The sequence below is a fragment of the Zea mays genome, chromosome 3, assembly GCF_902167145.1.
Source record: "Zea mays cultivar B73 chromosome 3, Zm-B73-REFERENCE-NAM-5.0, whole genome shotgun sequence".
Classification (NCBI taxonomy): Eukaryota; Viridiplantae; Streptophyta; class Magnoliopsida; order Poales; family Poaceae; genus Zea; species Zea mays.
This window is the reverse complement of record NC_050098.1, coordinates 119,542,609-119,614,697: the sequence shown is the minus strand read 5'-3', so window position 1 is coordinate 119,614,697 and position 72,089 is coordinate 119,542,609. Positions and strand designations below refer to the sequence as shown.

The 72,089-nt window shown below is 45.6% G+C and overlaps 2 protein-coding genes across 9 annotated transcripts; one reads left to right on the top strand and one right to left on the bottom strand.

Moving 5' to 3' along the window:
- Positions 1–42,678: 42,678 nt before the first annotated feature.
- Positions 42,679–43,707, bottom strand: LOC103652143 (bifunctional nuclease 2). The gene is made up of 2 exons (XM_020550874.2): positions 43,332–43,707; positions 42,679–42,857 (listed from the first exon to the last, which is right to left on the bottom strand). Exons 1-2 carry the CDS (start codon positions 43,621–43,623, stop codon positions 42,679–42,681), a joined length of 471 nt encoding a protein of 156 aa, XP_020406463.1. The 5' UTR covers positions 43,624–43,707.
- A 2,194-nt stretch (positions 43,708–45,901) lies between these two features.
- LOC103650470 (pyrophosphate-energized membrane proton pump 3) lies at positions 45,902–56,350 on the top strand. 8 transcript variants are annotated; one of them, XM_035966289.1, is made up of 17 exons: positions 45,973–46,357; positions 47,132–47,435; positions 48,726–48,929; positions 50,326–50,520; positions 50,673–50,710; positions 50,792–51,522; positions 51,620–51,767; positions 51,849–51,981; positions 52,145–52,317; positions 52,724–52,844; positions 53,215–53,402; positions 54,008–54,445; positions 54,718–54,882; positions 54,963–55,118; positions 55,197–55,308; positions 55,383–55,602; positions 55,825–56,350. In XM_035966289.1, exons 6-17 carry the CDS (start codon positions 51,437–51,439, stop codon positions 55,922–55,924), a joined length of 2,040 nt encoding a protein of 679 aa, XP_035822182.1. In that variant the 5' UTR covers positions 45,973–46,357; positions 47,132–47,435; positions 48,726–48,929; positions 50,326–50,520; positions 50,673–50,710; positions 50,792–51,436; the 3' UTR covers positions 55,925–56,350. The 8 variants fall into 8 exon arrangements, with proteins under 8 accessions (XP_008674280.1, XP_008674281.1, XP_020405870.1 ...); XM_035966288.1 differs by having other exon boundaries at positions 45,932–46,357; positions 50,326–50,710; positions 50,819–51,522; XM_035966287.1 differs by having other exon boundaries at positions 45,932–46,357; positions 50,326–50,710.
- Positions 56,351–72,089: the final 15,739 nt, after the last annotated feature.

Here is a 72,089-nt window from a genome sequence, read left to right as displayed (position 1 = left end):
CGGGTTGGCTTCGATGCCCCGCTCGGAGACGATGAACCCCAAGAGCATGCCTCGGGGCACCCCGAAGACACACTTTTCGGGATTGAGCTTGACGCCTTTCGCCTTGAGACATTGGAATGTCACTTCAAGGTCGGAAAGGAGGTCGGAGGCTTTCCTCGTCTTGACTACGATGTCATCGACGTAGGCCTCGATCGTCCGGCCAATGTGTTGGCCGAACACATGGTTCATGCACCGCTGGTACGTCGCACCCGCATTCTTCAAGCCGAACGGCATGGTGACATAGCAGTACATGCCGAAGGGCGTGATGAAAGAAGTCGCGAGCTGGTCGGACTCCTTCATCCTGATTTGGTGATACCCTGAGTAGGCATCGAGGAAAGATAGGGTTTCGCACCCAGCAGTGGAATCCACGATTTGATCGATGCGAGGCAGAGGGTAGGGAACCTTCGGACATGCTTTGTTCAGACCAGTGTAGTCTACACACATCCGCCATTTCCCCCTTTCTTTCTCACAAGCACAGGGTTGGCAAGCCATTCGGGATGGAATACCTCTTTGATGAACCCTGCCGCCATTAGCTTGTGGATCTCCTCGCCTATGGCTCTGCGCTTTTCTTTGTCGAATCGGCGCAGAGGCTGCTTGACGGGTTGGGCTCCGGCTCGGATGTCCAGCGAGTGCTCGGCGACATCCCTCGGTATGCCGGGCATGTCCGAGGGACTCCACGCGAAGACGTCGGCGTTCGCGCGGAGAAAGTCGACGAGCACTGCTTCCTATTTGGGACCGAGCTCGGAGCCGATCCGGATCTGCTTGGAGGTGTCGCCGTTGGGGTCGAGGGGGACGGACTTAACCGTCTCCGCGGGCTCGAAGTTGCCGGCATGACATTTTACGTCTGGCACCTCCTTAGAGAGGCTCTCCAGGTCGGCGATGAGGGCCTCGGACTCGGCGAGGGCCTCGGCGTACTCCACGCACTCCACGTCGCATTCGAACGCGTGTTTGTACGTGGGGCCGACGGTGATGACCCCGTTGGGTCCCGGCATCTTGAGCTTCAGGTAGGTGTAGTTGGGGACGGCCATGAACTTCGCGTAGCATGGCCTCCCCAGTACCGCGTGGTAGGTTCCTCGGAACCCGACCACCTCGAACGTCAGGGTCTCCCTTCGGAAGTTGGAGGGTGTTCCGAAGTAGACGGGAAGGTCGAGTTGTCCGAGGGGCTGGACGCACTTTCCGGGGATGATCCCATGGAAAGGCGCAGCGCCTGCCCGGACCGAGGACAGATCGACACGCAGGAGCCCGAGGGTTCCGGCGTAGATGATGTTGAGGCTGCTGCCTCCATCCATGAGGACCTTGGTGAGCCTGACGTCGCCGATGATGGGGTCGACGACGAGCGGGTATTTCCCCGGGCTCGGCACATGGTCGGGGTGGTCGGCTTGGTCGAAGGTGATGGGCTTGTCGGACCAGTCTAGGTAGACTGGCGCCGCCACCTTCACCGAACAGACCTCCCGGCGCTCTTGCTTGCGGTGCCGAGCCGAGGCATTTGCCGCTTGCCCACCGTAGATCATGAAGCAGTCGCGGACCTCGGGGAACTCTCCTGCCTGGTGATCTTCCTTCTTGTCGTTGTCGCGGGCCCTGCCACCCTCCGCGGGTGGCCCGGCCCTGTGGAAGTGGCGCCGAAGCATGACACACTCCTCAAGGGTGTGCTTGACGGGCCCCTGGTGATAGGGGCACGGCTCCTTGAGCATCTTGTCGAAGAGGTTGGCACCTCCGGGGGGTTTCCGAGGGTTCTTGTACTCAGCGGCGGCGACAAGGTCCGCGTCGGCGGCGTCGCGTTTCGCTTGCGACTTCTTCTTGCCCTTCTTCTTGGCGCCGCGCTGAGCTGATGCCTCGGGGGCATCTTCCGATGGGCGGCCCTGGGGCTGCTTGTCCTTCCGGAAGATAGCCTCGACTGCCTCCTGGCCGGAGGCGAACTTGGTGGCGATGTCCATCAGCTCGCTCGCCCTGGTGGGGGTCTTGCGACCCAGCTTGCTCACCAGGTCACGGCAGGTGGTGCCAGCGAGGAACGTGCCGATGACATCCGAGTCGGTGATGTTGGGCAGCTCGGTGCGCTGCTTCGAGAATCGCCGGATGTAGTCCCGGAGAGACTCTCCCGGTTGCTGTCGGCAGCTTCGGAGGTCCCAGGAATTCCCGGGGCGCACGTACGTGCCCTGGAAATTGCCGGTGAAAGCTTGGACTAGGTCGTCCCAGTTGGAAATCTGCCCCGGAGGCAGGTGCTCCAACCAGGCGCGGGCGGTGTCGGAGAGAAACAGGGGGAGGTTGCGGATGATGAGGTTGTCATCGTCCGTTCCACCCAGTTGGCAGGCCAGACAGTAGTCCGCGAGCCACAGTTCTGGTCTCGTCTCCCCCGAGTACTTTGTGATAGTAGTCGGGGGTCGGAACCGGGTCGGGAACGGCGCCCGTCGTATGGCCCGGCTGAAGGCCTGCGGACCGGGTGGTTCGGGCGAGGGACTCCGATCCTCCCCGCTGTCGTAGCGTCCCCCACGCCTGGGGTGGTAGCCTCGATGCACCCTCTCGTCGAGGTGGGCCCGACGGTCGCGGTGATGGTGCTCGTTGCCGAGGCGACCCGGGCCGTTGCGCGTGCGCCCGGTGTAGACCGAGGCTTCACGCATGAATCGGGAAGTCGGGGCATGAGGTTCCGAGGGGTACCCCTGCCTTCGGGAGGCGGAGCTCTCGGCCCGTCGGACCGTGGCGCCTTCCAGGAGATTCTTGAGCTCTCCCTGGATTCGCCGCCCCTCGGTGGTTGATGGCTCCGGCATCGCGCGGAGGAGCATTGCTGCTGCTGCCAGGTTCTGGCCAACCCCACTGGATGCGGGTGGCGGCCTGACCCTGACATCGTCGGCGATGCGGTGCTGGAAGCCCTAGGGTAGATGACGTATTTCTTCGGCCGGAGGTTGGCCCGCCCATGCCTACCCGATGTCCCGGCGGATTGGCTCAAGCGCTCCTGCTCCCTCGTCGAGCCTGGCCTGCACCCCGTGGATTTGCTCGAGCTGTGGGTCATGGCCCCCCGCCTGAACGGGGACCACAGCTAGCTCCCGTGGGATGTCAACGCAAGGCACCGGCCTAGGGAGGTCACCATCCTCCGGCATGCCGAGATGGTTGCCTTCGGAGGGACCCCCTAGATCGACGTGGAAACATTCGCGGCTTGGGCCGCAGTCCTCGTCGCCGAGGCTACGGCTGCCGTCGGAACAGTCGGAAAGGCAGTAGTCGCATGCGGTTATGAAGTCCCGCATGGCACTGGGGTTGCCAAGTCCAGAGAAATCCCAATAGAAGCCGGGCTCGTCGTCTTCCTCGGACCCAGAGGGCCCGTAGGTCGAGACGTCCGTCAGCCGGTCCCAAGGTGACCGCATACGAAACCCCATAGGGTTAGGACTCGCCTCTATGAGAGCGTCCGCCAAAGCGAGGCCGCTTGGCGGGTTGAGGCTGAATCCGAGGGGCGTGAGATGGGAATTGGTCGGTACCTCTTGGTCGATGGGCGGTGATGAAGTCACGTCGGGGACTGACTGCACCGTCGTCTCAGGTACGAGGGTGACGTCCAGCAAGCCTTTCGCGAGCGTGCCGGCGTCGTCCGTTTGCTCGGAATTGGCGCGTCGCGGGGAGACGGCGCTCGCCTTTGTCTCAGACGCGAGGTCGATGCCCGACGCGCCCCCCGTTGGGGCGCTGGGGTCGTCGACTCGCTCGATAGCCGACGAGGCGCTGCCTCCCGCTTGGCCTTGGTTGCCCCGCCTCCTCCTCCGTTGGTGGGGGAGAGGACGGGGCGAGCTCGAATGTTGTTCTTCCACCACGCGGGGAAGACGTCGTCGATTCCGCCGCCGGCGGGCGGGCTGTCGGCCGCCATTGTCGCGGTCGTCCGGCGGTGGAAGGAGTATCATGTCGTAGCCGCCGTTGAGGGACATGAACTCAAGGCTCCCGAAACGGAGCATCGTCCCGGGCCAGAGAGGTTGCTAGAGGCTGCCCATCTAGAGCTTGACGGGAAGCTGTTCGTCAACACGCAGCAGGCCCCTACCTGGCGCGCCAACTGTCGGCTTTTCGAGACCGGGGGGTCCCTAAGCCGACGAGTGAAATGTCGCCGCGTGCCCCAGCCCAGATGGGTCGGCGCGAGGCCGAGCGCGAAGGGGGGAAGTGAGGTGGCCGGAGATGGGCGTGAGAGAGGTGGAAATCTTGCGGCCTTCGTGTTCGTCCCGCGCCCAGGTCGGGTGCGCTTGCAGTAGGGGGTTACAAGCGTCCACGCGGGAGAGGGAGCGAGCGGTCTCACGCGAGCGCCTGTCTCGTCCTCGTCCCCGCGCGGCCAACCCTCTCTAAGAGGGCCCTGGTCCTTCCTTTTATAGGCGTAAGGAGAGGATCCAGGTGTACAATGGGGGGTGTAGCAGAGTGCTACGTGTCTAGCAGAGGAGAGCTAGCGCCCTAAGTACATGCCGTTGTGGCAGCCGGAGAGATTTTGGCACCCAGCTGGTGTGATGTCGTGGCCGTCGGAGGAGCGCTGGAGCCTAGCGGAGGGACAGCTGTCGGAGCTGTTGAGTCCTTGCTGACGTCCTCTTGCTTCTGAAAGGGGGCTGAGAGCCGCCGTTGTCACAGGGTATGCGGGGCGCCATCATTGCCTATCTGGCGGAGCGAGCCAGATGGGACGCCGGTCTTGTTCCCCGTGGCCCGAGTCAGCTTGGGGTAGGGTGATGATGGCGCCTCCTGTTGATGTGGCTGGTCTGCACCTTAGGCTGGGCGATGTGGAAGCTCCTCCGAAGCCGAGGTCGAGTCTGTCTTCCATGGCCGAAGTTGAGTCCGAGCCCCTGGGTCGGGCGAGGCGGAGGCCGTCGGCTGAGGCCAGGGCGGAGTCCGAGCCCTGGGGTCGGGCGAAGCGGAGTTTGTCGTCTTCTGGGGCTGAGCCCGAGTCCGAGCCCTGGGTCGGGCGGAGCGGAGTTCGCCGTCTTCCGGGACTTAGCCCGAGTCCAAGCCCTAGGTCGGGCGGAGCGGAGTTCGCCGTCTTCCGGGACTTAGCCCGAGTTCAAGCCCTGGGTCGGGCAGAGCGGAGTTCGCCGTCTTCCGGGACTTAGCCCGAGTCCGAGCCCTGGGTCTGGCGGAGCGGAGTTCGCCGTCTTCCGGGACTTAGCCCGAGTCCGAGCCCTGGGTCGGGCGGAGCGGAGTTCGCCGTCTTCCAGGACTTAGCCCGAGTCCGAGCCCTGGGTCGGGCGGAGCGGAGTTTCCTATGGTGCCTGCGGCCGGGCCTGACTGCCTGTCAGCCTCGCTCTGTCAAGTGGCACCGCAGTCGGAGCGGCGCAGGCGGCGCTGTCTTTCTATCAGGCCGGTCAGTGGAGCGGCGAAGTGACGGCGGTCACTTCGGCTCTGTCGGTAGAAGGGCGCGCGTCAGGATAAAGGCGTCAGGCCACCTTTGCATTAAATGCTCCTGCGATTTGGTCGGTCGGCGCGGCGATTTGGTCAGGGTTGCTTCTTGGCGAAGACAGGGCCTCGGGTGAGCCGGAAATACGTTAGCCGCTGGAGGGGGGCCTCGGGCGAGGCGGAGATCCTCCGGGGTCGGCTGCCCTTGTCCGAGGCTAGGCTCGGGCGAGGCGTGATCGTGTCCCTCGAACGGACCGATCCCTGACTTAATCGCGCCCATCAGGCCTTTGTAGCTTTATGCTGATGGGGGTTACCAGCTGAGAATTAGGAGCCTTGAGGGTACCCCTAATTATGGTCCCCGACAGGAATATTCCCATAAAGCAGGGTTACAGACCGTAATTACAGGGAGACCTTTACAAATTAGGCCCGTAATGCGCAGCGGCCACGCAGGGCCTGTTACAATGGGTCGGATCACACGTGGGCCTCCATGTTGGATGAGGTCGCAAGATGAGACGACCTCGTCACATGTCTTCGTCCGGCGACGTGTGGGACGAAGGGTGAGTCTGCCTGTCGTCTTGCCTCCGTTGGTGCAGCGAGGTCGGCGAAGGCATCGAGCGAAGGGTGGCGTCTTCGCCTTCGCCCCAACATTTGCCCTCCGAGGGACCAGTTCGACTAAGTCATCTGGTGCCGAAGACGTCGCTAGATGGTGGAGACGCTGCCCTCGCTCGAAGTGGTTCCGCGGGGGTTTTTGACATGACCGTTGATTGACGCCGTACTGTTGGATTGCGGGTTTCCCGAAGCGCCGCACTCTGTGTATAAAAGGGGGCGGGGGCGGCGCGTTTTGAACTTTATCTTTCCGCGCTCCGCGAAAACCCTAACCGCCTTTTCAAACCGCTCGCTGCTCGTCTGCCCTCCTTGCTCTTGCTCGTTGGAGATCTGGCCCGTGTGAAGCAGACCGCCCGCCGCCGCCGACGGTACGCAGCGATGTCGTCCTCTTCCTCTTCTGCTGCCGCTACATCGCCGGCTGGCGCGTCGTCCAAGGAGACGCTGAGCAATGTGGCAGCGGAGGAGTTGCGCGCTGGTGACACAGTGGAGTTCGGCGTGTCGCGGATGTCCTCGGTCCGCGTGCAAGACATGCAACAGCTTGGTTATTTCGGCGGCGGAGTGGCACGTGTCCCGGGGACGGAGGAGGTCCCCGAGCCAGAAGGCGAGTTGGTTGTGTTCGAGGCTTTTTTCGCTGCTGGCCTTCGTCTGCCCGCACATCGATTTGTGGGAGAAGTCCTGCGTAGGTTCAACGTCCAGGTCCACCAGCTGACACCAAATGCTGTGGTGGCTCTGGCGAAATATGTCTGAGCAACGACTTCGTACGGCGGGCAGCCCTCGGTCGAAGTCTTCGCGAAGTATTATTGTCTGCACTGGCAGAAAAGGAAAATCGGGAATAAGATTGCTCAATTTGGATCTTGCACATTTACGCCGAAGATGGGCAAGACTTCGATGGAAGTCGTTGAGTTGGTTCCCTGTGCCCGCAATAAATGGGGCAACTGGTGAGAATTTTGGTTCTACGTTGCTGAAGGCACAGTCGAAGACCATCCGGGGCTCCCCGTGGCCGAGATGTGTTCACATTATTACTCAGCATACCCGCAGTTTGAAGTGGCAGAGGAGGATGTAGACGAAGGGGCCCTGCGGTGCGCGGCCGGCCTGAGTAGCGGGCGCGATCTGGTTGAGGAGTTTGTCGCGTATGGGGTGTGGCCCTTGGCGCGTGGCTGGGCGCTGGGCGAAGTATGCCCTCGCCAGATGCCTTCCTGTGGCGGGATGCTGGTGCGAAGTCCCGCCTTCGCACTGGATTTGCATAGCCGAGATCCCGCCGCATTCGTGCGTGAGGCGGAGGATGGGGCGGTGCGGATTGTTGGTCGCTACGTGCCAAAGACGGAGGGCCAGCGTAGTTGGGATATACGCGGATCCAACGATCGCTTGAATAGGGTCTTCGAGTTGAACCGTCTGTCGTACAGCGGTTATCCCGGGCAATACGATGTCGACCGTCGTGGGAAGAAACCGGCGGCTGAGACTTAAGACGACCCCACGCCGGCGGCCGCCCCATCCACTAAGAAGAGGAAGCTAGGTACTGCGATGGGAGGACTAGGGGTCTCCGATAGTTTTGCTATGGAGTTGATGGGGACATGCACGGCCCCCGGTGGAAGGATGTCTTCGCCCGAGCTCCGAGAGTCTTCGGCGCGGATGCTGAAGGTTACCGGGGGTTGGTGGCCTAAGAACGTTCCTATCCCCCGCGCGGCCGGTGAAGACTTTTTTACATCTCGCATGGTTCGTGACTTGAGAGTGTTTCCTTATGGATGGAATATTGCTGCTGTTGTGTCGGCAGTGATGGACAAGGATCGTCAGGAAGCTGCGCAAAAGCGTCGGGCGGTCATCAGGATGCCCGAGGCTAGGCCGAAGAGGGCGCGAGGGACCGTGAAGGCTGCCGCCCCCGGCGGTAGCCAGCCGACGCTGGCAGCGAAGTCGGCCGCCCCTGGGTCCAGTAAGGTGCCGGATGTCGTGAAGGCAGCCGGCGCCGGTGGAGCCAAGTCTGCCTCGACCGGAGCCGCGAAGGCCCGAGAATTTCCTTCGCCAGGGAAGCGCATTGCCGATTTCGGCACTGATATTAGTGTGGATGATTATCTCACTGGTAAGTCGTTGGCCCGATTTTTTTTATTGTTGATACATCGCAGGATCGGACGAGGGGCAACTTGTTGTTGTTCCGCCTGCGGTGGCGACCACGGTGTCTGCCACAGTGCCTGGGGCGAAGGGTAGCGCTCTCAGCGCTGGCGGTGAGATTTCGGCGCTCACCGCCGTCAAGGACGAAGCGGGCACTATGTCTCGCCGGCTGAGGGAGGCATCGCAGCGGCTAAGTCAGGTAAGTTGGGCTAGACTTCGGTTTGTACCGCTTTCGTTGGGATTGTGGTCTTATGTTTGTCTTTTAGGCGGCTGACTTCGCTGACCGCGTGGCGTCGGGGGCCCTTACGACGGTTGTGTCTGCCGAAGTCGAGAGACTTCGGGCGCAGCATGCTGACGCCGTCCGGGAAAAGTCGGCCGCCGATAGCAAGTGCCGCAAGCTGACGGAGAAGGTGGCCGCGCTGGAGGGTGAGAGGACTGACCTCCGGTGCCAGCTGGCGGAGGAGAGGAGGGAGGCTAATCAGGCCCTCGCCAAGGCGCAGTCGGCGCAGGCGGAGGCCAATCTGGCGCGGGTGGAGGGTAGTCTCGCCAGCCAGCGCACCGAGGAATGGGAGACGTGGTTCAACGCTCTGCAGGCCCGCATGGAGAGGGCTGAGGCTTCGACGCGCTCGGAAGTTGAGCGGACGCGCAAACAGCTCATGGACTCATACCGCGAGCTGGGCGCGCGGACCACTGACTTCGAAGTGCCCGACCGAGAGTCAGGCCTTCGCTGCCTCGAGTGGCTGCAAGAGGAGTTGTTGGCGCTCTCGACCATTATGGAGGGATTTGTGTCCTTTGCTTCCCTGGTCACCTGCGAAGGGGTGATGAACGCGCTGTCCTGCGAAGGGTGCCGTCACTATGAGGTCTTCGACCGATCTGATGAGGATTTCGAGCGCGAGATTTACAAGGTCGAGGACCCTGTGGTGAAGGAATCCGCGGGAGCCCTCTTTGACCGGATGTGGGGCCCCCACGGTCGGGAGGTGGTCAGGGAGCGGTCCGATCGGGCGAGGGATCAGGTAATGTTTATCTTTTGTTTAGTGTTGTTGAATGTGGGTTATACGTGGGCTTGCTGAATCGGTGTGCTGTGTTTCAGGCGGCGCGTGACGAGAAAGTGGAGGACTTCAGAGCTTTGAACAGCGTGTGACCTGAAGCGGAGTCGAACCCGGTGGCGGTCGGGGCCGAAGTCGCCCCGGCGCCGGCCCCGGAAACCGTCGAAGGCTCCCTCGCTGCCCCTGCGGCTACTGTGTCCGGTGGTGACTCGTCGCCAACCGCTGTGCCGAGGGCTGAGGATCCCCCGAAGACGGCGACGGAGCCGGCAGCGGAGGATCCCACGGCGGCTGGGTCTTCGCAGGTGGCTTAGTGGGTGTGGGTAGTTAGGGAATTTTGTATATGTTGCTGAACCTTGGTTGCTGCGTAGGTTCAAGATTTTGGGCCTGCGCACGCAACCGCTACTGCTAATTTTTTGGCGGCTTCGACCGTGGATGCTGGGAATGAATCGGATGAGTCTGCTTCTAAGTTTTCTGATTTTGGTGACTCTGGGAGTTCGGTTGAGTGGACGGAAGAGTCGTCGGATGAGGACTTGGATTACTTTGCGGCCTTGGATGTGGCAGCGGCAGAGGCTTCGCCGCGTGCTGCGGATGCTGAAGTTGTGCCTGGTCCGAGCGCTGGGCGTAGGCGGCGAAGGGCGGTTGCGAAGCGTAGAGTGAGCGAGGTGGATGGCGGTCGGCTTCGTGTGGGCAGGGCTGGCAAGCAGGAATTGTTGTCCTCATCGGCCGTTGCGAGTGTAGGTGAGGGGGAGTTGCGAAGTCTTTTTGAGGTTGAGGAGCTTAGGATAATGCTGTTTAACTATAGGGAGATGGGAATCATTCCGAAGGTTGAACCGATGTAAGGTGTGATGCCCTTGCTGTACATATGTAACTATAATTTGTATGATGAGGCTGTGCGCCTGCGCGTATCCGGCTATGCTTATAAAGGCGTTGCGCGCTTGGTCTAGTACGTTTATTATGTCGGTCCGGCGCGCCTGTAGTCAGTCTTTGCGCGGACAGTTTGGTGTAGGGTTTAGCACGGGTAGTCTTTTGAAGAAGACTTCGATTTTTCGCACTTGTTGTGCTAGTCCGGTTGCACCCTTAGGCGACTTTTGCACGGATAGTCTTTTTGAGGAAGACTTCGATTTTTCGCACTTGTTGTGCTAGTCCGGCTGCACCCTTAGGCGACTTTTGCACGGATAATCTTTTGAAGAAGACTTCGATTTTGCGCACTTGTTGTGCTAGTCCGGCTGCACCCTTAGGCGACTTTTGCACGGATAATCTTTTGAAGAAGACTTCGATTTTGCGCACTTGTTGTGCTAGTCCGGCTGCACCCTTAGGCGACTTTTGCACGGATAGTCTTTTTGAGGAAGACTTTGATTTTTCGCACTTGTTGTGCTAGTCCGGCTGCACCCTTAGGCGACTTTTGCACGGATAATCTTTTGAAGAAGACTTTGATTTTGCGCACTTGTTGTGCTAGTCCGGCTGCACCCTTAGGCGACTTTTGCACGGATAGTCTTTTTGAGGAAGACTTCAATTTTTCGCACTTGTTGTGCTAGTCCGGCTGCACCCTTAGGCGACTTTTCGCGCGGAGTGTCGCACGCGAGGGTGGCTAGCGCTGCCCCTCGCGGTGACTTTGTATTGGTCGAATGTCGAAGGCCGTCGATGTGGTCTTCTTTCGACGTAGATTTTTGCGGGGGATTTTTCGCTTGTATATTACATGGCTCCGCCTCATTAAAAACCTCACCCCCGGGAGGAAAAGAGTGCGGGCCAGAATAAAATTGTTGTGGGAATTACAATGGCGGGCGGGCCCCGAGCAGTCAAACAAAAAATTTGCGGAGATTATCAATGTTCCAGGAATGCTCCAATTCTTCGCCGGATGGCGTCGCGAGCCTGTATGCGCTGGGGGACGCCTTCGTCTTGACGATGAAAGGGCCCTCCCACTTGGGCTCTAGTTTGCCCCGGGACTCTGTCCGAGCGGTCCGGACGAGTACGAGGTCTCCTTCGCTAAATTCCCTTGGGATGACTGCGTGGTCACGCCATGCTTTTGTTTGGTCCTGGTATTTGTTTAGAGCTTGTAGTGCGAAGACCCGGTCTCCGTCGATCAGGTCCTTTGAAGTGGGCTCGTCCACGTCGGGGACAGCTGACGGGACTGTCCGTGGGGACCCATGTTTTATTTCTTGCGGGGTCATAGCCTCCGATCCATACAGAAGGCGGAAAGGGGTGAACCCAGTCGCCCTGCACTCAGTCGTGTTTAATGCCCAGACCGCTTCAGGTAACGAATCGGCCCACTTGCCCTTTTTGTCGTCGAGGAGCATCTTCTTGACAGCTGTGAAAATTTTGCCATTGGCGTGTTCCACAACTCCGTTGGACTGCGGGTGGTATACTGAGGCGAAGGCAAGCTTGGTGCCAATGGAGAAGCAGAAATCCTTGAAGCCTTGGCTGTCAAATTGCTTGTCGTTGTCAACTGTGAGTTCGGACGGGACTCCGAAGCGGCAAACAATGTTTTGCCAGAAGAATTTCTGTGCAGTCTTTGATGTTATTGTGGATACAGCCTTTGCCTCGATCCATTTGGTAAAATACTCGACAGCAACGAAGGTGAATTTGAGGTTCCCCTGAGCCGTGGGCAGGGGCCCGACAATGTCCAGGCCCCAGCGTTGAAGAGGCCATGTGTGGGCGATTAGTTTCGTGAATTGCGAAGGGCTTCCTGATCGAGGAGAGAACTTCTAGCAGGCTTCGCATGACCTTGTGACCCGATTTGTGGCGCAGATTATTGTGGGCCAGTAGAAGCCTTGACGGATCACCTTTGTGGCTAGGGCCCTTGGCCCTGCGTGAGAGCCGCAAGTCCCGCTGTGGACTTCGCGCAGGATTTGGACGCCTTCAGTCTCGGTGACACATTTAAGCATTGGCTGACTGACCCCCTTCTTGTAAAGCTGGCCTTCAATCAGTGCGAAGTCCTGGCTTCGATGTTTGAGGCGCTTGGTCTTGTTGATGTCGTTTGGGTGGTAGTACCCCTAAAGAAACAGGGTTATTGGTGCCCGCCAGTTTTCGGTCATAATAAGGTTGACTATGCGGTGGCCCTCGCTGTCATTGGTTATTTGGAGCCCTTCGGGGCTCCGGACGGCTGGCGTGCCGATAACATGGTAGAACAAGTCGAAGGGCAGGGACTCGCCTCTGGCGGCAGCCTTGGCCAATGCGTCGGCCTCCTCATTCTTGGCCCGGTCCACATGCTGCAAGGTGAAACCCTTGAATTGTCTCTCAAGACTACGGATGGCTACGAGGTATTGCATAAGTGCGGGGTCCTTTGCTGCGTATTCTTTCTCGACTTGGCCGGCGACTACCTTGGAGTCTGTTCTAATAATGCAGGTGGTGACACCAAGGGCCCTTAGTTTGCGGAGGCCGAGGATGACAGCTTCGTATTCTGCTATGTTGTTTGTGCATCTGTCAGATTCCAGAGCGAAGCTGAGGCGTGCCGCGTATCTGTGCTTGACCCGGTGGGTGAGGTAATGACTGCAGCAGCGCCTGCCCCCGCATGGCACCATGCGCCGTTGCAATGGATTGTCCAAACCTTCTCTGTGGATGGGTCCGGCTGTGTTATTGGCCCAGTCCAGTCGACGACGAAGTCTGCCAGAACTTGTGACTTGATGGCTGTCCTGGGCTTGAATGTGATGTGGTAGCCGGAGAGTTCGGCCGCCCATTTGGCGATCCGTACCGATGCCTCCGGGTTCCTGAACAATTCGCTGAGTCCCCTATCTGAGGTGACTCGGACCTTGAATGCTTCAAAAAAGTGGCGCAATTTGCGCGAAGACATAACAACTGCATAGGCAATCTTTTCCAGTTCCGTCATATTACATTTTGATGGTGTGAGCACTTCGGAGACGTAATAAACTGGACACTGCCTGATCACGCCCTCTACTGTCTGCTCCTGGACCAGTGCCGCGCTAACCGCATGCGGCGAAGCCGCAACATAAAGCAACAGGGGTAGCGAAGAGTCGGGGCTTGTAAGAACTGCCAATTCCGATAGGTACTGTTTCAATGAGGCGAAGACCGCCGCCTGCTCTGGTCCCCAAGCGAAGTCTTTTGCGCCGCGGAGAGTTTTGAGGAAGGGGAGACTTCGCTCTGCGGATTTGGAGATGAATCTGTTGAGGGCGACCAATCTGCCTGTCAGGCGCTGGACGTCTCTGGCTGACTGCGGGGGCGTCATGTTGATGATGGCCTGAATTTTGGTTGGGTTGGCCTCGATTCCGCGGTGTGACACCAGGTAGCCCAATATTTTCCCCTGGTGAACACCGAAGACGCACTTTTTCGGGGTTTAGGCGAAGTCGTGCGTCCCGCATGTTCGCAAACGTTTTGGCGAGGTCAGCAAGATGGTCCTCCTTGCTCCTGCTGGCGACGACGATGTCGTCCACATACGTGAATATATTTCTGCCGACTTGCCCCTCGAGCACCGTTTTGGTAAGCCGGGAGAAAGTGGACCCGACGTTTTTGAGTCCCTTCGGCATTCTGATGAAGCAATACGTGTCGAAGGGTGTTATGAAGCTGGTGTTGGCCTTGTCCTCCTCCTTCATGTATATTTGATGGTAACCCGAGAAGCAGTCGAGGAGTGACATGACTTCGCACCCGGCCGCGCTATCGACTATTTTGTCGATCCGAGGCAGCGGGAAGTTGTCCTTTGGGCAGGCCTTGTTGAGACTGGTGAAGTCGATGCACATCCGCCATTTGCCGCTCTTTTTCTGCACCATCACAACGTTGGCGAGCCACGTGGGGTAGGCCACTGGCTCGATAAATTTGGCCTCCAGGAGGCGATGTACCTCGGCCTTGGTGGCTTCTGTCTTCTCATCAGACATTTTGCGGAGCCGCTGTTTTTTCGGTCTCACAGAAGGGTCGATTCCCAAGCTGTGCTCAATGATGGATCGACTGACCCCGACCAGGTCGAGGGCGGACCAGGCGAAGACGTCTTTGTTCTTGGACAAACAGCAGAGGAGTTTCTCCTCGTCATGCAAAGTGAGGTCTTCACTGATGGTGACCGTCTGCTTGGGCGTGGCCTGGTCGAGGGGAACAGTCTTGGTCCCGTCGTTGCTCTGTAGCTGTGCTTTGTCATGTTCTTTGTCAGTTGGGCTGGCGGGCGCGGGTACCTCGCGCTGGGCCGTGAGGCAGTGCGCGTTTCTTTGCCCGGGGACAAAGTCCCGCTCTATGTTTCGCGCAGTCTGCTGGTTGCCGTAGACCGTGATGGCGCCTAGCGGACCTGGTATCTTCATGCACAGGTAAAGTCCATGAATGGCTGCCTCAAACTTGTTGATGGAGCCCCGGCCCATAATGGCGTTGTACGGATACACCATATCGACGATATCGAAGGTCACTTGCTCACTTCAGGCATTGGGTGCTACACCGAAGGAGAGAGGCAACTCTATTTTACCGACGGGAAACGTGCCCTTGCCGCCGAAGCCATACAGTGGGTTGTCCGAAGGCTTGAGCAGGCTGTGGCTTATGCCCATGCGGTCGAAGGCATGGAGGAAAATGATGTCTGCTTGGCTGCCATTGTCGACTAGGATTTTGTGCAGGTCCCAGCCTGCCACGCTGCAGTTGATAACCATGGCGTCGATGTGGGGGGCGCTGCGCAGATCGACGTCTCGGGCGTCGAAGGTTAGCGGCACATGGGACCACTTCGTCTGCACGACCGGACCGGTGATGGCGACGTGGTTGATGTTGCGGTAGTGGTCCCGCTTCTGCCGCTTCATGTCGAAGTCGGCGCTGGACCCCCTAGTGATCATATGAATGACTCCGCGATACGGCTGATCGGCGAAGTCCTCTTGCTTTGGGGCATGAGGTGGTGGATGTTTTGTTGTTGCTGGTGTGGAGGTGGGGGTGGGGGAGGTATGATTTGTACTTCCTGGTGGTGTTGGTATGCGTGGTGCGGTGGATGCGGAGCGGGGGCGTGGATATATGGCGGAAGGGGTTGCTGATATGTGTGCGCGACAACTCTAGGGTTGTCGGCTGGTTGTGCCCGTGCCATCCTGTCTCTGGTGGCCTTCGTCTCTGGGCAGTCTCTGGTTTGGTGGGCGCAGTCTTCGCCGTGGAACAGGCAGTAAAATCGGTGCGGCTGCTGCGCACGTCCCCGGCCCCGACCGCGAGTTCCGTTCCCGCGGCCCTGGGGGGATATTCCTGGAGGCGAGGGGCCTCGCCAGCGGGGTGCTGGTTGGCGATGTTGTGCACTTGCTGCTGATTGCGGCCGTCCCGACCGGAGTCTGGCTGCGAAGGCCTCGTCCACGTGCGGCTGGACTGTGGAGTGTCTTTGGGTTTCCTTTTAGACTCGAGTTTGCGCTGGTGGAGCTCTTCGGATCTGGCATATTTTTCAAATAGTTGATACAACTCCTGGAGGTTCTTGGGCGGATCCCTGATGCAGTGGTTGTAAAGGACGCCGACCCGAAGGCCACTGATGGCGTAGTGGATGGCGATTTGGTCATCGACCGAAGGCAGCTGTGACTTGAGGGTCAGAAACTTGCGGTAGTACTCCCGCAGAGTCTCTTTTTCCAGCTGCCTGCAGAGTGAAAGTTCAGCCAAGGCGTCGGTGTCTGGGTGGTACCCTTGGAAGTTGAGCAGGAATTTGTCCCGGAGGCTTCGCCAGGAGTCGATGGACAACGGGGGCAACCTAGAGTACCAGGTGAGAGCTGGGCCTTTGAGGGCGATGATGAAGGACTTGGCCATCGTGGTGTCGTCCCCTCCGGAAGATGCAATGGCGACCTGATAACTCATGATGTATTGTGCTGGGTCAGTGCTGCCGTTGTACTTGGGATAGGTTCCTGCCCGGAAGTTGGCAGGCCAAGGTGTCACTTGCAGGTGTGGTGCCAGGGGACTTCGCTCGTCGAGGTAGTTGACACCTTGGAATGCCGCGGCGTGTGGGATGGTGTGGTCGCGCTGGGGGAAGTGTAGGTCTTCGACTTGTGGGCGCTGTTGCAGGGGTGGTCCGTGTTGCAGGCCGAGGTGGCCTTCGCGCTGCATTAGCGCGATCTCTTGTTCGAGCTCCTGGGCCTTCTGCTCTTCGTCGTGTATCATTTGCCGCACCTTGGCTTGTGCAGACACACGTTGGCGCTTGGCCTCAAGTATCTCTTTTTGCTTCTGGAGATTGCGGTTCTTGATGCGCAAGGCGCACAACTGTAGCTGTTCTTCCGCTGAGACACCGATGACTTCGCCGTCCTCGGTGACGTCTGTGCCCTCCGATGGAGCGAAGCCTGGGGGAGGTTGCGGCTGTCCTTTAGAGCCACAGGTGCAGAGAGCGTCGTCTTCAGTGGCCTCTTGGTGGGTGGTGTGGGCGAGGGCGAGGGCCTTGCCCTTTTTTGCAGCCAGCAGTGCTGCCTTCGCAGCCTCGTCAGCCTTCGAGCTAGCTTTCTTGGGTGCCATCGCGGGTGGTTTTTTCGTAGCACGAACGGTGGGCGCCAAATGTTGGAACTTGCTCTCCGGTGCAAGTTGGTCCAACGGGGGAGTGTAGCAACGCAAACAGGGTTTTTGCACGAGATGGCAATAGCTCTGTTAATCTAGCCTCTCAAGGGCACTGTGCGGGGGTATTTATAGGTATCTGAGTGCCCAGCGTCCAGTGTTAAGGACGCATGTGCCCTCAGGCACCTAGGTTATCCCCGGAATATTCCCATAAAGCAGGGTTACAGACCGTAATTACAGGGAGACCTTTACAAATTAGGCCCGTAATGCATAGCGGCCACACAAGGCCTGTTACAATAGGCCGGATCACACGTGGGCCTCCATGTTGGACGAGGTCGCAAGATGAGACGACCTCGTCACAGGTATTCGTCCGGCGACGTGTGGGACGAAGGGTGAGTCTGCCCGTCCTCTTGCCTCCGTTGGTGCAGCGAGGTCAGCGAAGGCATCGAGCGAAGGGTGGCGTCTTCGCCTTCGCCCCAACAACAGCCTTCTTGTCTTGGGACATTTTCCCTTCAACAATGACGAAAACGCGTCTTTTTAACCGAAGCTCAGGAAGCTTGAAAAACTAGCAAGCGTTAGTGAGCAAGAGCTATAAAATTGAGCAAATAAAGCAAGTGGCACAAACAGCGTACCAAATGTGGTCGGGGTGAGTTCTTATTTATACACTCAGCGCGCTCCAAATTGGAGGGTCCCGTCTGTCATTGACTGTTGCTATTCTAGCAAAGGGAAGGTGTTTTTTCGGACCTTCGACTTAAGGCCTTTGTCCATGTCGTAGTCTGAATTTGTTATCCTAAACAAATTAATACTACGAGGGGCTACTGTTGGGGGCCTTCGTCCTCCGAAGGTCCTCAAAAACATAATTTAACAATATCTTCCAAGTATGGCTTATGGGCAGGTACCTTCAGACTCAGTATAAAAGTATATACGACGGGAAAAGCATGATCGTGATGAAGGTTGCTGTTGCTCCGAAGCTGTGCGCAAGGGAGCTTCGGCTAAATCGCAGAAAAAGGGAACCGACTTAAAAGGGAAAAGGCTATCCAGTCCTCATAGATTTTTCTATAAGCCAATAGTAAATGTAAAGGGCATGACTGTAATTTCTCATAGGTTGTGTCCTATGCCTATAAATAGGTGAACAGTACCCCCATACTGTTCACACTGACTTGTATCTGCTTTTGCGTCACGCTTGTACTTTTTTGCCTTCTAACAAGCCGAAGGTACTTTTGTAATTCAATATTGTTCCTGCTTTTCCATGATTATATAATAAGAATGAATTAATAATGTTATATGATCATTTATGTTGTTTCTTATATGTCATATGCTTCTTCTTTTATTTAACACATATTGCGATGATGAAGGTATGTCCTTCGTGACCTTCGTCTGAAGATCATTATATCCTAAGGGAAATAATGCTTCGTTGGATGAAGGGCATTAACATTTAACATCTTGTGTTGCCTTGTTCTTAATTCATAGTATTTGAGAACAAGTCCCCAACAGCAGCTATACATCAACATCAATGTCTTAAAACAACACTCTTTATGAAGGGGTAATATGCACTAAGCACAACCCTTACCAGCTTCAACAATTCATTTTAATTCAATAGTGAAATATCCACACAAGATGAATGTATAAGAAGATCAAACACCTCACCTCAAAACACCACCAAAACAAGTAGTTCTATTGAAACAAAACTTCTAATCTTCCTAAACCTTGTTCTTGCCATCATGAAAAGATAATCATGTAATCTCACATTCTTTGCACCCCACAAAAGGGAAAAAGTCTACAAAACTAATGGAGCAATAAAGCCGACAAGAAGCCAATAACATTCTGCGCAGCACAGTTCATTGAAGAAATGCCAAAAACTCCACAAAGAGCACTGACAACACAACAACACAATACTTGCTTAACCAATGTCACTATACTTCATCCAACAACTTAACTAAGAAAAATATCCAAACTAGTAAGGTTAACCTACACATAATATAAGTCTTCATCTACTGTAGTTCAGAAACTTACATTTCATTCTATCATACGATGCACTCAAAGTACCAGACATACATGGTCAATAATAACCACGTAATCCTTCACACATTTGACAAACATCTCAAGCTGATGTAAAAACCACATCATTTAGGAATAGGTGACTAACCACACACAACCAACTCTTGGCTAGGCAATGACTTCATTCAAACCAATAGATAAGTGGTCCAACAATGGCTCCACAAGCATGCATCGGGGAGAGAACCATCAGATCCTCAATGTATTAATACATAATCAATGGATCAAGAAAATCAAAGATTTATTCTACAATTAGCATGACTAACAGGCAACCACTTTAAACCACATCTAGGCTTTGTGGCTACTAAAACACGCAATAGAAGTGAGACATGTAAGTCATTCTAGCTATGTAAAGACTTCCCTCAAAAAATCCATATAAAGTACCAATATTCATTTCTTTTAGAACTGATTTCTCGACATAAACAATCATTCTTTGCAAAGATAGTTGGAACTAACCACCAACCGCTCAACAACTTAAATTCAAATTGGTGGTTACTTTGTAACCCAAAACACGCAATTCACACTCCTCTTAGAAACATCCTCAATCAAGCATATATAACAATATTATTGTAATAAAACTCAACCATGAAAAACATGGTGAAAACAACATAGGCATACTTGTATATCACAAGCATAATAACAACTTCAATCTCACAAAAGACCAGCGATATCAAACACATTAATAAGACAATATAAAGATTTAGAGATAAATTATATCAGCCATTAAGTCATAAACAACTTACCACATCACCATAAAGGAATAGGGAGGGGTGAAATTATTGTCATCTGCACTTCAAAGACATTAATATATATCAAAGATATTTGAACCCATACCCTTCCTATATGTGCAAGTGTGTCAAATTTATCTTTAAATTGCCAAGAATCTAAAGGCTATGCTTTGATACCAACTGTAACACCCCGGGATCCAAAAACACCATAAAATGATACTAAGCTACACATCTAACATTCATATATAAAATTTCGACAGCATCTCCTTTGAAAATTGCATAAATGGGGAAGTAACAAAGTATAAATAGATATCATGATAAGAAAACATAATAGACATTAATAATCTGCTAGTTATGGGAACACAACCATAACGACATGAACTGAATTAACCAGTGTGCACGACTAGTTAAAAACAAACATCCTTTGACAAGAAGTTTCTAATTAAATCATGACTGCGCCTAGGCAGCGTTATTATGAGAGTGAAGGTGGATGTGCTGCTACTTCCCACTCCCCTTGATGAGTAACAAACACCTGCATTGAGTAATGCAAGTGTGAGATGAAACATCTTAGCAAGCAAATTGTTTTGACGAGATATTTAAACCACAAATTGAATTAATCAACATTCTAAAAGAATCACAAATAAGATCATAAATACTTGTAGATATAGAACTCAGTAGTCCCAATATAACCAATATCGTCTCATTTCCTCGAACAACCACTAAAGGTTGTATAACACTTCCCTGCGTCAATAATACCTGCAAATATCACTCAATGTATGCACAGGAATGCAATGTGTAGGTCCTCTGTCTTCATACCTCTGAGGGTATAAAACCACATCATCTGCAAATATCACTTCAATGAATTCATATGAATGCAATGCATATGTCCTCTGCCTTCATACCTCTAAGGGTATGAAGCCGCATCGTACCCCTCCTCGAGCAACGTACGATGCTAAGTTGTACCGGTACGGTCGGACCATAGGTCACGACAAAACTTCAGATGCAAATGAGTCATGCAATGTATATGGCATGCTGCATTTATCAATAAACTACACTTCCTTCAGTTACAATACAAACCTCAATTAATACTTCATCTGCCTTCAGATACAATACAAACATCAAATAATACTTCACCTGCCTTCAGATACAATACCAACCTCAAATAATGCTTCATCTGCCTTTAGACACAATACCAACCTCAAATAATGCTTCATCTACCTTCAGGGGTGTGAATTAATCTCATGGGTCATACTCGAACCATAATCATCATCAATATATGATAGAGCATCAATATAATACAATCAAGTAAAACATCATCATATAGTTCAATTATGAAAGAACTCAATAATCATCATAAAAAAAATAAAAAGTCTATCTATGAGTCATAGATAATTTGTAGATCTTTCCGTGGCCGTGAAGAACACCCCTGAATTATTGAGTTCTTTCATAATTGAACTATATGATGATGTTTTACTTGATTGTAATATATTGATGCTCTATCATATATTGATGATGATTATGGTTCGAGTATGACCCATGAGATTAATTCACACCCCTGAAGGCAGATGAAGCATTATTTGAGGTTGGTATTGTGTCTGAAGGCAGATGAAGCATTATTTGAGGTTGGTATTGTATCTGAAGGCAGATGAAGTATTATTTGATGTTTGTATTGTATCTGAAGGCAGATGAAGTATTAATTGAGGTTTGTATTGTAACTGAAGGAAGTGTAGTTTATTGATAAATGCAGCATGCCATATACATTGCATGACTCATTTGCATCTGAAGTTTTGTCGTGACCTATGGTCCGACCGTACCGGTACAACTTAGCATCGTACGTTGCCCGAGGAGGGGTACGATGCGGCTTCATACCCTTGGAGGTATGAAGGTAGAGAACATATGCATTTCATTCATATGAATTCATTGAAGTGATATTTGCAGATGATGTGGTTTTATATTCTCAGAGGTATGAAGACAGAGGACCTACACATTGCATTCATGTGCATACATTGAGTGATATTTGTAGGTATTGTTGACGCACGGAAGTGTTATACAACCTATCGTGGTTGTTCGAGGAAATGAGATGGTATTGGTTATATTGGGACTATTGAGTTCTATATCTACAAGTATTTCTGATCTTATTTGTGATTCTTTTAGAATGTTGATTAATTCAATTTGTGGTTTAAATATCTCGTCAAAACAATTTGCTTGTTGAGATGTTCCATCTCACTCTTGCATTACTCAATGCAGGTGTTTGTTACTCATCAAGGGGAGTCAGAAGTAGCAGCACATCCACCTTCACTCTCATAATAACGCTGCCTAGGTGCAGTCATGATTTAATTAGAAACTTCTTGTCAAAGGATGTTTGTTTTTAACTAGTCGTGCGCACTGGTTAATCCAGTTCATGTCGTTATGGTTGTGTTCCCATTGCTAGCAGATTATTAATGTCTATTATGTTTTCTTATCATGATATCTATTTATACTTTGTTACTTCCCCGTTTATGCAATTTTCAAAGGAGATGCTGTCGAAATTTTATATATGAATGTTAGATGTGTAGCTTAGTATCATTTTTGTGGTGGTTTTGGATCCCGGGGTGTTACAATTGGTATCAAAGCATAGCCTTTAGATTCTTGGCAATTTGAAGATAAATTTGACACTCTTGCACATATAGGAAGGGTATGGGTTCAAATATCTTTGATATATATTAATGTCTTTGAAGTGCAGATGATAATAATTTCATCGCCAAATGTTGGAACTTGCTCTCCTGGGCAAGTTGATCCAACGGGAAAGTGGAAAGAGTGTTTGCAAAGCTTAACGTGGGATGGCAATAGCTCTATTGATCTGGCCTCTCAAGGGCCCTGTACGGAGGTATTTATAGGCACTCGAGTGACCACCCGTCCCTTGTCAAAGACGTTTATGCCCTCGAGTACCCGGTCTATCCCTAGAATATTCTCACGAGAGGAGGTTATAGACTGTCATTACAGAAAAGGCTATTACAGACGCGACCTGTAATATGCTTATCCGTGTGGGGCCCGTTATAGTGGGTCGAATCCCACCTGGGCCTCCCGACGCGGTGAGGACGTGGGACTAGTAGACTTTGACCGAGCCTTCGTCTTGCAACGGAGAGGACGAAGGGGGACCGCGCCGGTCTTCATCCAATCGACGCATTCGTCTTGCTCGGGCGTGCTCTATGGATGTGGTCTTCGTCGGTGTAGCGAAACGACGAAGGCATCGAGCGAAGGGTAGCATGTTCGCCTTCGCCCCAACACCACTACTACCCAGATAGTCATAACCAGCACGAGTGCGGGGCAGACCAACTATAAAGTCCATCCCAATCTCATCCCATTTCCACTGAGGAATCTGCCACGGCTGCAACAGACCTACAAGCCTCTGATGTTCTGCCTTGATCCTCTGACAACTGTCGCATCTGGCAACACACTCTGCTATCTCCCTTTTCATATTGTACCACCATAATCTTTTCTTCAGGTCTTGGTACATCTTCTCGCTACCAGGGTGTATAGAATATGCTGTCTCATGAGCTTCCTTGAGAACAGCTCCCAGATTGATTTGATATCGGGAACACATAATCTATCCTTGAACCATACCACTCCTTCTGCATCTTCACAGAAATCTGGACCTTTCCCATCGATGATCAACTGTCGGATCTCGTTGATCTTCTCATCATCTTTCTGATCCTTCCTGATGTCTTGCTCCAGAGTGGGTTCCACCTCGACTGTCACTCCTTGAGTGTTGTTCAGAAATCCGAGACTCAGCCTATCGAATTCCTTTGCTAGCTCGAATGACATCGGGTGAGCGGCCAACATATTGACTTGACTAGTGGGTCGACCGGACCGAATTGGGTTTTCCATTTTCGAGGGAATTTCTAATTGCTTTTCTATTTATTTTCTCTAGGGTTTTTAATTCAAATTCAAATCAAGTTTCAAATCCAAACCAAATCAAACATGTGCAACAATTCAAAGAATATTTGGAGATCAACATGATGCAACATTTCATGACTCGTATTATTTTGACAAAATAAAGTAAATAATCCCCCACTAATTAAGTTAAATCTACCCAAAAGAAAAAGAGAGAGAAGAGTAACACCTGAATTTGGTAGATACTTAGAAAGAAATTTTATACCCCAAATTTAGGGTGTTACACAACGACTCTACACCACTCTGTCTTTATACCTAATCGCAACCATCGTTGATCAATCCAACGGTCCCCACACATCTCCTTTCTCCCGAGCCGAGGCGCGGTGGTGCCTCCGATCCCCCATGGCGGGGACCCCACCGGTGAAGCACGCTTGTCCGTCCTATGGCTTGTTTCCCTATCACGCTTATTGCTACACGACGAGGAGATAATGGCGAATGCAAGGACAAACGTATTACTGGTGATGGTGAGGTAGTGAAGCGGGTTTGTGGTAGTGGGTCCTTCCGTGGTGGAGCCATCACTCTGTTGAGCAATTGGTCACGCTCAGAAGATTATCTCTGTTCAATAAGTCCACGCACAGGTGAGGGGCGAGCCAAAGAAGTTTCCTGGCCACCGACTACGGCCAACTTGCCGATGAGGGTGAAGATCCCCAACATCGGCATTCTCTGCTCCATCTTCGCTCGACGCACATGCTTTAAGACGAGGCGTCCTGGGGTAACATGGTATGGAGGGTGCATGGTCTAATACAGCTTTATGAAAGGGGCAGTGGAGTTAGAGCTGGACTCCATGGCGTTGCGTACGCCTGCAAATGGGGTGGATGTAAATTGGTATTTTAGGTGGGTTTAAGAAATGGTTTTATTTTGGTGGGTTGTGATGGGTTTTAATTATTAACGGGTTGGGTTGGGTGGGTTTATTTTATATTGCGGGTCAAAATGGTTGATACCCATGGGTATATATGGATTTGTATAGGTATAGGTTTTCATGGGTATTCACCAATCAGACTACCACCCTAATCAGTACCATTTTATTTCAGGTTTAAAGAAGTTTTTGATTTCTTTAGTCACACACAGCACACTATACTATATCATTTTATCAGTACCATTTTATTTGAAAATGTGACCAGCTATAAAGTTGCATAACTTTTTGAGATCTACAAATTCTATTTTAATAGTTTCTATATCCCGTTTACAAAATTTGAATTTTAAATTTAAAAACTTCACACGAATTTTTCAATGATAAGATGATTTCAAATAAAAAAGTTGACAATTACAAAGTTTCATTACATTTTAAGACCTACAACTTTTATTTTGGTGGTTTTTCCATCCGAGGTAGTTTGAAAAATTCAAATTTCAAAATTCAAACATAGTTTTGCATGACAAGATGATTTCAAACCAAAACATTGTCAACTACAAAGTTTCATAACTCTTGAATACCTACAACTTTCATGTTGGTGGTTTTTTCTTTTGAGGTTGTTTTCAAAATTCAAATTTTAAATTTTTTAAATTCAGACATAGTTTTCGTTGACAATATGACTTCAAATGAAAAAGTTGTCTACTACAAACTTCTATAACTTTTCAAGATCTACAAAGTTTATTTTGGTTGTTTGATCATTTGTTCATCTCACATGATAGTTCTAACAATATGCACAAATTCTATACATATCTCTAGTAGTTCCATAAACTACGAGAGAGAGATAGGTTTTATGAACAAATTTATTTTTATTTTGTCATATGAAGAAATGTTCAAAATATAAAATGTACATCATGATGAGTTATACAAATTTGTAGTTGAAAACTTTTTCATTTGAATTAATTTACTGTTTTAAAATGTGATTTTTAAATTGTCTTTGCCTAGTGTTGGAAAAACACACGGGTTTTCCATGGGTTTCCACCCAATTACGGGTTGGTTTGGGATCAATAATGTTATTGGATGGGTTGGGTTTAACTTCCTTCTAGTATTTTTGGTTGGGTGTGGGATGGATATCAAAGTAATTAGATTTGGGTATGGGTGGGAGTGGATTGGATTTTTTGCCATTAGCAGGCCTAGCGTTGCGCTGGACGGGATTGGCGCCCACGGGAGTTGATGGTGGCGGCGGGTTTCCTCCACACCTCCACTTCCCCCATGGTTCGTGGCATTTTAGGGAGGCGAGAGCCTAAGGTACAACTTTATAGGCTGGGCAAGTCGGTCCGGGCAGGTAGTATTCCACGAATTTCGGCTTCTGTTTAGGTAGGCGCTCGCTCGAGCTTGGAATCCTCGGGCAGCGCTCGCTCGAGATGAAGACGGCGCTGACCGGTGGGTCCCCGCGTGGAAGTGGCTAGGAGTGCATGAGGTGGGCTGGCGGGTTTGAGAGCCAAGTGGGCCGAGGAAGGTTAGGATCGGCCTAGGCGGTAGTTTTCTCTTTTCTTTTTTTATTTTCTTTTGTTTTTCGAATTTAAATTCAAATGTAGTTTTATCACCAACATTAAATGCATAAAAAATCTCAACATGGAATACATGGTTTATTATATATATCAACTATTTATTGAGTCAAATAAAGTGCTCACATATTATTCCTTTTTAGATAAGTAGTACCTTGAATGTGTGACAAAATCAAAGGCTATTTTTTTTAAAAAAATTATTCATTGCTTATTTTAGAATAGATACATGTATAATCTTTATATTAGGAGATGTTTTAACTTAATCAACAATAGATAACTAAATAAAAGCCCTTTTATTTAATGTTTATTAGAAAGCATGTTTATTTTAGGAAGAATAATTTCAAAGGTAGGAAAGGTCCTCATTATAAGACATTTTCATTTGATTTTATCTAGATAATTCTTCTAAATTACCAAAATAAGGATTTAGGGTGTTACACCATAATTCTTCTAGAGTTTTTTAAAGGTAGCAAGGTATATAAGAAAGTAAACTTACAAGGTTACTCAAGATTCTAAATTTGACATCTCAAGTAGCAATTACGTCACTTAATGAATAATTATCCCCCCATAATATATCCAATATATTCATATAGAATATGTTTAATTGCATCTCTTGTTCTAACATACATGTGAACACTTAGGCCAGCATTATAACCTATAAGTAAGAATTAGTTTTTCTGCCCAAGCATGTCAAATAAGTTTTAGCTACACAACACCAGGTATTATTACAATGTAAGCAGAAGCACCTCAAAAGTTACCTCATGACTTACTGCAGATTTCTTTCCACATTTCTTCCCCTTCTACAATGACAGAGAACAGGACAGACAATTCAGTTCACAAAAATTTTAGACTGTTAGTCTTAGTCTGTATTATGGTATTTCAGTTCCATGACACAGGAAGAGGACCTAGAAAACCCATCACTACACTGCACAATCGAATTACTAAAGAAAATTCGCCACTACACGACATAAATTAAAAAACAGTTTGGTATCTCAAATCGCAGCAAACGAAATAAATAGTTGGCATAAAAGAATCTAGGGATAAACAAATCTAGCAGGTACATCTGGTGGTTTGGGGGATGATGAGGTTTTCATGTGAAGTAAAAAAGCATGATACTGAAATAGCGAAATCAAAATGTAGTTTTGCTTTGAGCATGACTGTGTGTTCAAAATCGACATCCTGTTTGAATACACCGTTTCTGCTCATTATATAGTAAACTTCTTTTGCCAAGAAGAAAATGACCTCTAAAGAATGAAAAGCCCTTCATGACATTGGAACTTCATATGGTAATATCAAACATCAAGTTTTATCAATATAAAAGTTAAGTTCAGTGAGTAAACTATTTCATGCAAACATAACACTACACACCAGCTGCTGTGCGAAGGGTCGACATGGACGACGACAACCATGTGTTTGCTGAAATGCTTAGGTACGTCTGAACATGTGTTGCTTATGTTATTCTTTTCATGATAGAATTTTCATGGTGCTTATTATGATGTCATGCTTAGCTTATTTCTCTCTCTACTAACTCTAATAAATAGGTGTCCATTTGCAGCGTAACTGGATAGTTGATAGAATAAGACAAATTGTCCTAGGTGTATAACCACATTTTAGGCTTACCTTCAACCCAGATAGCAACATAATCTCTTCAGTCCAAAAAACATGTAGGTTAATCAATAATAGTAAAAAATTAAGAAATATGTAGAAGGTGCATACCCTCTGTCCATAGTGGCTAAGAAAATCTCCTTTATGATCTGCTTTCAAGTGAGTTAGAACTAACTTGAGTGCCTTCTTCACAAGGTTGGAGATCTCTACCATTCTTGCATATTGGCTGGAGAAAGTCAAGGATAGACAAAAAATCCACCCTCTATATATAGGTTAAAAGCGTCGCCCATTGGACTTCTATTATTTTCACGAGCAATTGCACTTCTATTATTTTCTATATGTGCATGGTAGAGCGTCTGATTCAGCGCTTTTAACCTGCAATACCCTCTGGCCATGGCAACTAAGAAAATCCATTGAAGTCCTCCCAAGTGTGTGTAAGATGTGCACATGAGCAGGCACTGCTATAGGCTCCAAGCAGGTGTAAGATGCAACACACACAAACCTGCAAAACATCAAACCGCACGTAACTTTTATCCAATCATGAATAAATAATTAGACGATAGGGTGCACTGTACTGAATGACTGAAGATTTTGAAGTGAAAACTCAAAAAGTAATGCTTACTCAGTGCATAGAAGAAAGATTGTTCTTCTCAACTGAACAAACGACGATTGTCGAGGACATGATGGCATGGGTCGGCCGTGTCACCGGAGAAGAGGCCGCCCATCAGGGTGCCGAGCGCGAGGTCGGAACCGAGACCGGGCATGGGGCACGCGCAACACGTCGCCCAACGCCATCGCCGAGCGAGGGATCCTCGGTTGGGAGCACAGCCGCGAGCGTGTTGTGGGCGAGCACCGCCTGCTCCTGCGAGATCTGCATACACAGCGGTTGGAGGACAGCTAGGGGGAGGGGGGCTGTTGCGATAGGGGCGCAGAGTTGGGGCACAATATCACCTGCTGTGGAGGCCCGCTCGTCGTCGAGCTCTTGCTGCAGCCCCCGCGCGGTCTCCATCGTGGCCTCCTCTCCCCGCGCTGCCTCCAGCTCCTCGAGGAGGGAGCAATCTCCAGGGGGCATACCTCCGGTTGGCACAACCCCAGGGAGGGGTGGGTACGCATGCGGGGGGTGACAGGGCGGTGGTGTCGGTGTCGGCGAGGAGGAGACCAGGAGGGAGGAAAGGGAACATCAGCACCCTGATCTCTCCCTGGTTGTCGTCGTCTATCGACCGAGGGGGGGACCTCTAGTCATCGTGCCTAGAATGGGGATGGGACGACACGACTGTCTTGGGTGGGCGGGGAGACGGGGCGGGGGACGGGGGGCACGGTGGGGGTGTGGACGCCTTCCTTAGGATCTTAATAGGAGTAGTATATGTTGGCGCCGATCCGGGCGCCAACCACTGCGTTTGAGAACAGGCGGCGGTGCTCTCCGCACAAGCGCGAACGGTCCGCAACCTGGAGTAGGGCTAGAGTTCCCTGCCTGAGGGGTCAGACGGTCCATGCCTATAGACCAGATGGTCCGCGCGTGCGCAGAGGCAGCGGAGTTCGCCGACGACGCCTGAATCTCGCTCCCGGGAGGGACCCCGTCGGGGAGGAGAGATTCTAGGTGTTGTCTAGGGTCCGCATGCCACCCTAGACACCTCTAATCGACGTAGAGCCGAAGAGAAGTGAAAGGGAAATAGGCTTTACACCTTTTCCTAAATGATTTTGGTGGTTGAATGTCCAACACAAACAATTGGACTAATTAGTTTGCTCTAGATTACATGTTCTACAGGTGCCAAAGATTCAACATAAAACCAATAAAAAGAACAAGACAAGAGTCAAAAGAAAGGAGCAAAAAGAAACCGAAGTGCTCCCTGGTCGGGCGCACCGGACTGTCCGGTGTGCCACCGGACAGTGTCCGGTGCACCACCGGACAGTGTCCGGTGCACCAGGGAAGATTGCCTTCAAACTCTTCGCCTTCGGGTTTCTCAGGCGCAGCCCACTATAATTCACCGGACTGTCCGGTGCTCCACCGGACAGTGTCCGGTGCTCCAACGGAACGAGGCCTCAGGAACTCGGCAGCCTCGGGACTTCACGAAGACTGCTCCGCTATAATTCACCGGACATGTCCGGTGTGCACCGGACTGTCCGGTGCAACCTCGGAGCAACGACTACTTCGCGCCAACGGTCGACTCTGACAGTAAACAATGCAGAACAGTACACGCGGCAGAAGTCAGAGCAGAGGATCAGAGAGGCACCGGACTGTCCGGTGTGCACCGGACTGTCCGGTGCCACATGAGGACAAAAGCCTCCAACGGTCGACCAGCTCCAACCCCAACGGATAGGATGACGTGGCTGGGGCACCGGACATGTCCGGTGTGCACCGGACTGTCCGGTGCGCCCATCAACCAGCAGCTTCTCCAACGGCTACAAAATTGGATGGTGGCTATAAATACCACCTCAACCGGTCACTTCAAGGGGGGGGGAGTTCAAGCAACATTCCAAGTCATCTAGTTGACATACTCAAGCCCTCCCAACCACATATATTCATTGATCCATCCTATACACAAGATTTAGTCCACTACAACCAACACAAGTGCCACAAAAGAGAGAGCAAGCAATTGAGAGCTACTCAATTGAGTTTAGCCCTAGCGCCTTGTGAGATTCATTGAGAGATAGTGTGAGCTACATCTTTGTGTTCATTTGCGCGTGGAGTTTTGACTCCCATTCAAACTTCCTCCAAAGTGTTGGAGGCTTGTAAAAGCTAGCAAGAGACACCAAAGATTGTGGTGGTCCTTGTGGGATCGAGAGTGATCCTTGAGAAGAAGAAGAGCTCGCCGATCCTTGTGTGATCGGGAGAGAGGGAAAGGGTTGAAAAAGACCCGTCCTTAAGTGGACTCCTCAACGGGGACTAGGCCTTCGAGGGCCGAACCTCGGTAAAACAAATCACCCGTGTTCATTGTGCTTTTGCTTGTGATTTGTTTGCTTTCCCTTACTCTAAGTTCTCTTGCACTATTCTTTGCTCATATCATTTGGTGTTGCTTCAAGTTAAAATCTCATTTAAGTGAAGCAACACTCCGCAAGAAAAGAACTTGAGTTAGTGCTCTTTTTCATCTAAGCTTTCTTGCTTTGTTATCATAGAATTATTAGTTGTATTGATTTATCACTTCCGCATTATTTGAAAGCAATACTCTTTACTAGCAAGAACTTAGTTTTTATACTCCGATAATTGTTCATCTTGTTCTAACCACTAATCAAAGGATCTAGTTGGGGGATAAAGTTTTAATTTTCAGGTTTCGCCTATCCACCCCCCCTCTAGGCGACTTTCAATTGGTATCGGAGCTAGGCACTTCATCTTGAGTCTAACAACTCGAAGTGATGGCTCGAAGAAGATCCCAAAAGAACAAGAAGACAACTTCAAAGGAAAACAAGGAGGTAACTCTTGAGATATTACTTTCCGATTGTTCTAATTATGATTCATGGTCTACTAGAGTAGTAAATGCTTTTAGAAAAGTAGATCCACAATTAGAACAAATCTTAGACAAGAGTATTATCCCTCCTAGTTATGATAGGGAAAATGTTTCCGATGAAGACCAAAGATGTATTCGCTTAAACTATCTAGCTTTTGACATCTTGGTTAATTCTCTTAGCAAGGAAGATTATCATGCTCTCATAATGAATCATTATGAACATATTCCCGATGCGCATGATATTTGGACTAGAATTAAAAGCAAGTTTAGTAAGTCCAAAAATGATAGTTCATTTTGTGCTTCTACTTCCTTTTGTATTTGTGATACTAACCCTTGCAAGGAAGAAGAAGAAAATGAACGGTGGAGACCAAACGATGAATCCACCTCTCCAAAAGGTGTGTCTTCCCATTTCGATTCCCACATGTGTTGTGTGGCTAATGAAAATGATAGCGGAAGCACAAATGAGGATGAGGAGGAAGAAAGAAGCTTCATGCAACCCTACGCTCGCCTAAGCCAGGAAGATAAGGCAGTCATGCTCAAACTTCTAGAAAGAGCGAGAGAGCAAAGCGAAGCTCGTCAAAGGCTAGAAAGTATTCTCTCCATGAAGATGCAATACTTTGACGAGTTGACTAAAGAGCATGAGGAGCTAAAGTGCTCTCATGTTGATTTGGTCCAAAGGTATGAAACTATTTCAATTGAGCAAGATAACGCGTTACATTGTATAGCTCAATTAATAAATAAGAATACCTTGCTTAAGGACCAAGTAGAAAAGCTAAAAATTGAAAATCTAGCTTTTCAAGAAAAATATGATATGCTCATATGCTCTCATGAAAATCTTAGAGATGATCATATCATATTAAACATTGCTCATGAGGTTGTGATAGAAAACTTAAAATTCCAACAACCTCACTCTTGCACATGTGTTCATACTATATTACCATGTGCTAATGCTTGTTGTCCGTCGACAAGCAAATCTTCTTTTGAGCTAGGATTTGCAGGAACAAATGATGATACATATCAAAAGCTCAAAGAAGAAAATGAGAGGCTAAAGATGAGCTTGACACAACTAAAAGGGAAATGCATTGCCCAACCTTCTCAAGATAACCGTAATCACATGGTGAAGAAGCTTGAGACGGGAACAACCGTGGCATGCACTACATCCCTTGAAGAAAATGTCAAGGATTTGAGGATTGCCAAGGGGAAGAAACAAAAGAAGAAATTCAACACCTCCTCCAAAAGCCTCAACCACGCCTCCACAAAAGGTAACATCCAAGGTAATGATCAAGCCACACTTCACATTAAGAGGTGTAGTGAATGCTTTAAAGAGGGGCACTTGATTAGGTCGTGTCCCTACATTAAAAATGGCTTGATTATTAACAAGGATGATAGACTTTGTTTTAAATGCTCCAAGAAGGGACACTTGCTTAGATCTTGTCCCCATTTAAAACAAAGAGGCATAGGGTTAGAAAAGAAAATTTTTACTAACCATGTAGCAAGCAATAAACAAGGAAAGAAGAAATCTTCAAAATTTGGAAAACGCCTATGCTACACATGCCGAAAGAAGGGACATCAATGCAAAGATTGTCCCATTGGTAAAAATCTCACTCCTAACTTGTCATTTGATTCATATATAACTAGGCAACCCAAGATTGCAACTTGTGCTAGAAAGGTAACAAGTTTACCAAGCACTAGCACAAAGGACACTTGGGTTCCTAGATCCTTGTTTACTAACCTTAACGGACCCATCAAGCGATGGGTACCAAAATGTGCTTGACAAGATTTGTAGGAGAAGGAGATGGTATGAACCTTTGGGGTGCTTGAGGGAGTTAATTCAATTCTTATCAACTCAAGCTATCAATCTTCAAATGATCTACATATCCAAGATTGACCCAAGGTTACTTCAGTTTATCGTATTCAAAACTCATATCATCTCGGGAAGATATTATTGTTGTAGGAAATAAAGAATCATCATGTATCAAAGCCTACAACATGGAGGAAAGTCAAGGGATGGTAACATTTATATTCTTAAGTGCAATTATCTTAATTTGTCATGTGTCTTGTGTAGTCACATAGAAATAAAAAGCACTTAAGGATGTTTTAAAATTATGTTATCATTCTTTGAAGAAATTCCTCTCATATGGTAGATTGTGTATTTATCAAATTCTATATTATGACAATCTACATGCTTTAAATTATTGCAAGCTCTCATGGCATGTTTTCACATTAATTATTCTATTATTGCCATGTTCTAGATATAGAGAGATACTTCATGTTCTTAAAAGAATAAGGTGTCATGTAAGGAATTCAAATACTTAGGACACTTATAAAAGGAAAATTCTCTCTATAGCTAGAAAAGTGGGACTAATGTTTTTATCTAAGTAATTCAAGTAGTCTCACTTGTAAAGAATAAGTTTCTCTATGGAAATGCGTATCTCGTCATGTCTAGGAAATTCTATCCAATAATTCATGTTGTATCTCTTATTGCTTAATTGGATATGATTATTCTACATTTATCGCTCTCCATGTCATGAATTAAATTTATTCCCTTAAGTCTCAAGAATTTAACCATGCTTGTTTTATGAGTTAAAACTAGGCATACTTCATGGAATAATCTAGTTCATATCATAAAGTTTCCATGCTTTAGTAATTCACCTTTTCATTCCCTATCAAAATGATTACTAAATGGAAACTAGTGCTTGTGTTGCTAACGTATCTCTTGAGCTTACTTATAAATATGCATAAAAGGGAAAGTACACAAGCCTCATGGGTTGATCTTCACCCAAAAGAAGAAAGATAAAAGCAAAGGTATGGGAACTCATCTTCTTAATTAAGTTTAGTTCCCATCTCAATGGGTATTTAATCTAAATTATCATATTCTACCCTTGTGAGGAATAGATTCGCTATTGGACCGAAATTAACTAAGTGTGCATTCAAATATCATTTTCTTAATGCTCATGTCCATTAGAATCTATTTAATGCCTTTGCGATATTTATATATATGTTATCATATTGATTTGCTTCCAAGTGATAATTAATTAACTTCAATATGATAAAGTAAAATCTCCAATGATTATTAAAATGCTTAAAAGGTGCTCACTCATTTTTCTCAAATGAAATGCACTAATGTTAAGGATTTTACTTCATGTCTGTGTGACTTGTGGATGATGAATTATGCTTATTTCCTATCTAAAAGAAATCATCCATCACTATATACTCCCTTGTATTAATAACATTTTTCTTGAGTATTTTCAATAAGTTTGAAAGGAAAAAGAAGCCACTGCAAAGGGAGGACTCTCAAATGAAAGAGGAGAACATCAAGAACAACACCACCTACTTTCACGAAACAATCAATGGTGTGGTCGTGAATACTCTAAATCTTTAATAATGAAAATTCTAGGCTCAAGTTGTTTATTACAAATTTAATGAGCCTTGATCAAGATGTATAATGGTTCTCCCTATTTGTCTTCCAAGTAAATACATTCATTCAAATTCTTGATGCATATCTTTAGGGGGAGTCCATTCTTATATTTTGATTATGTTGAGACTATTGCTTTATCTTAATAATTTCATATAGTCTCTTGCATGAGAATAATGTTTCTCATGTAGTATGCTACTTCACATCAATCCAACTTGTTAAAATATTGTCGCTTTTATCAAGGATTGTTGCTTTCATTTCTAAAGTAGCATGCTTATTGGATTCTCCTATTTTTAAGCTTGATTGAAAGTTTAATGCCCTTGTTGCTCTCTTGATCGCATATTGGTTGATCATCAAACAACTTCGATTATCACTTATGTTTCTTAGTGCCTCATGTAATTTCAATTTGATCTCAATTGGTAATTTTAATTGACATCTATCTTGATATGCACTAAGGAAAAAGGAGAATTCATGATTCATTTATGCAACTTGTGATCCATTTGATATATGCTAACAATAACTTGAAAAAGATCACTAGTTGTAGAACTCTCTCTTGTGCAAAGTATTTCCATATATTGTCATTGAGTATAGGTCTTAAGCAACTAAGACTAAGGACAAAGCACAATGAAGAGAGCGTCTCTATGAGAAGGTACAAAAGGGTAAAACCACTTCCTTTCATTTAAACTTGTACCTAAATCTTCCTCTTATAAGCATTCTTTGCATATCTTATATATAAGGAAGAGAAAGCATGTCCTTTGCATTTATCCCTGCTTCATACCTAGTTTAACCTCTTAAAATTTCACTCATGCATTATTGCATCTTTGCTAAAACTAGATGAAGTGATTCTATTGTCAAAGAGCTTAAAGCTTAACCTTGTATCGAGGATAAGCTACCTTTGTTCCAAAGGTGGATGGTCCTTAAGTCTCTTTGAAATCCTTAAAGGAAAATGCTTAAAATGTTTGCAACATGCTCTCATAAGTGCATAAACTGTCTTGAGCATCACTCATATACTATGACACAATGCACTTCACTTTCTCTATGATATAGACTTGTTCTCATTAACCTAATTATGTGCACTTGGCATTTAAGGCCAAAATATGCATTCCTCTCAAGGCACATATTTAGGGGGAGAAATCTATATTATATAGAACTATGATCATACTTAATTGACATATCTCTTGATCATATCTCTTTCATTTTGGTACAAATGCATATATCCTATTATTCCCGTACCATGACTACGACTAATATGTTTCCAAGTATATTACTATGCTAAGTCGTAGATTGAAAGGGAAATGGAGTCTTCGGCGAAGACAAGGCTTCCACTCAACTCTTTGGTATTATCTACCCTTCGCCATCATTCCATACTATTTCCCCACATTGGTATAATTTTCCACTCATATATTATTTACCAAAGGGGGAGACAACTTATAGAATGGGCTCTGATGACTCCGTTTTTGGCGATTAATGCCAAAGGGGGAGAGAGTATTAGCCCAAAGCAAAAGGACCACACCGCACCACCACCAATTTCAAAAACCTAATTTTTCAAAGAGAAATTTTCAATTGGTATCCTATTATGTTCAAGAAGAGGGAGAAAGTAGTATTTCAAAAAAGATATATCAAAACCCTCTTGAACACTAAGAGGTGGATCTCATTTAGGGGGAGTTTCGTTAAGTCAAAGGAAAAGCATTTGAAACAGGGGGAGAAAATTTCAAATCTTGAAAATGCTTTGTAAACTCTTATTCATTTACCTTTGACTATTTGCAAAAAGAACTTTGAAAAGATTTACAAAAGATTTTGCAAAAACAAAACATGTGGTGCAAGCATGGTCCAAAATGTTAAAAACAAAGAAAAACATCCATGCATATTTTATGAAATGAATATTGGTTTAATTCCAAGCAATCTTTGCACCTATCCTATGCAAACTAGTTCAATTATTCTCTTATATATTTGCTTTGGTCTGTGTTGGCATCAATCACCAAAAAGGGGGAGATTGAAAGGGAAATAGGCTTTAAACCTTTTCCTAAATGATTTTGGTGGTTGAATGTCCAACACAAACAATTGGACTAATTAGTTTGCTCTAGATTACATGTTCTACAGGTGCCAAAGATTCAACATAAAACCAATAAAAAGAACAAGACAAGAGTCAAAAGAAAGGAGCAAAAAGAAACCGAAGTGCTCCCTGGTCGGGCGCACCGGACTGTCCGGTGTGCCACCGGACAGTGTCCGGTGCACCAGGGAAGATTGCCTTCAAACTCTTCGCCTTCGGGTTTCTCAGGCGCAACCCACTATAATTCACCGGACTGTCCGGTGCTCCACCGGACAGTGTCCGGTGCTCCAACGGAACGAGGCCTCAGGAACTCGGCAGCCTCGGGACTTCACGAAGACTGCTCCGCTATAATTCACCGGACATGTCCGGTGTGCACCGGACTGTCCGGTGCAACCTCGGAGCAACGGCTACTTCGCGCCAACGGTCGACTCTGACAGTAAACAGTGCAGAACAGTACACGCGGCAGAAGTCAGAGCAGAGGATCAGAGAGGCACCGGACTGTCCGGTGTGCACCGGACTGTCCGGTGCCACATGAGGACAAAAGCCTCCAACGGTCGACCAGCTCCAACCCCAACGGATAGGATGACGTGGCTGGGGCACCGGACATGTCCGGTGTGCACCGGACTGTCCGGTGCGCCCATCAACCAGCAGCTTCTCCAACGGCTACAAAATTGGATGGTGGCTATAAATACCACCTCAACCGGCCACTTCAAGGGGGGGGGAGTTCAAGCAACATTCCAAGTCATCTAGTTGACATACTCAAGCCCTCCCAACCACATATATTCATTGATCCATCCTATACACAAGATTTAGTCCACTACAACCAACACAAGTGCCACAAAAGAGAGAGCAAGCAATTGAGAGCTACTCAATTGAGTTTAGCCCTAGCGCCTTGTGAGATTCATTGAGAGATAGTGTGAGCTACATCTTTGTGTTCATTTGCGCGTGGAGTTTTGACTCCCATTCAAACTTCCTCCAAAGTGTTGGAGGCTTGTAAAAGCTAGCAAGAGACACCAAAGATTGTGGTGGTCCTTGTGGGATCGAGAGTGATCCTTGAGAAGAAGAAGAGCTCGCCGATCCTTGTGTGATCGGGAGAGAGGGAAAGGGTTGAAAAAGACCCGTCCTTAAGTGGACTCCTCAACGGGGACTAGGCCTTCGAGGGCCGAACCTCGGTAAAACAAATCACCCGTGTTCATTGTGCTTTTGCTTGTGATTTGTTTGCTTTCCCTTACTCTAAGTTCTCTTGCACTATTCTTTGCTCATATCATTTGGTGTTGCTTCAAGTTAAAATCTCATTTAAGTGAAGCAACACTCCGCAAGAAAAGAACTTGAGTTAGTGCTCTTTTTCATCTAAGCTTTCTTGCTTTGTTATCATAGAATTATTAGTTGTATTGATTTATCACTTCCGCATTATTTGAAAGCTATACTCTTTACTAGCAAGAACTTAGTTTTTATACTCCGATAATTGTTCATCTTGTTCTAACCACTAATCAAAGGATCTAGTTGGGGGATAAAGTTTTAATTTTCAGGTTTCGCCTATCCACCCCCCCTCTAGGCGACTTTCAAGAAGCGAAAAATTTGGGGATTGAGAGGCTAAACTAGAACTAAACTAGAACTACTCCTAATGCCTAAGGTAAAAACGAGAGATAAACTGATTATTGATTCAATTGTTTTTTATTAATCAGTCGTATTCCTCTGTATTTATAGAGGAGGGGGGCTGGACCCTTTACAAACAAATTTCCTAAGCTAATTCCACAAATCTAGCCAACAACTGTAGCAAGAAACTCGGAACCCTAATTGACTCTGCGCGTGCGGACCGTCTGCACGGTTATTTTTGCTCTCCAACAATATAGTTATAATAAACTATCCTTTGCATGCTCTCACTTTAAGTTTCAATTCAATCTTATCGCAAACGCACTACTATGCTATAGCTATATCTAGGAAAAGCGGCAATACAAAGCCAAGATCTTCCTTACTAAACTTAACTCATAAGTTTAAGTTAATGAGGGCTAATCCGTCCGCAGTTTTCAACTGGTAAAGCTTTCCCTGTCTCTTCGGGAATACAAGACAAATAAAAGAAAAAGTAAATGCAAGACAACCTGAAAGGAATTCCTATGTATGAGTTAGTTCGATTCCATACTCGGACTGGTATATATAAGTGCTCATCACTACTCGACTCAATCTACTATAGGATAGGATAGGATACATGGAATCGACGTGTGTTTATTTGAGATGTTGATTAATATTCTCTATATTATTATTATTATTTATTTTTTATCAATGACAAAACATGTGTATAATCTTATTTATATTTCAAGGTATAATGCTAACAAAAGTATATAATAACAATTAGTGTTCTTGGATATCAATGTATTTTATCATATTGATTCTGTAGCAATGCACCTGTATATATCTAATGTGGAATGAAGTACAATTTTAATGAAATACTAGGTATATGCCTGTGCGTTGCGACGACATACAAATTATTCAATAAATGTGAGTGCACGACGATTACGTTAAAACAAATAACATATATATCATCAACACCAATATCTCACAAATTCCCACTAATAACATGAAATGTGTGCGCGATTCAAATAGAGATAATTTGTTCCAAACATGCTTGTTTACGAGCACATTCATTTGGTGAAGTGAGAAACTTCTCCACGATAGGGACGACACCAATATTTACAACCGGTAATGGTGTCATTTCCTCCCAACCCCAATTGTCACACATGCCTCCGGCTTTGCTCCATGTTGACTTTCACAATCTCGACAAGCATCTTCTTCCATTTGTCGCTACGGTCTTCGCCATTTTTTTGGGAAGCAATATTGGTCACGATGTTCTCGATCGTGTCTGCCTGCAACTTTGATCTCGAGTACGGTGAGTTCTGCAACAAGTCAAGAAGAACTATCTTGGTTTTATTTCTGCATAGATGGAACAAACATAAGTTAGGAACTATTCGCATAAAAAATAGTCCAGAATAAGCCAAATATTCATGCAAAAATTACAACACCACCATCACATTTCATATAGGTTAAGGCAGCTATTGCACATTCTACATAAATTTAAGGCTTTCCAGCTACAACCGCATAGTTCCCTGATGGCATCGAAGTATGAACTCAAACCAAGATCCACACAAAGCCATAATGGCAATACATTTTACTAAATTATATGTTACTTATTTATGTCTTATTTTAATATCTAGAACAAGTACCATAAATATCAACTACAGTTGGCTCGGAAGCTATCAGATTTGCTTCCTTCCTAGATCTTCCCGTCAATATCTTGCATCAACAGCAAAGAGATGTTGTGCAGGTCAAAAAACATCTTTTTATGCAGAGATACTTTCAGCAGTTTGTTTTATCAATTTAGATTGTGATGAGGTTGTAAAATACCAGTATTGTATGATTGTATCAAACATGATTATGCCTAAAAGATGAACATAGTGGAAATGACACAATGGTATTTACTTGATAAAATCCTTCCATCTAGCAGGTGAAAGCGAGAGTGAAATGGCGACGGATGTAAGTGCACACTACAAAAAGCATACTACCATCTAATCCTTCCATCTATCTATTTTATACATTAGCATGGACTTCTTTATAGTAGAAGCACATATTAACTTTATACCCCAATCAATACCCCCAACACACATCATTTTGGCAATATGTTATTGCTTAACCTAAGTGAAGTTAATTTATAATTTGACTAAATTTTAATCAATATATGCTTGTTAATATTAATAATATAAACATGGAACAAAGTTATATGAAGAAAATTATAGCAAGCATATATTTTGAACAAATTTATATAGTAGAGATATATCTATTGATAAGGTAAAAAGAACAAGCGTGCATGCGCCAAAATGAACAAAAAATACAAAATTGAGAAAGAACCAGAAAGATTTTTGTTACCTATCAATGAGTTGTTTCTAGAGATCCCTTGTAGAGATTCAGAATCCTTTCGATGGTGTTCTTTGTATATAGATGGAGACACAACTAAAATTATAAGGTGAGTTGGATGACCATATGATAAGTGTAAGAAAGAACTAAAGGTGTGAATTATTTAATGATAAATGGTGGATGCGCACAATTTAGACATGGACAAGATACATGTGAACACCACACAAATATCTACTACTATAATTATTAGTTATCAACCTCATCTAAAATAATAGGATTTGACACTATCAATTGAAAATAGAAGACGACATAAAGCGCCAGATGGGAGACATGTGTCTATTAAGAAAATGGGATTCGGGTGTTAATAAACATGTTCTTTGAAAGACGAAACAAACAGTTTACAGAATATTACAAAAAAGTGAAGTAAGAACAAAAGTAGAGATGTTGTCTTCATGTAACTACCATTTAAAAAACAAGACTATAGTATTGTATCATATATCACATAGATACAAGAGTGGTCTTCATCAGAACAGACAATCAGATATAAGAGCGTAAGACTAAACTCACATACAACACTATCTCACTTTAATAATTTCAGTTCAATTGTAAGGACATGGCAAAACTGGACAGCAGGATTCTAGCAAAACTGGCTCACATTATTTCAGGAAAACTGGATAGCAGGATTAGATTGGTGTGTTTCAGCAAATAGACTAAACTGAATATATTTGTAAAACTGGCAGCAGGATTTCAGCAGAGTTCTGCTACCTTCATATAAACAGACAATCTACAAACATTGTGTGTTCAGAAAAATAATCATTAACTTAATATTCCAGCAAACTAATCCATTTTCAGTTTTGTATTTTCAGTTTTCATAGTTGTCCCATTATAAAAATGAGATAAAAATGATGATGGAAAATGGCCTGAGAGCAGTGGTGCATACCTATTGTTGATTGATGTGAATTCGAAATTGGTTATTCTTCGTTGTTGATATCTTGGCTGCTCAATAGTTGCTACCCACAATGGAGAAAATTTTGAGGTTATCATCAGTGTTTTGCTTGGAAAAGGCTTGAGATAGAACATAATGCATTAAAATCGGGATGATCACTCCGCAGGGTATGAAAAACATGGTCTTTAAAAAGTCCAGTCAAACCAGAAATAATCAAGCATACAGAGACATTATGTTTACCTAGTCATTCTGTTTGAACTGATAAATTATGTTTACAACAGTGCTAGAATCGTAGTAAAGAACCAAACAGTACAGAGACATTACCTTGGAATGTTGACGCCGCAACAACAGTATTCCTTGGAGAGCCAAAGACGACGAGGATTAGGAGCGTCCCGCCATGGTCTTTAAGGAGGACCCAAATCAGCGTCGATGGTAGGTCTGCGTCGATCTGGGGCGAGGTTTGGGGCCATGGTCGGGGATGACAGGGTTGTGGGCTGCCAGATTATAGTCGATCTGGGGCGATGTCTGGGCGATGGCAGGATTTGGGGGCCGCGTGCTGTCAGCGATGTCGGCGCTATCGGGATTTGGGGCGAGGTTGGCGCTATCGGTGCTGTTGGGATTTGGGGTGATGTTGGCGCTATCGATCTGGGGCGAGGTCAGCGTTGTCGACGCTCGACCATGGTGGGATTTGGGGGTCGCGCACTTTCGGAAGCCCTGGACCATGGCAGGATTTGGGGGGGGGGGCGCGGTCATGTTCGCTGTAGGGAAAGACGCGTGTTGTGGGAGAGGCAGATGGTCGAGGGCGAGGAGCCATAGTGGGAACTGCGCGCCGCGGGTGGTGGGGAAGGGCGCGTTGTGGGCGAGGAGCCGTAGCGGGAACTGTGCGCCGTGGGCGGTGGGGAAGGGCGGAGGCGTGGTGAAGATGGGTGCACGCCCACAGTCCGTACATATGGATTAGTAGAGATAACAAAAATGAATTTACTAAAAAAATTAGTATGTAGCAAGGACATATACAGAAAATACCTTGCAACGAACAGCAGTGTTTATGGCATCTGAAGGCCGAAGATCGAAGGTGGTGTTGTCTGTAGGATCATTGACCTGCAGTGTAGGAGGTTTCTACTTTAGAATATTATTAAGGTTAATGGTGCACCCACTAAAAATGCATTAATTTGCTCTTACTTATTAGACAGGTAGATTTGTACCTTTGTTAAATAAAGATCAGCACAGTATGCTTCTTGAATTCTTTTGTTTACCCTAACAAGTTTTACCTGAACCCAAAACCACCATCATGATAGAAGGGGCAATAATATGAATTAACTTCTCCTTGACCAAGTAAGCATATCTGCTACAAATGCTTACAAGTAAAAAGATTACCTCATAACCCATTTTATCAATCATTTCCTTGACAGCTTGATATATGGTCGCTCGTGCCTATAACAGAAAGGTGTTATATAGACTACATCAAGCAGAACAGATAGTATGAAATAATAGAATTGATGACAATAGAAGGAATTACAATGTGGACATTACGAATAACTGGCATCAGAAGAACGCTTGGCATCTCCACTGAGAAAATTGAGAGGGTAGACATGCATTAATGTCAATAAAAAATTCCTACTTCTGAATTCACTGAATCAAACTAAAAGATTACGTACAAACAATGATTAGGAGTAAAGTTCTGCTTCCATCTTCAATCCTCAAAACAATAGCAGGTTGTGGTGCACTCTCTGGAATATTTCTCCCTTGAAAATTACTATGGACACAACACAAGTTCTTTCCATCTCGCATCTTTATCACATATCCTTCTGACCCACTTCTCACCTCAACTGGAAAAGAACACAAAACCATATTTTACCTTAGGAACAGGTACTGGGGACACACCAAAGTACTACCAGTAGCTATTTTGTAAATTGACTATTCAATATTCAAATTGCTTTCCATTCCATCAACATAATTTAATTTGTGTCGAGTTCAAACATGACTTCGATTCAAATTGTCAACTTGCAACTTGCATATAGTAATGTATGGTACCAATGATGATATAATATGCACAATAGTTTGCAACAGAGGCACAATATCAGTACAATTACAAGATAAATTACAAGTTGCAATGGAATGCATTCAAATTTTTCATTCACACAGTAAGATGCTTGAGACAAATGAGTGGAACATGGAATGTCAAGCAACTAATCACATAGGAAAATTAAGTCTAGAGTAGCAAATAAATAAAGCCTAAGTAAAACTTGAATGTTGTGTGGCATTCTCCATATAAAAGCAGACCATCTTGTGTGAAGAATTACCTGCTTCTAGCACAGTAGAATTAACATAGTCTTCATCACTCTCGCTAGAGTTTCCAGCCATGTATCCATTACCATCAGAAGACGAGCTGAAGCTACAACATGGACCTATGTTCTTCGTAGATGTTTGAGAGATGAGAGAAATGAATCTTGAAATGTTTCTGTATTTTGAAATGGCACCAAACAATGCAGTCCCAAGCTGCCCAGATTTGGTCAGGGAGTTGTTGATCAGCGCAGCAGCAGGCAGTTTCACTTGCATTGCAGGACGGCAGAAAACAGGTACCTCCATCGCCATCAATCTGCCTCCATGAAAAAATGGAACAAATAAATAAATATCCGTGTCCAGATAATGTTGTGCAGGAATAACCAAGTGACCTCAAGAAGCAGAAAAGTCAGAAAATGATTCTTGGCCTGCGCCTATGCTACAACAGATACCGGGGGCGACGGATCTGGGCTTGGCGGAGGCGACGGCGCCAACGGCGTGTAGAGCGGAGGACGCAACAGCCGCCATTGGTCTTGTCGAGGAGCGGAGATGGGCTGGGCAGCACACAACCGCGGGGGGAGGTGGGATGGACATAAGTGACGGCGAGGTGTGTGCAGCACACAACCGCAGGGGGAGGTGGGATGGACAGAAGTGATGGCGAGGTGTGTGCAGCACGGGTGGGAGGCGAAATCGCTGGAGGGGAAGGGACAGGAGAGCAGATGCGGGGTGTGTGCGACGCGGGGGGTGGCGGGATGACCGGAGGGGATGGGTGAGGGAGGGGCGGGAATGATGCGGCGCCCGTGGCGGCGGACGAGAGCGGGGGCAGAGGCACCGCGAGCGAAGGTGTGGTTCGGCGGCGGCACAGTGAAGGCTGTGGATCCCCCTGGCCGCGGGCAACGCAGGGATGGGGACGGGGCAGACATCGACGCATGGGGTGGTTGCGCGGGCCGATGATTGCGGGCAGTGATGGATAGTGTGATGATGGTGGGGCGATGATGGAGGGTTCTTGGAATTGCGCGGCCGAGAGCGGGGCAAGGGGAGAATGTCGGAGGCAGGGGCAGGCAGAACCGTGCGCCAGACAATGTGGACGCCTACGGTATCTTCTTAAGAGTAGTAGAGATATGGCCTTTCCGTACCGGCCATTTCGTGCCTGCCTTAAATAAGTCGTAAGTCGTGCCCGCCCATAGCCCGTGATATCGGCCCACTTACAGTTTGATGCATCGAGCCGGTCTAACCGATCTAAAATATTTCAGATCGTGCCATGTCTGAGCTATGTTTTTTTGCGTTTTGAATCAACTCATCAGACTCGGTCTAAATGTATACCTATAGAATGGAGCCATTTCCCTTTTTCATGTTTTTGGTTGAAAGGATAAGAACAAGATCCATCCTCTTTAAGGAATATCCACGAAATACTCGTAAATACTCGTAAGAATGGAGTTTTCCTCCACAAGAAAAAGACATATATTAGAATTTAGAAGATGTTTAGTTTTTATGTAATAATTTATAGTTCCTATATTTTATTTTATTTTATTTTAATTCGTAATGTGGGTCGGAGAGACTCCACACTATAGTCCACCTCTTTTCCATCTTCATCGTGGTCATCCTCCCATTAATATCTCCAACAAACTTATCTCACTCTCTCCCACTTTCTACTTCAAACTAGTGGTGGATTCAGACCCGGGGCTGCCCGGGCTGCAGCCCATGTCACGACCCCATCTCTGCACTACGTTAGAATGCAGCAACATCGTGCGCTAGCCCTGTCCGTGCTGCAAGAGCAGCTCATGCCATCAACCTAGCATGCAGTAGCTAGCAGCCTAAAAGCAGTGCACTAGCAACTAGCAAGCTAGAACCATTGTTCAGCATCCAGCCTGTACAGCGCACTACCTACCAGGCGCAGACAAGAACTATTGGACAGTGAACCACCAGGCACAAGAGTAGCACCAGCATATTTGCATGCCTGCAACAGCCTAGAACTCTAGGTTAGTTGTTTATCGTAATTTTAATTAATTTTGTTTCATCAATTATTTACTAGGTTAGTTAATAAAATTAATGTTTATGTTTATAGAGATAGGATGGATAAGTTTTTCATAAAAAAGATGGTTTAACATAATACTTAGAATAAAAATTTTAAACTTGTCTTAGTAGTCCCTCCTTTAGGCTTTCTGGATCCGCCACTGCTTCAAACTCCACTCTTTAAAAAATGTAATCTATAGCAACAACTAATATGCAATCAGACCTTATATGCAAGTGCAAACGAGCCTTTTAGTCCGTTAGATCATGATCTAACTGTAGACATGATCGTGGTTTGTTAGGGGTTTTTTATAAATCTATACGAGCTGACGGTGGAATGATTTAATTGTTAAATATGATATATTGTTGCATAATCTAATGAACCAGGAACCTCGCTTGCACGCTTGCACATAAAACCTGATTGTATATTAGTTGTTGCCGTAATCTATGGTATATAAAACGAAATAATTGAAATTCTATCACTTGAAACGTTGTCTGCTTGTTAATATTACTCTTGTGTCTATGAATTGTGGGGCCATCCGTGTCTATAAAATGTCGAACTGATGACAATTTTATGAATATGTTTTGTGGTGACGGCAAATACCAAATTCTCTCAAAACAAAATATTTGGAATACGATCGTCGGTCCGCTGGAGATGCCTGCTGCCTCCGTTTCTGTTTGTGTGCGTGTCTCGGAGAAGCTCTCCCTCGCCTCGCAGATCCGCGGCCTGCTTTGTTGCTGCTTTGCCAGCAAGCTGCCGCGCTCATCCTCGCGCGACGCCAGCGGCGGGGTGGCCCCTCTCCAGTGACCCGGCGACTGCTCCCGTCGGTGCCGCCGCCGCCTCCTCCTCCGAGATCCATTCCCGTGCCCGCGGCAAGGACCAGATCCATCACCGCGCCACGAGCTACAGCAGGCGACATCCGCCCCGGGGTCGCACGCCGCCTGCTAGCCGCGGACGTCCCGGGAGCCCCGTTCGCAGACGCCTGCACGCGCGCGGCGCGCAACGAGCTCCGCCACCTGCCGTCGTGAAGCAGCGGTGAGAACCCACCCTGCTCCCTCTCCCGTAGCCATGTCAGGCATGTCCCGCTCTACAGTCTAGACATTGAACTACTGTCAGTTTTGCTCGGTCTGCTGTTGTTTCTATATCCATGTGGTTACGAACACAGGATGTTTTACCCCTTTATTTACTGGTTCTGAACTTAGAATTACTACGTGCCCGATAACTATTCCTCACCCGACACTAGTCCTAGTCCTGATCGCAGAAGTGAGCAGACAATATTTCTGCTAGATGTTTAACTTACTTGGTTCGCTCTGAACTTAGAACTGCTACCTGCCTGAAAATTATTCATCACCTGACACTAATCCTGATTGCAGAAATGAAGTTTGAACAATATTTTCTGCTAGATGTTTAACTGTGCAAACTTTCAGAGAAGAGATCTGTTATTTGTTAGATCTCGCCCAACTAAAGCCTTCCAGCTATAGGCTGCTGCTGCCACTATTACAATTACGTGCCTTATTGTTTAACATTTAACAAATACTGAAACATATCTCTGTATTGTCTATTTTTGCTAAATGCCACGTTCATGTATGAGTGTATCCATATCTGTGCTACATAGATTTCAGGTGTGTCCAATGAAGACTATACTTTTCAGTTGTCTTTATTATAGAAGGTGTCTTGGTACTCTGTTGCTGTACTTTATTTTATTTAACCGGAGTTTATGTTTTAGGCAACAATTGTACTTTGTGTTTGATTATTGTGATTCTATAGAAGATTCACTATACCTAGCTTCGTGCTAATATCATCTTGTAGACTTGACGGCAAAAGGACCCTTTGAATCAAAGAGAAGTTCGTCACTGAGGCTGAAGAAAATCTGGATGTGTTTACCTTTCAGGGCTTACTAATTTTGAGAGGTGTCTGACATAGACTAAAAAAAAATCAGCGCCAGGGCTCAGGGAGCGACCTACCCCAAGGTGGGGAGTTGGTTCCTTTTCCAGTAATAATGAGGGCAAATTCATATCCCATCATGATGGAAGAGGACATGGAAAATGGAAGGTCGTATCAAGAAAGACCAAGGGCTTTTTCAACAGTACGAAGCAAATCATCTGTACCGCTGGTATGGACTATTGCTAAGCTTTCTCCACCTTTAAAAATACATAACTGACTTTTGTGGCTACATTGAAAAGGACAAACTTAGCATCCATTCATATGTCATGTGCTCACTTTGTGTGTGTATTTCGTTCTCGTTAGCTTGGGATTAAAAGGCTATGTTGATGTTGATGCTAGTAAATGCAAGTACATGGTATTTGTCCTGAAACAAAGCATTGTGGAATGTCCCTGTTTTTGTTGCTATATTCACACTATTTTATTTTGGATGGGAAAGAAATATTCACACTGTTTATTTATTTATTTATTTATTTATTTATTTTTCTTTCATTAGTTTTAATGTATATGGCTATTGACAATTATCGTGAAAGGACCTCTAGCTGAGTTGGTTAGGTGGTCTGAGTAGCACTTATAAGTCCTAGGTTCGACTCCTCGTGGGAGCGAATTTCAGGCTATGGAGTAGCACTTATTAGGTCCTGGGTTCGAGTCCTCGTGGTAGCGAATTTCAGGCTGTGGTTATGAAAATCCCTTCGTCTATTCTACTCCAAAGCACAGGTCTAAGGCCCGGTCTAGGTCGTTTCACATGGGCTACGGTGCCGCCGTGTATGGGTGGGGCAGGGATTCGGGGGGTTTCTCGACCTACGTGAGAAGGTCTTCTTATTTTAATGCTCGGGGACTGTCTTACCCTTGCATGTCGAGTTTTTTTTATTGACAGTTATCAAAGTGTACACCAAAGAACAATTTAGCACACTATGGACACTACATCATTTCTTTCCATCTTTCTTTGTTTTAACTATATATTTATACTTTGAAATTTATACATAAAGTAGCCAAATAAAATATATCCCTTTTTTCTCATCAATAATGACAACAAAGCCTTTCTGACTTTGGTCCTATCTATTAAAGAAATCCTGTTAGTCGCAAGTCAGGGTAGGTTAAAAGATATCCTCTTTTTCTCATATTCCAAAAATGGTCATTCAGGTAAAAGAGCTGGCCACTGTAACACTCTTATATTCTTTATAATGGGATTTCAAATGAGTTGAATTGAAGTACTTTAGGCAACACTGGTTGACAGCCGCTTTTTTTTTCCTATCGAAATATGCACTGATTCATTATATTATGTTTCAAACTTGTATGATTTATGGATATTTCATGTCATAAATTTTGATAAATAAAAAAAATCTTGAAGTGTGCATTTCTGCTGATTGATCATCTCGACACACTGTTTTTAACATGTCACGAGCAACTGTCAAATATTTTACGTTTGTCTCTTATTTTGTCTATTTTGGTTGCTATACAGGCCTTCCGTTTGTTGATGAGGGTAAATCCCCGTGCCGTGATTATTCTTTCTCTTTTGGTCTTCAGTGGTGTTTTGTATGTGGGAGCTAGTACATCACCAATTCTGGTCTTTGTGTTCTGTATATGTACTCTCAGTCTATTCTTCTCTGTCTACCTTACAAAGTGGGTTCTTGCTAAGGACGAAGGACCTCCAGAAATGTCCGAGGTATAAAAACTGCCTCAATTCAGCTCACTGATAATATGTATGCCTTCATTTTCTGCATCTTCAATGCTCTGCTTCTTGTCACATGCTGTTTCTGTGTTTAGAAAGTGCTGTATGCTAATGTTACTCTCTTGCTTTGCATATTCTGCTTCATGCAATTAATCAGTCTAACCTGGAGCTTCAGACTTGTGCTCGCTTATCCTGCATATTTGAGATTCAGTTGTTACGACTCCTATTATTATGTTGATTATCTATAATAGATCATAGATAAAACTTTCAATTTGTTTGGCTGCCCGCTCCTATATCCCTCTCACACCAAGAGAGATATTTTGGGGCTGTGGATGCTGAGATGCATCCACACAACTGGAAGCATCCAAATTTGGCACATTAGATCTACTAGTGCGAGATCATTCATTATTTGTAGGAGGTTACTATGGAGTAGTTCATGCAGTAATCTATCCATGAGAATTTAGAGTAGCTCATGCAGTAATCTAATCATGAGTATATAGAGTAGCTCATGCAGTAATCTATTTTTGATAATATCATATCGCACAATGATTGAGCCTTCCAAAGGCCGTATTCGAGAAAAAAGGCCTTTCTGTTAGGTTTAGTCCCACGTCGGTAATTGTGCTGGGGTAGCACAACATATATTGCGTGGACAAACTTCACCTATCAGACTAGTCTTTTGGGTTGAATTCGGCTTGTGGCCTTAGGGGCGTTCGGTAGAGCTCTCACAGTTCTTCTCCCAGCGCGAATCACTCCCATAGCCAAACGGCAAAAAACTGACCTGCTCATGGTGGAAGTGAAGTGAATCTAGTCTCCGTTTTGTACTAGAAAGTGGGAGCCAAAAAACTTGCTGCCTGTTGCTCCCAACCTGCTCCCCAGTCCCCACTCTCCAACTCAGGAATCACTTCACAGACTGTTTGCCAAACGTATTTTGCCAGATAGATTCACTCCTGCTAGAGAATCACTCGGAATCACTTTACTGGAGAATCAACTCTTGGAGCTAGAGAATCATGGAGCAGAGCTTTGCCAAACAGTTATATTGTGGGCTCCGATGGACCTAGGCCTGGGGCGTCGGCTCATGGGTATAGCGAGCTGGGCTGTTATCCACTGCACACTCTAACCCCTCCAAAGGCTCATTTTTTGAAACTGGACCAAACAAACCAGCAAATAATTATATTCGGGGTTCAGACTTCAAAATATTAGAAATTTGCTATATTTTGAATATGTTTTTTTTACGATAAGTTAATGGCCAATGCAGTATCTTGGATTCTTGGTTCTTTCTTTTATGCACATTTTGTGACCAAATAATCAACATAGATATGGTTATACATACTATTTTCTTTGTAGGGTATGTTGATGATACCTTGACTAATACAAATGTTCTATTTATTAGATTTTATAATGTACAACCAAAAAGAGCAGGCCTGGTGCAGTGGTGACAGCTATTTGCTAAGGCTTTAGCTAGCTATATCCATCAACTGAGTCATTTTAGACTGTTTGAGACTTGAGAAAGAGTTGGCTCACAGCAGTTCCAATGATTTAGTGGAACATGTCCCGTCGGGGCAGAAATTCCATGCTATGCTCTACAGTAGGCTACTCACCTTGGCTCATAGTTCTATACTGATAGGATTCTCATCAATCTACTACTTCAGACTTCAATAGATCGATTCTTACGTCTGCTAACAATTTTGGATATTATTTTTTTATTATTTTCTTTTTTTTTCCCTCTCAAACACACAGGAGAGTTGTGTATCATTATATTAATGAGAAGGAGAAAGGTACACCAATTAACATTCATTTTTGACAGTTATACGATTCCAGAAGATGATTGCTTAACATGTTTCTGTCTTAAATGACAGGCTGCTTGACCATTGTCTGTTTTTTAGGAGATTTTCATGGAAAGAGTGCCCTTTCTATCAATGCAGGGCTCAAACCTTTTTGCAACAATTGAATGGGTTTAGCTTAGAATTGAATCATGCCCCCGCAAGATTGTCGGGCCATCGAGGACTTGTTCAGATGAGTTGTAAAGTGCCGGCGAGGGAAAGGGATACATAGCCTTTAGTGACAAAGATAGAGAAGTTCTCACTGAGTCACCAGGTCACAAGTTCGAAGCAGCCTCTCCGTATTTGCGGGAGAAGGCTTGCCCCTTGGTTTATCCCTTCTCCAGACCCCTCATGTGGGAACTTGCGGCATTGGGTCTGCCCTTTATGTACAACCAAACCTTTAGTCCTAAGCAAGTTGGATTAGGCACTTGGGCCAGAGATCAAACCCAGTGCGAGCATTTATCCTGTAAATGGAGTTTGTAGTCTGTGCTGCCCCCTGCCCCTTTTATTATTTCCTATGATTGTTTGTCTCTAAATTGTGCTAGTATTATTGGGTTTTTGACTTACCAGAGTAGTGCTGTAGCATGATTTGATTTTGTGCCTTCTCTTGTTCAGATATCTGATGCCATAAGAGATGGCGCTGAAGGTTTTTTTAGGACACAATATGGAACTATTTCTAAAATGGCATTTATTCTGGCCTTTGTCATCCTTGGCATTTATATTTTCCGCACTACCACCCCACAGCAGGAGGCATCTGGCTTGGGAAGGTGATTTTTCTGCCATTATCTGAAACTTTTTTTGTACTTGTATATGTTTATTAGTTGTTGCCATGTTGATATCTCATGAATTATCATGACTACGCAGGGCAACATTAGCCTATATTACAGTTGCCTCTTTTCTCCTTGGAGCGTTATGTTCTGGAATAGCTGGTTTTGTTGGAATGTGGGTGTCCGTACGTGCAAATGTACGAGTTTCAAGTGCTGCTCGTCGCTCTGCAAGGGAATCATTGCAGGTTTGGTTTTCGTTTTTGGATGCACTTGGCATTTGCCCTTCTACAATAGAATTTCAAATCATGTCTGTTTCCTCAAAACAGATTGCCGTCCGTGCTGGTGGTTTCTCAGCCATTGTGGTTGTTTGCATGGCTGTATTTGGCGTGGCAATACTGTACTCAACATTTTATGTTTGGCTTGGAGTAGATTCACCTGGGTCAATGAAGGTTACCGACTGTAAGTTTCTTGTACACAATACACCTGAAAACACACTAGATTACAATCCAACTTGTCCACCAATTATCTACTTATTTTATTGTTTTTGCAAATTGCAATACCATTTTGTTATGTGAAAGGAACATTATTCTGCTGCTGATTCATATGTTTTTTTTGTGTGTAGTGCCTCTTCTCCTTGTGGGATATGGTTTTGGTGCCTCTTTTGTTGCCCTTTTTGCTCAGTTGGGTGGTGGAATATACACGAAAGCTGCTGATGTTGGAGCTGATCTGGTTGGAAAAGTTGAGCAGGGAATACCAGAAGATGATCCTCGTAACCCAGCTGTCATTGCTGACTTGGTATTGATGTTCTCAAGTAAAATTTGGAATGCTGTTTATTTTTAATTATTTTTCATTGAAGACTGATCAATTATGTTCAAATTACCTGTTATTAGCGATGAAGATCAGCATTGCTGTGCTTCTCAAAATTTAGTGGGGATAAATTGATGTTAATAGCTTGCTTCTGTTTTGAAACTCACTGAACAATTATGTACTATGCTACTATATGTGCAAGAGTTGCCTTGTTGCCTAAGGTTTGGTAAAATTCTGAATCATAAACATTCTTGAGGACTGAATATTTCTTGTCTACGCTGCAATACTCAATACAATATTTCTTTGCTCTACAACTTTACTTGCCTTGTTCTTGTTATCCTATAGTTCATCTTTTGCTACTATATATTCTTGTATAACAAAAGAAACTACTCAGGTTGGTGACAATGTTGGAGATTGTGCTGCCCGAGGCGCTGATCTTTTTGAGAGCATAGCAGCAGAAATTATCAGTGCAATGATACTTGGAGGAACAATGGCACAGCGCTGTAAAATTGAGGGCAAGTCTCTTTTGCTTACCCTCTAATATTTGTCAGTAAGAATACTGGCCACAGCTTGCAAGTGGTTTCTAATATTCTTGGTATCATAAGTTCTTATTAATCTATTTATATACAAAAATTAATCTTGGGATGAGCTATGCTTGGACGGTACATGGTTTTGACTGAAATTAAGAAGTGTCGTGTTTTTGGTACACCTGAACCTTGAATTGTAGCAACCAGCATTTATTAGGTTTCAACTCTAGCCTACCTCAACTTGCTTGAGACTAAAAGGCTTTGTTGTTGCTGTTGTGTTTTTGGTACAATGGCACACATATCGCACCTTTGTAATCGCTCTATTATGGTCCATAATCAGCTTTGTTTATTATTGCAGATCCGTCTGGCTTTATTTTGTTTCCTCTTGTTGTGCATTCATTTGATTTGGTGGTGTCATCAGTCGGAATTCTCTCAATCAGAGGAACACGTGACTCTGGGCTCATTTCCCCTATCGAAGATCCCATGGCAATTATGCAAAAAGGCTACTCTGTTACTATTATGCTTGCTGTTCTTACATTTGGAGTGGTGAGTCTTTTTAGTTTGGTAAACAATTATGTTGTTTGATTATGCTACTTTACTGCTTACAATAACATTTGTTGTATTATACATTAATACTGTATGATATTAATGCATTTGTTCCCAATAGCTGGGTATATAAATCACTTCAGAGTTGCATATGCAAAAGTGGTCTACAATGTAGTTTGTTGGGTATCTTTCATGTAGGCTTCCCATTTGCATCTTATGTAAAGAGAACACTTTTAATGAGTCATTGAAACATCAACTATTAGATGTTCTTGGAAGAAAGAGAGGTGCCAGTAATTGTCCAAACAGGGAGAAGATTATTTTGGTCTTGGCCTGATAGTTTCTTATAGCTAAATCCATAGATGTAATCCAATGATATTTAAAACGGATAACTGAAACATATTGAAAACCTTGAACCCTTGTCAAAGCTTGCTATAACTCTGTAGCTGATTGAGTTCTGCTGACGTTTTTATGATAGTCATGCAACCCAGTCTCACACTGAGCAGAGTCTGTGTTTGTGATGTCTTGTCTTCCCTTTATACAAAGTAAAATCATACCTTTCTCACCAGAAGTTGATTTATTATTATTGATCTGTGTTGAATTTCCAGTCTACTCGTTGGCTCCTGTACACGGAACAAGCACCTTCTGCATGGCTAAATTTTGCATTGTGTGGCTTGGTGGGGATCATCACAGCATATGCTTTTGTTTGGATTTCGAAGTATTACACGGATTATAAACACGAGCCGGTCCGCCTTTTAGCTCTTTCAAGTTCTACAGGACATGGAACTAATATTATTGCTGGAGTAAGTTTGGGGATGGAATCAACAGCCCTACCAGTTCTAGTGATAAGTGTTGCCATTATATCATCCTATTGGCTGGGGCAGACCTCTGGCTTGGTGGACGAGTCTGGCAACCCAACTGGTGGTCTTTTTGGGACAGCTGTAGCGACAATGGGGATGCTTAGCACAGCAGGGTATGTTCTCACCATGGACATGTTTGGTCCTATAGCTGACAATGCTGGTGGTATTGTTGAGATGAGCCAGCAGGTATACACATGTTTCTTTTGTAGCTCAAACCTGTGCTGTAGCCTGTAGGTTGTAGCAACAATCTGTATTATTTAGTGCTTTTGCCATTACAAAATTTCAAAGCATTTCATGGTTCAAAACAAATGAACAATTCAAAGTTTTATGTACTGTTTTTCTGTCCCATGATGGCTGCAATGCAATTTAGCAGATTTAGCATTCGTCTCATGTTTATATGTAGGCATTAATAGTATGTATTATGTTTAATCATCCATTGTGGTTGTGTACCGGTGCAGCATGAAAGTGTGAGAGAAATCACAGATGTTCTAGATGCTGTGGGCAACACAACTAAAGCTACTACAAAAGGATTTGCCATAGGATCAGCAGCACTGGCATCATTCCTCCTGTTTAGTGCATACATGGACGAAGTAGCTTCTTTTGCTCAAATGCCGTTCAAGGAGGTATGCAGTACGTGTTGCTATGCCATGTGGAATACTGAACTTTTGTGCTCATATTCAGTGATCGTACACAATTGTTGCAGGTTGACATAGCAGTCCCGGAGATTTTTGTTGGTGGTTTATTAGGCTCGATGCTTATATTCCTGTTTAGTGCATGGGCTTGTTCAGCAGTTGGCAAAACTGCACAGGAAGTTGTTAATGAGGTCAGGAGACAATTTATCGAGAGGCCTGGTATTATGGTGAGTGCATGATTACCATGAAGTTCTTCAGTTTTATGCTTGGAAAAGCTGATGCTAACTTGTAACAATATCATCCAGGACTACAAAGAGAAGCCCGATTATGGACGCTGTGTCGCAATTGTGGCCTCTGCATCCTTAAGAGAAATGATAAAACCTGGGGCTCTAGCAATTATATCACCCATGGCCGTTGGTGAGTCTTGTAGGCCATGTTTGTGGTGACTAGCACTCAATGTGCTTTTCTAATTTGAATTATGTGGTCTGCAGGCGTTGTCTTCCGGATTTTGGGCCACTCCACTGGTCAGCCTCTTCTTGGAGCTAAAGTTGTAGCCTCCATGCTTATGTTTGCGACGGTTGCTGGTATTCTTATGGCACTCTTCTTGAACACTGCTGGCGGCGCCTGGGATAATGCAAAGAAGTACATTGAGACTGGTGCCCTTGGTGGCAAAGGCAGTGAGTCCCATAAGGCTGCGGTTACAGGCGACACGTAAGTTTCTAGTTTATGCTCTCCTTCGTGTCCTAATGACTTGTATACTTTGGGGCTAGATTCTTGAGCTGAGTTTATACTGTTGATCAAGCAGAGTAAATAGATGTTTTAACTATAATGAAACAGTTCCGATCATGGCGTGTGACTTTATTTCGGAGTCTGGATGATTGGCACAACCCAAAAGTTTTTTATGCACTTATAAGAGTATGTGTTGTGCTGCAGGGTTGGAGACCCATTCAAAGACACTGCAGGACCATCGCTGCACGTTCTTATCAAGATGCTCGCCACGATCACACTGGTCATGGCTCCCATATTCTTGTGATTAACCAACCAGATTTATCAAGCTTGCCATTAACCCTGCGGAGATGTATCTATGCGACTTGTAGATGAGGTGTTTACCTGCATGTGATGTAATGATCCAATCGGTTTTAGTGTGACTACATGTTGTACCCAAAGAAAGAAAGAAAGAAAGCAGCGATCTGTACCCAGGTTTTAATGGTCCAATCGGTTTTAGTGTGACTATATGTTGTACCCAAAGAAAGAAAGAAATCAGCGATCTGTACCCAGGTTTGACGGTAGATATTATTCTGAATTTCTGACGGGTAGTGATGGTGCAAATGCCATATTTTGTGACGGACGTCACTGAACTAGTAGCCCAAGTGTTTTGTATTTGTTTATTGCTGGGAACATTATGACATCCGTTGAGCTTAGCTGTAAGAAAGGAACGATCCACGATGGATTTTAGGATCGTGACTGGGTCTACACCTTACCTTTGACTCTTCACATTAACAAAGAAACTGATGTTATGTAATGGTGTTAATATGACCGATTGTGAGCACTTCTAAGAGGATTAATATTTAATAGCTTCCAGCACAGAAAACATGCGCAGATAACAAAAGAAACTTCATATCAATCTCAACAGAAGCTGCATCCTTAACCATCCTGCATTTGTGGTGCTTGTTTCCCTATGAAGTCCATGATCAAATACAACAGCCCCCATATTATTTTCAGGGGCCGTTTGGATCTGTTTATTTTGAAGAAATTGGAATCCGTTTGGAACTGTTTATTTGAAGAAATTAGAATCTACTTAATAGTGTAGGTTATTTAGTTCGGAATCTGGCATCCACTGCTTTCCAAGGTTTAAATATAAGCTTATCTTAAATTTATATTGTGGGACATAGAAATTGATTTTATGTATCAACAAGCTATGCTTCTACTTTGTAATTTATAGCATGTTCTTTGGTTCGCTTCTCTATAATATAAATGTAGCACATGAATATCTCACATATAGTCAACAATAATATACAAACATATTCCACATAAAATCTATTAGTTTAGAGTGTGTTCGGTTGCGGGACAACCACGCCCCCGTGTCCCCTCTTGTCTGTCCAAATCTAACGGATAGATGGGGACAACACTAGTATGGTCATATCCCAACCATTATCCCAACTATTGATCCTGAACCAAACAACATTATCTAAGAGATCGTTCTATTCTGTCTCGTCATTACAACCAAACACACCATTAATTGATCTGTGCCTGAATTACAATTATTAGAATTGAATTCAATCGAAAGGATCCAACTGAGGCCTTATTGTTGTTTTTTCTGTATATTAAGCATGTGCACAAAGACAAAGGGAGCGCAACGTCGCCCATTGAATGTCAGACGTGAGATATCCATTGGACGGTTGGCATTTTCTCTGCACACAAACATGTATAGCCTTCTGTTGGCTGAAGAGCGTTTCTTTTCTTTAAATTTTTTCCCAATGTGGTGGAAAGACACGAAGAAGGCCTAAGGGCTCAGAAGAAGGAACTACTATAGTGGATCAAGATGTTGATGTTCCCTGATGCGTATGCAAGACATGGAGAAGGCCTAAGGCTGATTTCGTCGTGAGTAGGGCTCAGAAGAAGGAACTACTACAGTGGATCAAGATGTTGTTGTTCCCTAATGCGTATGCAGCTAACATGAGTAGGGGGTGAACTTATCTACTCTGCGAATCTTAAGGATGAAGAGTCATGACTTCCACATATGGATTGAACGAATTCTTCCAGCGATAGTTCGAGGCTATGCCCCTGAGCATGTATGGCTAGCGCTTGTAGAGCTGAGCTATTTCTTCCGCTAGCTTTGTGCAAAAGAGTTATCTCGGACCATGATTGCAGACCTAGAAACAATGACACCCGTGTTACTGTGTAAGCTAGAGAGAAGATCTTTCCACCAGACTTCTTCAATCCGATGCAACATTTGATTCTTCATCTCCCGTATGAGGCACGAATGAGGGGGCCTGTGCAGTGACGTTGGTGATATCCAATCGAGAGATGTCTAAAGACTATCCTAAAGAAATGTAGAAATAAATGTAGTTTTCGCACAACAAGCTATGACTTAAGTCGTCCCAATTGAAAAACTACGTGTTCTGGAGTCTTTACGCCCGAGCTTTACGAGGTCGAATATTATGGACGAATTGAAGAAATATATGAACTCAATTTTTATGGTTCCAAACCTCTTACTCCAGTAATATTCAAATGTCATTGGTTTGACTCTGAAGTGACGGGACAAACACATTCTAATCTTGGGCTAGTCAAAATTCGACAGGATTTCACCTTACCAGGAGACGATGTCTATATCGTGGCCCAACGGGCCACACAAGTGTATTATCTCCCATATGCGTGCCAAACGAAAGAACATCTTAAGGGTTGTTGAAAGGGAAATGGCCTTAAAACCATTTCTTATATTTTGGTGCTTGATGACCTTCACAACCAATTGGACTAACTAGTTTGCCTAGTCTCTGATTCATAGGTTCATAAGATCAACAGTTTAGTTTCTAAGTCACAATCAGCTCAGTTCCAACCAAATAGGGGTAAAACATGGAATAGATGAACTGCCAATAGTTTTACTCTTTGGATAAGTTCTAAATACCCTGAAGAACCTATTCAACACTTCCAGAAAGGTTGGAAATCTTGAAATCAACATATCACTATTGTGGAGCTAGTATTGGACAAAAGAAGAGATGTGAGTGAAAGAATCAAATTACAAAGAGGATTGGACTAAGGCAATGAGGATATAACACCTCAATAAAAGATATAAAAAGAAGCAAAAAAGTCCAAGACTCAAGATCAAAAGAAGCCCAAAAGAATTAGCAAAGAAATCCAACAATGGTGCAAGATAGACTTGCACCAGCCTCCGGCGCACCGGACTGTCCGGTGCCCAGGCTGGCGCACCCGACGAACAAGCCGCTCTCGAGAAAACTTAGCGTCCGCGGCTAAAAGTCACCGGACTGTCCGGTGAAGCCCACGACCAACGTTCATCTTCTGCAACGGTCGACTGCCACCCTGTAGGATCTAGGACACCGGCTAGAGGGGGGGGGTGAATAGACGGTTTTGACTAAAATCAAAAACACTAGAGAAATTTAATCAATATGACAAGAGGTATAAATTCTCTAGTGACAACAAGTAAACAATCTATGAGAATAAACTATGGTGATTGTATACTCGAAGAACAATATGCAAAATATTAATCACTTGCACGACAATAAGTAATGCAAGAAAAGAAAGACAACAGATTTTATCTCGTGGTATCGGTGATTTGCCAATCACCCCTAATCCACGTTGAGGTGGACTTCAAGCTCTCACTTGCTCCTCTATCAAGACATGGCTTGATCTTTGAGCCAAGTGGACAAGAAATCACTCAATGCCTCGTTTCCACTAATGTCACATTTGCCGCTCCGGCGAGGTAGGCGTGAACCCCTCACAATCAACACCGCGACTCCTCCACACTCTTCTTGGAGAGCTCGACAGAGACAACACCAGAGCCGTCTAGGAGGCGGCAACCTCCAAGAGTAACAAGCCGATGACGCTTGCTCGGTGTACCACCTAGTGCCTCAAGAATCACCAATGGATGCAAATGCACTAGGAACACTCAATCTCTCACTAGAATGCAATCACAAGCAAGGAGTGTGAGAGAATGAGTTGGAGGATCACAAATGAGCTCAATGTGTGTAAGGAATGGCCAAGGGAGCCCTCACACACGAGCTCCCCTTCTATTTATAGCACACCACTCAAATCCAACCGTTATGTGCAAACATCACACATTCTGCGCACACGCGAACGGTCCGCGCCCTAAGGCCGGACGGTCCGCCGTACACATAACAGTTATTTTTCCCGTTTGAAATCTGTCAGAGCTGTTAGAAAAGTGAGGTCCGGACAGTCCGCCAACCTTGGTCGAACCGTCCGCGACCTGGCAACTTGGATCACCAGAGCTCTAACCAAGAGGAGTTAACACATGCGGACCGTCCGCCCTACAAGGCCGGACGGTCCGTGACCTGGGAGACTGTACTGTCCGGGCTTATCCTCCGGACAGTCCGTAGTACAAATCCCAAAAACCACACAGTCCCTGCCCAAACCAATTTGGCACCTGCGGACAGTCCGCCCTACAAGACCGGACGGTCCGCACAATAATTCAGGGACTATGCCGAGAGCAACATTCTCTGGTCAGGACTGCGGACGGTCCGGCCCCAAGGCCCGGACGGTCCACAGTACAAATGAACAGGACCAGTCTGAAGTGAACATACTTCAGACTCCACTGGAGGATCACGGACGGTCCGCACATCCCAAGACTTGGTAATTTTTCAAACATGCTTTTGAAAAGATTTTTAACTCTTGAAATTGGAAGCGCTGTTAGTCCTCATGCAAATGCAACCACTAGATGCTCTATGAGGCACTAAGTTTTACACAGATCAAAGTCATTGACCCCTCTTAATAGTACGGCTATCTAGCCTACTAAGCCGGTCAAATATCTTCTCTAAACTCCTGGAGACCGGCAAAAACAAAACCTATGTTATACCTTTGCCTTCACTTGATCCACAACCAATGCTTATAAATCTCCAAGATTTTCTGTTCTATGTGGTCCAACCCTACATTCTTATTTCTCCAAGAACCATTAGTCCACAAACAGTTGTCATTAATTACCAAAACATCACTAAGGGGCCTAGATGATTCACACACCCACGTTAGAGATGTCAGAAACGATCAGAGAAGACAGTCACACTGGACTGTCCGGTGTGCCATCGGAATGTCCGGTGCAGCACAGGGACAGACAGATCTAACAGACGACTGCTGCAAACCCTAACGGCTAGCTGACGTGGTAGGCACTGTACAATGAACAGTGCCCTATCCTGTGTGCACTGGACTGTCCTGTGCGCCCGTCAACAGAAAGCTGCTGCTTTCTGTCCAACGACTATACGAGGGGTTGGGGCCTATAAATACCACCCCAACCCGCCATTTCAAGGTGTGGGAGACCAAGCAACATATCAAGGCATATAGTAGACATATCTAAGCCCTCCCAACCACCTTCATTCATTGATCTATCTCATACACAAGAGTTGGATCACATCAAAGCCTCACAAGTGCCACAAAAGAGAGATCAAGCAAGAAAGAGCTACTTGTGTGTGTTTAGCGATAGTGCCTTGTGAGAATCATTGAGAGAAAGTGTGTGCGGTCTCTTGTGATCATTTGAGCTTAGAGTTTTGACTTCCATTCATTGTAAAGCTATCACACCCGGTTTTAGAAGGCAAACCGAATGCGAACCATGTACGTGCCAGGATCAGCAATTCACGTACACAACAGTTACATAACTGGACATCATCACACAGTGCTCAAATAATAACATAAAGAGGGTAATAGTTGATTACATCGTGATGTCCGAGACATCCACATATTCTTTAACATAGATCAAAGTGCGAAAACGAAATGTAGCTAAACTCGGCCTTCACAGGCAGTCGACTGGGGGTTTGCCGCTAACCCACGCCTAGAACTCCTCATACTCTTGGAACTCCTGGAAATTCTCCACCACGACTTCATCTTCTCCTGGGCAGTGGTTGCAATGTGGACAACCTAGGGGGGTTGGTGTGTAAAGTAAGGGTGAGTACACATCAACATACTCAGCAATTGTCCTGTTTGGATGTAGTGGACTGGCTTTATGTGGGGTTAAGATTAAGTAGTTGCTTTTAGTTGGTCACGTAATTATTACTTGTAGATAGCCAGTTTTTAGCATTAACCCAAGTTGTTAACCCAAATACCAGAAACCATAATCATAATCACAATAGAAACGAGTATTATCCTCATAATCATCCGTAAACAAAGTATCTCTGATCAATGTGTCTCTAATTAGTGGAGCTCCCAAGAGTGCTCATAACCGCGAGCACGATTGATATATCAGTTTCATAACACTCTGCAGAGGTTGCACAGTTTACCCATGATCCATGATTTCTTTTTGCCTCGGGCTGATCAAACCCTTAAACACTACCAAGGTGAATAGGCAAGGTTTCACTCCGTAGCCTTTACAAAGATTCACTGAGGATGTAGTCGCCCGTTAGGTTTCCTAAATGTACCGCACTCCTCCCCAAGGGGCAAACCACCCTCGGTAGAGCGAGCTGCTTACACCGAGCCCCATTGATGGCACGACGACGAAGCAAACTACACCTCAGTTCCTCAAATTATTCAGCTAAGGGCGTCCCATACCACCTCATGGTTGTACTATTTTCCCGGGTGGTCATCCAACGAACCAGTCCTTACGGAGAGACACTCGAGAAACCACCTGAGTCCACTTAAATGTCACAATATCATCATCATAATCAAAAGGGGAAAACAACATATCATAAATAATCTCATCATATTTATTGATTAAAGTGAAACACTAGCATAGAGCTAAACCAAAATGATCCAACCCACATAGGTAAACAAGAACATGATAAACAAAGCTAGTCAATCCTTAGGTATAAATTGTGTAAATGCGGGGAGTGAATTATAAAATGTATAGGACATAGATGGGTCAAGGCACATTTGTCTTCACCGACCAGCTATATGCTGAGGGTCTTCACCTGCAACTCCTTCGGACTCCGCCAACAGACCGTTATCTATACAAGTTCAAACATACATTCCACAAACTTAATATAAAAAAATAATACACCACGCAATAGAATGCAACAAATAAGGAGACGCTTGGCGCAGTGCTCGCACCTACGACTATGCGAGAAAGAGAATACAACGGTCGAGACTACGATCGAAAGGTGATTACGTTAAGCAGCTATGAATTAAAATACTTGTCCAAACATAATCACATTAATTTAACAATCGCGCTATGTATAAAATAAACTTACACTACAAACTTATTTATTATAAACAGATCTAGGTAAATTTTAAAAGGGTTGTCGCGCGACGAAGCGCGCGACAGCACACACGATCTAAACTAAAATTGGGACGAGTTGTCACGCGACGAGGCACGCGACAACACACATGAATTAAGCTGAAATTAAACTGAATCGTCGTGTGATGAAGCACACGATGCAACACTTAGACTAAACTGAAATTAAATGAATCGTCGTGCTACAGAGCGTGCAACGAAACACTTGAATTAAATCTAAAATTAACACGGAATATCGCACGACGAAGCACACGACGCAATACACTAATAAATCTAAATCTAAAACGAATTGTCGCGCGACGCAACACATGAAATAAACTAAATTTAAAACCGAATTTAAACTAAATTTAAATGCTACGCGCGCTAGGGCTACACGCGCGGGAACGGGGCTGCACGCGCCGGGGCGGGGCTGCGCGTGCCGGGGCCGGGCAGGGGGCGTGCAGGGGCCGGGCGAGGGCGCCGATGGCCGGACGGTGCAGGGCTAACTTGAGAAATATTTAACCAAAACTTGTCAAACCAATTTCGCTTGATTCAAAATAATATGAACTATCATACAAAAATAGTAAATCACATGGTTTCTGCAATAATTTTTAGAGTTCTGAATTAAATAAGAAAACTGCCCAAACCTCATTAATCTAGAGAAAAATAAAATACTTCTGTGCTAGGCTTAAGAAAATTTATGGAGATACATACCCAACTTTTGCACTTTTTAAAAATACTAAGCACCCCAGTATACAATATTAACTCAAGTTTTGCTATTAAAGGCTATATCTGTCCAAAACTTAGGAAATTAAGAAAGACAGTAGAAAGCAATAAACAGAGGATGAACATATTTTTCCTAGTATAATTAAGTGATAAAGAACATAGGAAAAATATAGAGAAACCTAGTCTAGAGCTAATCCAAGGTTAATTATTTTATTAGGCACTAATAAATCCAATCCAAGGTTAATTATTTTATTAGGCACTAATAAATCCAGAAAAGTCATAATTAAATATAAGGACCATTTCAAAAATGGTAAGAAAAATTCAATAGACTCCTAACTGCTAGAACACCACTACAAAAATAGTAGATACCCCAACCCATCATAATAAGTGGGTTGAACAATTCAAACTTAATTTTAGCCCATGTTTCAATTAAATCATAAGAAAGCCAAAAAATGTGTAACATTAGGCCAATAAAATTTTACCCAACTATTGATGAAGTAGACCACCAGAGAAAAATATGAAACCTAGTTAAAAATGTAAGGTAACACCCATTATCCCCTACCCTATGAAAAAGGCCATATAATCCAAGAATTTCTATCACCCTTTCCCTTATGAAAAAAGTTGCCAAACTCTAGAATGATTGCTCTTGCACAAATAAGAAGATATGAAAAATTAGAAATATGTTGTTTGACATTTTACAAGTATAGTGGTAGTAGAAAGCACCCCATTGGCCAAGAACCTTGGAAAATCACAGTAAAATACCCAGTAAGTATCAGTGGCTAAAACTCGGTACAAAGTCATGCCATTACCCCTAAATGCCAGCAAAAATAAGCTTTAAGGAAAAATTCACTGTTTAAGGTGAGTTGTAGTTCAAAGCACACCCTTTGCCCCACAACTTAATAATTTTGTACAGAGAGAACCCTTAACTTTTTAAGCCCCAATTGTTGAGACAGAGAGTTACACACCAATGAGAAGCTACTATAAATTTTACAGATTTTTTATAAATTAATAAAGGTAGGTTGTAGTTCAAGCCCACCTTAAAAGCATAAAAGAAAAGAAAAAGAAGAGATAAATTGGAAAGAATAATGAATCTCACCCCAATGAATTCAGCTGGGAATCTTAATAAACTTTCACTAAAACATTAAAAGGAAATCAGTGGAACACTAAAATAATCTGACCAATTAGCTTAACCAAACTTGACCCTAATTGGCTAAGTGTACCACTAGAATTTCCAGTAGTAAGATTAAACTCTACCTTATTAACTTAATCATTTCGCCATACTATTATCATTGCTAAGTTGCATGTCATGGCATACTTATATCCCACTCATTGCATTCATTATATTGCAACCTCGCTGACGGAGAGTACGTGCTCATTCCCGAGCAAGGAGCTATCCACGAGGAACACGTACGAGGAGCCAGCTCCAGAGCCTGCCACCGAGGATCTCCCCGCAGCTCCAGCATTTGAAGGCAAGCCCCGGTTTTATGCATAACCAATTTACATATGCTACTTTACTACACTTAAATGTTTGTAGGCTTGTAATGTGCACTTAAGTGTAGGAGTTGTCTGTAACCCTTAGTTGCATGAACTCAGGATTCCTTTTTGAGATGGATACTAGTATGCTAGGTCGAGTAGCTGCTTTGCTAATTAGGATCTCGGTAGAAGTCGAGTGATTTTTCTAGCATTCGCGCGAGGTCAGGAATTGAATGTATTCATCTTGACAACGGGATCTATGATGGTCTATGGACTTAGATCCAGGGTGGATGCCATGTTCATGAGACGAAAAATGGAATTAAGGATTAATGTGTGGATACCAGAGTCAAGCGTTTGAACGTACTAAACACATGTCGGAAAATATGGTAACCGGTAAACCTAGTACCTGAGTGAAGCCAGGCGCGCACATTCCTCCTCACTTGTCCTGAGACTGGGTCTCCCATGCTAACTATGGTGGGTACAAGTGCGGTCACTGCACGGTGGCAGCCGGGGTCAGTGAAGCATTGTATGCCAAGGCGGTGAGCCCTGGCCACGAATGGGGAATCGATGGGGACGGTTGACGTGTGTGGGGACGGAGTGCCCTGATATGTCGTGTGTTTAGGTTTACCTTGCAAGGTTTTAAAATTCGATTCGAATCGTCTGCTTCTCGCAGCTAATGAGACTGCTTGACCCCTTGTACTGCATTGAGTAAGAAGTGAAATGAGGTTTTACTTGAGATAACATGTTGATTGCACTAAATGATTGTTACCATAAATGCTTAGAAAGGAGCAAACCTAGCTAATTTAATTATGCTAGAACTGGAAAAGCTAAAAGTTATTTTAGACTCAGCTAGTGCTTTTGGCAAACCAAACCCCTCAGCCAAACAGCTGCATGGTCTAGAGGTAGAGGAATAGATTCCTCACACCGGGTAAGTCTAGTTGAGTATTAGTATACTCAGCCTTGCTTGTGGCACCATTTTTGCAGGTACGCTTCAGGACATGGTTGATGGTGTGACTTGGCCTTCCACCCTGCCACCGGGTTGGATGGTTGAGTGTGATGCTGCTCCAGCAGGAGAGGAGCAGGAGGAGTAGTGGGCTAGGCCTTGCACTATTCATCATCATTCGACGTGATCGACTATCCACTGCAATTTACTAATGAACTCTTTTTAGTTTACTTGAAAAACTCACCATCGAGTGAGTTAGTGGTATTTGATCCTAGGAAGTGGCTTTATCAGACTAGATCTGAGGGACTGACGAGTTATTCTGATTTAAGTGCGTCACGGCCTCTAAGGCGTGACTTGGGCACTTAAGCTGGAATAATTCGGGCGGTTCTGCCACAGCTGGTATCGGAGCAAATACCACCACAGAGAAAGCAATAAATCATGAATACCAACTTTTCAAAAATAAAACTTGCTTAGAAACCAGTATTAGAATCGTCAGGACTAAAACGCTAGACCTAGGACGAAAGGCCTTAGGAATAGTGGGGAAAACATGTGGCTAAATAAGTAGGCCCTATGGGCCAGTCTTAGATTTCAAGGATGCCCTAAAGGCACCATTCTGATTCGGTGAGGAGACGTTCTTTTCAGCATGCATGCATTTTAAAATATGAAAGGATTAGAAATTAAAGGAGTAAAAATTTGATTTAACCCACTTCCTTTTAACAACCCGGGCTCACATGTTTTTCCTTCTTCTACCATAACCTTTACGTCTGATCCTCCTCCACAGATGACTTCACCCACCCCCGCTAATGGAGGAGACACTCGTTTCAGTTCTGATTTCCTTTCTCACGAGGGTTTCCCTTCCATCTTGTGGGAGGTGCTCAACTCCGCCGGCTACCCTACGCCCCCTTTGTACACGGCGCAGCTGTACGAGGAGCATCGGGTGCCACGTTGCCGAGTCTGGCTGACTTTGGACGCACACCCCTTCAGCCGGGTTGGCGTTCTCTTGACTCCGAGACTATTGGATTCAAGACGGACGACACCACCGAGGCGGTAGCTATGATGCACCCACTAGGACTCTTCCCCATTGAGAAGAGGGATGACCCCATGTGGTGCAACTGTGCGAGCCATGTGAAGGACGTGTGGGCTATGTATCTCGACTTAGTTGGGAGGTTCACCGTTCAATGCATGAGCGCACTGTACCTCCTACAGACCCTGCAGAGCGACGCTATGACACACCTTGCTAACCTCGCTCAGACCACTAAGCTCACCCTCGATAGCCGAGAGGACTTCGTGGTCGACCTATCTTCAAAGTTGGTGGAGAAAGACCTACAAGTGGAACAGATGAACCAGCGCATCACTACCCTGGAGCAGCAGGTGGAGATCCGGGACAACACCATTGATGTACTGGAGAACCAGCTCCGTGATGTGCAGGAGAAGCTTGAGGAAGCTAACGACCACCTAGAGATGCACCATCAGGATATGGAGGCGAACGAGGTCGAAAGCGAGGGAGAGGAGGCTCCCGAGGAGTTAGGACTAGCCCCTGGTACCAATGTGACTCACTCCGCGATGCCCCCTTCGCCCGTATCCAGTGTTGCTTCCACTACTCAGGGTTGATGGGTTAATCTAACGCATTAGGAGGATAGAAATCCACGCGAGCTTAGTTGGCATCAGATTTTGGACTAGGCTTATGGGTAGTTTCCCCTAAATTGTTGTAACCCAGGAGAACTTTTGCGAGTAATGAAATGAATGTAGTCATGTTATCCTCATCCGATTTGATGTTATGTTATGACAATTTATTTTCGTATGATATAATGCATATTGTTCGGAATTGTGAATTAGGATAACAATGGCAAAAATCTCTATTTTCAGATGGCAGCTAGGCAGCATCGCGGGCAGAGCAAGTTCCCCCACCACCTCCTCTAGCTCCCACGGTGCAGGAGCTGATGGCTCAGCAGAATGAAATTCTGCGACAGCTTTTGCAGTGCCAGCCCCACCCTTAGCAGTATGGTGGAGGCCAACTGCAGCGACCTCCGGCCGCGGCGACCTATCAGGAGTTCCTGAGCACGCAGCCGCCCTTGTTCACCAAGGCTGAGGATCCGTTGGATGCCGACGTGTGGCTACACGTCGTGGAGTCCAGGTTTCCCCTCCTCACGAGAGACTGCCCTGATGACACCAAGGCTTGCTTCGCCGCGCAGCAGCTTCACGGACCTGCTCGGACATGGTGGGACCACTTCCACGCCATGCTACCTGCTGAACATGAAGTAACTTGGGAGGAGTTCAAGACTGCCTTCAGGGGTCATCACATTCCAGCAGGGATTCTGGACCGGCTGAATGAGTTCCTGGCACTAACTCAAGGGACCCGTACTGTGTTGCAATATGCCCAGGCCTTCAATGACCTGTGCCAGTACGCGGGTTATCATGCTGACTCTGATGAAGAGAAGAGAGACCGCTTCCGCAGAGGTCTCAACACCAAGCTGCGTGAGCGTCTCAACACTGTTCGGACTGATAGCTTCAATGAGTTGGTCAACTTGGCCATATCACAGGAGGACTGTATTGTAGCTCACCGGACAGAGAAGAAGAGGAAGGCACCAATGGCAGGACCCTCCGCTCCACCCAGAGGTTCAGGATTGTTTCCAACAACCAGAGCAGAGGATTTCAGCAGCAGGCAGGCACATGGGTGATCAGGCCACCTCAGCAGTAGCAAACACCCAACCGCTTTCCAGCTCCCGCTCCAAGGAACAATCAACCTCAGCAGCAGCAGTAGTTCCGCTAGGGAAATGGGAACAAGTGCTTCACTTGTGGCAATGTGGGCCATTATGCCAAGAATTGCCCAAGGAATCAGCAGAGGCAGAAGCCAACACCAAATCAAGATAAAGGAAGAAGGCATAAGGTACAAGTCAGGAAAGGAAAGCTTAACTTCACTACTCTGGAGGAGTTACCTGAAGGAGCCCCCATCATGACTGGTATCTTTTCAGTTTTTAATCAACTTGCATTAATTCTGTTTGATTCTGGTGCATCTCATAGCTTCATTAGCCAGAAGTTCAGCGTTAAATGCCAATTGCCTTTCTATCATACAAAAGGTTCTTTCATGATAGCAACGCCTAGGGGCAAAATTGCAACGAACCAATTAAATCAAAATGTGCCTATCTCACTGGGAAGTAAAGTTTTCAAAACCACACTCCTGATTTTGGGATTAGAAGGTATGGATATCATTCTCGGAGTTGACTGGATGACTCAACACCGAGTGGTGTTGGATGTAGCTGCCAGAGCTCTGGAGATCCGTTCTCCTACCTTCGGAGACCTTACATTGTATCTACCCAGCCAAGAATCTACTCGATCACGCGCTTTTGCTATGATAGAGTTACCATTGAAGAAGATTCCAGTGGTCTGTGAGTATGTAGATGTTTTTCCTGATGAATTACCAGGAATGCCACCAGACCGGGATATTGAATTCGCCATCGAGTTGCAACCGGGAACGACACCTATTTCCAAGAGGCCTTACCGCATGCCACCCGCTGAATTGGCAGAATTGAAGAAACAATTGCAAGAACTGTTGGACAAGGGTTTCATCCGCCCAAGTACTTTGCCTTGGGGATGTCTAGCCTTGTTTGTGAAGAAGAAAGATGAAAGCTTGAGGCTATGTATAGATTACCGCCCACTCAATGCGGTGACTATCAAAAACAAGTATCCTTTGCCTTGTATTGATGTTCTTTTCGATCAATTGGTCGGAGCTAAAGTGTTTTCCAAAATAGACCTTCGCTCCGGCTATCATCAAATCAAGATACGAGCAAGTGATATTTCGAAGACTGCCTTCTCAACCAGATATGGGCTGTATGAGTATTTGGTGATGTCATTTGGGCTGACTAATGCGCTAGCATACTTCATGTATCTGATAAATTATGTCTTCATGCCTGAACTGGACAAGTTCGTGGTGGTTTTCATCGACGATATCTTGGTGTACTCAAAGAATGAAGAGCATGCCGGTCACCTGCATGTAGTGCTTCAACGTCTGCGAGAGCACCGTCTTTATGCCAAACTGTCTAAATGTGATTTTGGCTAAAAGAAATAAAATTTTTGGGTCACACTATCTCTCAGGCTGGTATAGTTGTTGATCCAGATAAAGTGCAAGAGGTGATGAACTGGAAGCCGCCAACAATGTCCGTCAGATTCGAAGCTTTCTGGGATTGGCTGGTTATTATCGAAGATTCATTCCGGACTTCTCTCGAATTGCGAAGCCCATGACTGAATTGTTGAAGAAGGGAGCCAAGTTTGACTGGGGTCAGAAGTGCGAAGATGCTTTCCACACCTTGAGGCAGCATCTGACCACAACACCAGTGTTAGCGCGACCCGACAATAGCAAGCCATTTGATGTGTACTGTGATGCCTCTAGCACTGGACTGAGTTGTGTTTTGATGCAAGACAACCGGGTCATTGCCTACGCATCAAGGGCACTCAGGCCTCATGAGCAAAATTATCCCACTCATGACTTGGAGTTAGTCGCCGTGGTTCATGCATTGAAGATGTGGAGACACTATCTAATGGGAACCCACTGGAACATCTACACAGATCATAAGAGCCTCAAGTACATTTTTACTCAGGCTGATCTCAACATGAGACAGAGAAGGTGGCTAGAGCTGATCAAGGACTACGACCTGGAGGTACACTACCACCCAGGGAAAGCCAATGTAGGGGCTGATGCCTTGAGTCGGAAGTCACAATGCAACTGTGTTATGATGGATTCTCACATCAATACCCTGTGCGATGAGTTGAGCAAGATAAAAATCGAATTGATTCCTTCTGGTGCTTTGTCTCACCTTTCCATTGATCCAACTTTGCAAGATCAGATAATCATGGCCCAACTCAATGATAAGGGTGTGCAAATTATTAAGGAGAACCTCCATCAGAAGACAGAGAAGTATAAATGTTTTCGCCAAGATAGCAAGGGTATATTATGGTTTGAAGACAAATTGGTGGTTCCTAAAAGTAGGGATCTCAAGAAGAAAATCTTGGATGAGGCTCATCTCTCCAAATTCTCCATGCATCCGGGAAGCACCAAGATGTACCATGATCTGAAACCCTTATATCGGTGGACCAGAATGAAGAGGGAGATAGCCCAGTATGTGTCGGAATGTGACACATGTCAGAGGATAAAGGCAAGCCACTTAAAATCAGCTAGTGCCTTGCAACCCCTATCAATACCTTCATGGAAATGGGATGACATCATCATAGATTTCATTGTGGGTCTGCCCAACACCTCTTGGCATCATGATTCGATTTGGGTCATTGTGGACCGATTGACAAAAGTGGCATATTTTCTTCCAGTGCACACCACCGATAAGGCTCAGAAGTATGTAGAGCTATAGATTGACCGAATCATGTGTTTGCACGGGTTACCCCGAACCATTGTTTCTGACCGAGGAGCCCAATTCGTTGCCAGATTTTGGGAGCAATTGCAAGAGTCTTTGGGAACCAAGCTAATAAGGAGTTCAGCTTACCACCCCCAGACTGATGGTCAGACCGAAAGGGTAAACCAAATTCTCGAAGATATGCTAAGGGCTTGTGCGATCGATTGTGACAAGAACTGGGATAAGTACCTCTCTTTGGCAGAGTTTGCTTATAACAACAATTATCAATCTAGCCTAAAGATGGCACCTTTCGAAGCCCTATATGGAAGAAGGTGTCGAACACCCCTCAACTGGTCTCAGCCTGGAGAAAGAGAAATTTTTGGACCTGACTTAGTGACTGAAGCCGAAAGGAAAGTCAAACTAATCAGGAAAAATCTAGAAGCTGCTCAGGCCAGGCAGAAGAGTTACCATGATAAGAGAAGAAACCCCCTCCAGTTTGAAGTGGGAGATTTTGTATATCTGAAGGTACCCCCCACCAAAGGAGTGCAAAGGTTTGGGATCAAAGGCAAGTTAGCCCCTCGCTACATTGGACCTTATGAGATCATGGAAGCATGTGGACCCATGGCATACAAATTGAAGCTACCTCCAAAAATGTCTGCCATCCACAACGTATTCCATGTATCCCAACTGAAGAAATGTGTTCGACTGCCGACCGAGATCATAGCAGAACCAGAAGTGGAGATAGAGCCAGATCTATCATACCAAGAGTACCCTTCCAAGGTTTTGGATTGCAAAGAAAGATCAACTTGGACTAAGTCGATCAAAATGT

Excerpts from the sequence above, each read along its gene's own strand:
- LOC103652143 (XM_020550874.2), bottom strand. The coding sequence starts at position 43,623 with ATGGCGATGGAGGTACCTGTTTTCTGCCGTCCTGCAATGCAAGTGAAA. Across the intron at positions 42,858-43,331 it reads TTCTACTGTGCTAGAAGCAG|TTGAGGTGAGAAGTGGGTCA; the intron begins GTAATTCTTCAC and ends GTTCTTTTCCAG.
- LOC103650470 (XM_020550281.3), top strand. The coding sequence starts at position 47,322 with ATGAGGGCAAATTCATATCCCATCATGATGGAAGAGGACATGGAAAAT. Across the intron at positions 53,403-54,007 it reads CTGTTCTTACATTTGGAGTG|TCTACTCGTTGGCTCCTGTA; the intron begins GTGAGTCTTTTT and ends TTGAATTTCCAG. Across the intron at positions 55,309-55,382 it reads TATATCACCCATGGCCGTTG|GCGTTGTCTTCCGGATTTTG; the intron begins GTGAGTCTTGTA and ends TGTGGTCTGCAG.